This window comes from Pagrus major, chromosome 6 (genome assembly GCF_040436345.1).
Source record: "Pagrus major chromosome 6, Pma_NU_1.0".
Classification (NCBI taxonomy): domain Eukaryota; kingdom Metazoa; phylum Chordata; class Actinopteri; order Spariformes; family Sparidae; genus Pagrus; species Pagrus major.
In genome coordinates this window covers 26114664-26168136 of record NC_133220.1, presented here as the reverse complement: position 1 = coordinate 26168136, position 53473 = coordinate 26114664, and the positions used below count along the sequence as shown (strand labels likewise).

General features: G+C 40.8%; 4 protein-coding genes across 34 annotated transcripts in view; 2 read left to right on the top strand and 2 right to left on the bottom strand.

Moving 5' to 3' along the window:
• The first annotated feature begins 2947 nt into the window (after window positions 1-2947).
• Window positions 2948-7678, top strand: aqp7 (aquaporin 7). Its single transcript, XM_073467719.1, has 6 exons — window positions 2948-3349; window positions 4122-4248; window positions 4341-4478; window positions 4603-4721; window positions 4838-5055; window positions 5738-7678. Exons 1-6 carry the CDS (start codon window positions 3215-3217, stop codon window positions 5925-5927), a joined length of 927 nt encoding a protein of 308 aa, XP_073323820.1. The 5' UTR covers window positions 2948-3214; the 3' UTR covers window positions 5928-7678.
• Window positions 7679-8239: 561 nt separating this feature from the next.
• On the bottom strand, window positions 8240-10387 carry tpgs2 (tubulin polyglutamylase complex subunit 2). Its single transcript, XM_073467720.1, has 7 exons — window positions 10231-10387; window positions 10051-10130; window positions 9885-9972; window positions 9557-9697; window positions 9273-9386; window positions 8962-9125; window positions 8240-8458 (listed from the first exon to the last, which is right to left on the bottom strand). Exons 1-7 carry the CDS (start codon window positions 10304-10306, stop codon window positions 8240-8242), a joined length of 882 nt encoding a protein of 293 aa, XP_073323821.1. The 5' UTR covers window positions 10307-10387.
• Window positions 10388-10557: 170 nt separating this feature from the next.
• kiaa1328 (KIAA1328 ortholog) lies at window positions 10558-25739 on the top strand. Its single transcript, XM_073468787.1, has 12 exons — window positions 10558-10636; window positions 11126-11161; window positions 11254-11528; window positions 11680-11780; window positions 11917-12032; window positions 17059-17183; window positions 18494-18864; window positions 19011-19229; window positions 19448-19543; window positions 20381-20466; window positions 20735-20831; window positions 25325-25739. Exons 1-12 carry the CDS (start codon window positions 10582-10584, stop codon window positions 25551-25553), a joined length of 1806 nt encoding a protein of 601 aa, XP_073324888.1. The 5' UTR covers window positions 10558-10581; the 3' UTR covers window positions 25554-25739.
• An 8466-nt stretch (window positions 25740-34205) lies between these two features.
• celf4 (CUGBP, Elav-like family member 4) overlaps window positions 34206-53473 on the bottom strand; it is an 89860-nt gene continuing 70592 nt past the window's right edge. Inside the window, exons 3-13 of one of the 31 annotated variants that reach the window (XM_073467956.1) lie at window positions 52634-52682; window positions 45857-45985; window positions 44888-44967; window positions 44417-44557; window positions 43255-43393; window positions 41597-41749; window positions 41060-41170; window positions 39158-39220; window positions 38509-38586; window positions 35544-35687; window positions 34206-34333 (exon numbers count right to left, since the gene is read on the bottom strand). In XM_073467956.1, the coding sequence (XP_073324057.1) occupies window positions 34206-34333; window positions 35544-35687; window positions 38509-38586; window positions 39158-39220; window positions 41060-41170; window positions 41597-41749; window positions 43255-43393; window positions 44417-44557; window positions 44888-44967; window positions 45857-45985; window positions 52634-52682 (1215 nt within the window). Of the gene's footprint in view, window positions 34334-35543; window positions 35688-38508; window positions 38593-39154; window positions 39221-41059; window positions 41171-41596; window positions 41762-43239; window positions 43394-44404; window positions 44558-44887; window positions 44968-45856; window positions 45986-52633; window positions 52683-53473 lie in introns of all 31 variants that reach the window. The other 30 variants (XM_073467957.1, XM_073467959.1, XM_073467967.1 and 27 more) reach the window with 30 other exon arrangements.

The following is a 53473-nucleotide window of genomic DNA, read 5'->3' as shown; positions in this document are numbered from 1 at the left end:
GCTAAATGCTTCACCGTGCTAAACGTGGTTGTCTGTGTCTTGGTGCCTGGCAGGTAGCTCACAGTTGATTTACCAGAAGTGTTTTCTTTGAAAACAGCTGCAAGTTTGTAAACTTGGTTAATGATTGAAGTGAGACTGAACCCAAACAGTGAAAGAGGGGAGACTGACCCAAAACAGTGAAGTTACAGGCCATGAACCAAATCAATGAGCTGAAAGTCCTCATATGGCTGACAGGAGCTGCAGAGTTAATCAATGCAGCTGTAAAAGCACTCTCAACACATACCCCTTGTTAAAAGCCTCTGCAAGGATTTCACACATGCAACTGGTAAAAATAAGACTGATCCGATGTGACATAGATAAAAGCTATACATTTATTGCACTGAAATTGTGCAGCAACCAAGATAAGCCCCAAACATTGTTGTAAAATATCCAGCCAAAAACATTTCGGTCTTCTGGGCATTCAAATGCAGGGCATTTTGAATCATCTATCTATCTCCATGCATCTCTTTTTTTCCAATTTCAAAAGCTGTGGGGAACAGGAAAGTAATTAATATTTTGTTGTGACAGGAAGTTGATGTCTTTTGCTGACTGAGTATGTAGAAAATCTGCAACTTTAATATATAGATTAAACATTCAGGTGTTAAGGAGTCTCGCCTGTACAGCCACTAGAGGGCGCACACCAACAAGTTGTAATGGTATTGAGTGGAATTGAGGAATGAATTATGCATTACATATTACCCTTTGATTTGATATTTAGTCGTATGCTTTAGCTGATGACTTACAAAATCATTCCAGCATTTTACTTGATTTGATTACATCACATAAAAAAATAAACAATCCTATTAATACTGCTTTAATTAGACCTGTATAACATGTCTGATGAAGCAATCATATGCCACTATTATTATTGTGCCACAGTTATTGTGCTTGTAAGGAGCATCCATCACAAGGACCATAAAAATATAATTTATTCCTCAGATTTGCTATTCATGAATTTATTTAGACCCCTTTTTTAATGTTTCATAATTATCACGATGGCGATTTAACTTGGTCGTGGAAAAAAACATCAGTTAAACTCCACACTTCTTCTTGCATAGAGGAAAAACACTGCTGTGCTGACCTCTGTGGGTTGAAAGGTTGAAGTCTGTCGAACCCCCGACGACACCCACGATCCAGGTGTCAGGTTTGGTCTGCCGTGCCCAAGGATCATATAATTATCACCAGCTTGCAGTGCAAGCAAAATAGGGGTGTAAATGGCATGGGAAGATACTATCTACTATCTATTTTTCCTCAGTCATCAAAAGCTGTAATGCATAAATAGAATCCTCTGTCTAAAAAGATTTAAGCTTACTTCACTGAAATAAAGCAATTAGATTTTCTATGCACTAACCAAAACACAAGAACACCCCCCCAAAGAATAAAGTTCATGACCACTTTGACAACATCTATGTTGCATTTATAAAAAACACAGAAAATTAATAGAACATAAGCAAATTAAGAAACACAGTCACTATTTTGACGGCATAAAGTCCAATATATCAGTCGGCCAATATATTGGTTGTCTGGATATTATCGGGCGATATTGGCCTTTTACACATAAATATTGCTATTGGTGTTTATGTTGCCCAATATGTGCTGATATGAATTTTTTTATGGAGATTATAATGCATAAAAAGATGCTTGAGATAATTAATAATCATTAAATTATGTTTCAGTGCACTGATGTCAATTGTGAGAATAAAGTTTATTGTTAAACAGTGAAATGTCTTGCCTCCATAACATATGAAGTGTTTGATAACCATATTTGAGGGAACGTGTGTATATCGACAAATATAACAGTATTGGAATTTTTACTCCCTAATATCGATATTGGCCTGAAATATCCAGAATCGGTTGGGTGTTAGTATGTGGTGTACAGAAATGCTGCAAATTGCACAAAACACAACACAAACCCCTCACAGGTTGAATATGTTCAGTATTTTTACACCAATTAATACAGACAAGACATTTTCCACAAGCAAGTGAGTAGATTCATCCATAAGCACAGGTCTGCAAACTCAATTGTTGATGACTTCTTCGAACACGACGGAAAGCCATCTGTAAATATCCGTTTTTTAAGTCTATTGTGAGTGTGATCAATGAAGCTCTCCTTCTAATCAATACTCTACTGTATCAATTGTTTGCCCTACTGATCTGTATTCTCTTATTATATAAAGTCAAAATGTTGTAACACAGTAACTGTGCAACATAGTCAAAATGTTGCAGATCATACCTGAAACAATATAGAGTTGTATGCGGTTCATGAAAAACAAGCAGCCTGTTCACCCTGCTGCTGTCTGCCAGGTGACACTGTGCTGCACCACCAGACTACAGAGCAGCTTCTCACCTCAGACTCCTTAACTCAGCCTCGGCACTCAAAAACAGTTTTTTTTTTTATAAATTATTAATTCATATATAATTTGTATTTTGTGAGTTGCATTAAGGGACTACAACTAGCATTTTGTAAAACAACCCTGTGTGATAAATGAACCGTCTTCCTCGAACCTTGTACTTTGTACCTTAAATAACCTCTATACGTTATCAAATATAGTTACAAAACTGTAACACACAGAAGAATAAGTCATTGCTACGGTAAAACATGTACATCTTTCACTAATAAACAAATAAACTGAAACAAAACAACCACATGACTCAAACTGAGTCATTTATAAGAAATGTGATATTAAATTAGATGTATTATCTATATGTATTATGTATGTCTCTGAAGATGACAAGGAGAAACAGTTGAATATCATGTCTCACCAATTTCGGTCAGGAGGTTAATCTTTTCCATTTTAGGTACCCCAATTCACAGCTATTGGGGGAGGGGTCTGAGGAGGACGTTTCCAGGAGGAGGGGGTTGGGTCATGGCTATAAGTGTAGACAGTTCTCAATGGGTATGTGTGACCGACACACACAAAGAGAAAGCGAGCGGAGTAGAGAAAAGCAGAGAAGTCAGAAGAGGGGGAGGAAAGAGGAGGGAAAAAGTACGGAGGAGTCTTGTTTGTGGACTACTGTGTGACATGGGAGGCACCTCATAAACTCCTCAAGGAAATCTGGACTTGATCTTCATTTTTGCTGAACTTATAAACGAACGAATAAACTTGACCAAAAAAGAAAAAAGGAGGTAAAGAAGAAGAAGAAGAAGAAGAAGAAGAAGAAGAAGAGGAAGAAAATGAAGGACTTGGTGCAGTCAATAGAACTAGGAGTTTCTCACCAGCAGAAAGGAGTAACTCGACCCAAAGTGTGGCTACAGAATGAAGTAGTTCGCGTGGGACTCGCTGAAATCCTTTGCACATATGTCATGATGGTAAGAATACACCATTACAAAAGATGTCTCAAGTGCTTCATGCTTTCACAACTTGTTTGGTAATAATGTTACTTAAATCCGTCACAAGTGACAATTTCACTTCATTTACAAGCTCTTAGTTCTGTTTTGAACATCCTGGAAGCTTATCTTTAACACCCACATGCCATTAATTATTAATGCTATGTACTTGACCCTGTTAAAATGCCCCCTCTACCAAATCCACACAAGTGCATCTCACAGTCACATGGCTGGGGTCCTGAGTGGGGATTGGTGAGTTAAAGTGGGTGAACCCGGAAATCTAAGGTTACCAAAGGAATGGTCAGGCAGAGGGCCATATGGACAGGGTAGCCAAAGTCACATGTTATCCGTCAGCTGTTACAATAGCACATGCTGAACATTGCGCAAGCATGTGAGCAGCACACACACACTCAAAGGCATTAAGTATTTTTTGAATATGGACTTAAACTTGCTGTGCTTGCACTTGGGAAAGTGGGCTTACTCTTGACCTAAATACACATGACTTTTTAAAGGAGGAACCACATGTTTCCTGTTTCCTGAATGAATGGCTGCTGTTTTTTAGTGTAAGCTGTTTTTGTAATAGGACAGGAGTCTCTTCAGCAGAGTCAAGAGTAAAATGAAGGAGAGGAAATGCTCATTAAAATGATCTAAACAAAACACTCTTCTTCCATGCCTTCCCTAAAGTAGACTGTCTGGAAGTTTCCCCCTGTAATTTGTTTCTCTTAAATAATCGTCTTTCTTTCTCTGTGTCCAGGTGTTTGGCCTGGGATCCGTGGCCCAGGTCGTGACAGGACGGGGAGCGTTTGGAGAATACATCAGCATCAACCTGGGTTTTGGACTGGGTGTTGCTATGGGGGTCCACATTGGAGGGAAGGTCTCAGGTATGAGAGCTGACGGTTAAAACCGGAATCCTATAAATTCAGCACACATCACCTTCATCTGACACAACATTTTCCCGCTTTAATCCTGTCAGGGGCTCATATGAATGCAGCCGTGTCACTCACAATGTGCGCCTATGGCCGCCTTGCGTGGAAGATGCTGCCTCTGTATGTTTTCGCGCAGCTATTGGGGTCATTTCTGGCAGCAGGGACAATTTATGCTATCTATTACGGTGAGGACACAGTGCACACTTATCACTGAACACTTCTTCAATCCTATACATTTACTTCTCCATTTCCTAATGCTAGTCATATATCTAACAGCATCTGTCTTTTCAATGTTGTTGCCATATACAGAGGCCATATATGACTACTGTGGAGGAAACCTGACTGTAACTGGTGTTAAGGCCACAGCTGGTATCTTTGCCACATATCCTGCACCGTACCTCTCTTTGTTGGCTGGATTCATTGACCAGGTAGCCATGAAACTGGATTAAAGGATCTGCACTAACCATTTTCCGTACTGTACTGTTTAACACACAGCTGTCTTGGCAAGCATTTACGTGTGGTGTTTGTGCTGTGTGTGTGCCAGGTGTTTGGCACAGCCATGCTGCTGATGTGCCTCATGGCTCTGTCTGACCAGAGGAACAAACCGGCTGCAGCGGGCAGCGAGCCCATCGCAGTGGGTCTCCTGGTGCTGCTCATTGGTATTTCCCTGGGCAGCAACAGCGGCTACGCCATCAACCCCACCAGAGACATTGCACCCAGGGTGTTCACTGCCATAGCAGGCTGGGGGACCGATGTGTTCAGGTAGGAAGGATGTTTTGGCTTTAATGGGAGGATTTGCTGTTGCTAATGACCTTAACTACGGGTCAGTCAGGCAAAAACATCCTTGTTAATCATTAATTTCCAATGTTGTTTTTGCACACACTTCAAAGGGTAACTTCAGTATTTCTCAACCTTGACTCTATTTTCCTATGTCTTTGTGTTTAAGTGACTAATGGACACAGCAGTTATTGGGATTGGTTCCAGTATTGAGCAAGAGCTCTGCAGCCGTGCAATCTGCATTGTAATCCCTCCGGGCAATTGCGCCCCATTAATGTCCATCCACTAAAAGTGCTTGTTTTTGCAGGCTTGGATTGTTATTCTAAGTGTCTGACAACATTATGGAAAGGATCCCAACAAAGATAGACCTTTGTGTTAAAGAATAAGATCCTTTTTGTTTAGCCAGAAACAGAAGCTATCACTCTCTCCAAAGCCACCGGGCTTACAAACTTTTAAAAACTTAGTCATTTTATCACTGTGAACACATTTGATTAGAGCTTGACAGTCACTTAGACACAAAAACTTCGGAAAATAGAGTCCGGGTTAAAAAAAAATACTTAAGTTATCCTTTAAGAGTTTCCAACAATGCAACTGGTTAAACGCTTGATTTAAATATTTCCGCCAAAGAATTGTTTTTGATTACAGTTATCTGTCTTTATCTGTACAGGGCTGGAAATGGGTGGTGGTGGGTGCCTCTAGTTGCCCCCCCAATCGGAGGAGTATTGGGTGCAGGGATCTATAAGGTCTTTGTGGAAATGCACCACCTTCCCTTCTCTGAGCAGGGCGAGGTGCTGGTGGAGGAGGAGACTGCCCCTCTGGCGAAAAAAGAAAACATCTGTGCAAACGAATGTGTCTGAGACACAGTGTTTCCCTCGTAAAGGCCTGTGATTTAACATTCCATGATAATGAAGGGTTAAAAGAAAGACCAAAAACAAATTGCTTCAATAGGGGACAGAAGGACTTTTGCAAAAAGAGACACTGACCCAAATAAGGGTTTGTAATATCTTGAGCAATTCAAAATCAATGAGTCTGTTTTAGGAAGTTCATTTCATCATCACCCTCAGTTACTCAACTCGATTGAACAGGTTCTGTGCTTGTGAGAGACTGCAACACATATAAAACACACATTAATAGATATTCTTTTCCATTCTATACTTTGGAGCAGCAACAAACTATAATCTTCATTATCGATTAATCTGCCTAATTTAACTATTAATTGGAAAGACTATAAAATTGTGGAAAAAATGCTCATCACAATTTCCGATGTGACATCATCAGATTGTCCAAAACCCAAAGACTTTTCATTTACTATCATAAATGACAAGGAAAAGCAGTAAATCCTTACATTCAAGAAGCTGGAACTGGCAAATGTTTCACATTTTTCGCTTGAAAATTGACTGAAATTATCAATTTATCATCAAAATAGTTGGCAACTGATCTTCTTTTGATCGACTAATCAATTAAACAACTTATCATTGCAGCTCTAGACATCTATGGCTTATTGTTCCTATCCATGCTAGTTAAAGTAAGTACACTGAAACCAAAATGTGCCCTTTTTATGCATGGAAGATGAAAAAAGGAAAACCCACACAATTGATTCTATTTCATGTTTATATTGAGGCGATAGCAGCTGATATAAATGTCATTCAGTAATATAATCAACAGGAGGTCGCTTCCATTAGATAGGAAACTACAGTGTATGTAAAGAAAAGTAAACAGCCCCCATACATTGCACTTAAATAAACATGTATTTTTTAAAAAATAAAATAAAATAGGAACAGTAGAAGTGGCTCCTCGCAGCTTGAGAGGGCAGCAGCATAACCAAAGATAATTTACACATTCATCTTTCCAAGTATCTGGTGCGCAGCAGCCTAAAGCGAGAACGTGTAAATGTGTCTTGATTAACTATGTAGGAGCTTCAAAGTACTTGAACCGAAAACTTAATCCTTAATGTGTATTAGGTCTGCACAGTAGGATACCTTTTGCAGAGGGCTCTAAATGGATAAAGCTACGAAACGCTGGAATGTAGCCTCCTCACATCACTTCATTGATATGGAATCATCAGAGCAGATGTTTTCAAGCAAGAATCACTACTTATTTCTATGTATGTGAAGTTTACAGAGCATCAGTAAGGGACGGCGGTGATGCGATGGCCAGTGACCGACCCCTAGCTTGATGTTTTATTGCCAGTATTTGATAATGAAACATGTCATATGGTTCAGATTTGCATGCACTCTAAAGCGATGTTACTTTTCATACCAAAGCTCTGCGGCGTCATGGAGTACATATAGCAGTTTCCACTGACGCCGAGTGTCATGGTTCGAACATTTTCAATGAGGCATGTGATCAGTTTCTCTGCAGATTCAAGTGATCATTTCATTTTGAGTTTAAGACTGATACAAGTCTACACGCACTTTCACAGTATTATGTTCATTCTTCCTGTTTCCTGCAATTTTACAGTAGCACAAACATGGAATCATGTGTAATTTACCCAAATTTGCACTTAAAATACTGTGTATTATATGTATATTATTGTTGTATGATATATAAAACATGAAATATGTGCAAGTGACAATAATTGCATGTATAAACTAATACAGTGTCTTTATTGAGTGTTAGCGAGTCCTTCTTTGTTACAGCAGTGATACCATTTGTTACTACATGTCAGTATTATTTGTGCTGTGTCATCAGCACATGATCATCTTTTATGAATTGGCTGCTTTGAATTATTTTTACCACTAGATGTCACTGGTGACCACTGTGTTAAATGAGGCTTCCAATAAAGAATCTATTGGTGATGCAATTGGCTGGAAAGCCTTAGTGCAACATAAGGCCTCATTTCTCCATCACTAACAATCAGCAGTGAACGGTAAGCACACATAAGATCCTCAAGATTATCACTTGTGTTTTACAATCACCTCTGACATATAAACAAGTTAGACACACATTTACAGACCAGTGCAGCCTTGTGTTGAGCTGAAGAAAACGCTGATTATGTACCTATTTAGACATGCAGCATTTCCAGCTTAGTTTTGGACGGGATGCTCTCATGGAGATTACAGCTGCTATCACACCAGTTACTGACTGAATAGCAGACTGCTCTTCTAAGCCATGTTTGCTGTATGGACAACAGAGTTGTTTGAAATGTTTTCCTCAGATGGGGATGGTCTCACCGCTTTGCACCAGAGTGTTTTCCTGTGCCGCCTTGGTTCTTGGCAGCGCTCCCAGAGCTGCCCTGTGTCGACTGCTTCTTCTTGAGGACTGGTACCTTGGCTTTGCCTCTGAACGCCTTTGTAGGATCCAGTTTGTTGAGATAGGAATCTCCAGCAGGATCTGCAAAGCTGAGCTCAGTGCCGAAAATCAGCGGCTGGTACAGTGATGCCCACTGCTGTAGAGGGAAGAGGAGGTAGATAGTTTATAATATTTTGTATAGTTATGTGGACCAAAAACATATTATAATGTCTATTGTTAAAGTATAATTGTAGAGACTACAGAGACATTGCAAAAATCTTTTTTTACCTGAAATAGGAAATTTGTGAGGTAGTAGGATTTTGCAATTTCTTTGATGGAAAATATAGTGTCTTAAAACTTTGGTTGTTGTGTCATATTGTCAAAATGTTAAATCAGCCAACATTGTAGTATATTGTAAAGGAATTAATAAAATATTACATAAAGTCATAAACCAATGACTTCAAGTGTAATATTAGACAGCCTACAGCATAATGTATTACTTTTTAACTAATGATTCTGAAAGAATGGGAAAAAAACAAACAAATGGATGTGAAAAACAGAGACAATGCAGCTAAAAGTACTGCACTAACTCAACGTTTTGCAGATGCCATTTAAACCACAACACAAGGCCTTTGACAGAGTGACTAGACACTTTGCTACCTTGGCCTGAGGGCTGGGACCATAAGGGGTGAATGCATACTGCCACTCAGGCAGACCGAGGTGGGTGATCATCAGTCTGTAGTAGGAGGTGAAGGTTGCTGTCAGAAAATGCCAGCACAGCGAGCGGTCAAGGAACCAAATTTCACTCTGCTGGGCTACGACACCTGGAAAACACAAAGAACAACAACTAAATGAAGAAAAAAGTATTCAAACATCGATAGGTTATGTATTTGAGTATGAATAACTTTTAGCTTAACATTTTTGTTTAGAGACATCATTAATGATGCAATTTGTGAATACAAACAGAACACCTGAGGTGCAGTTCTTGTAGACTAGGCACACTTTGCCATTCCCACCACAGGAATCCAGCTCGAAGATGCGGCTCCGGGAATCAAAATGTGGTGCAGCGGGAGCACGCCCTGTCCCTGGCAGATAGCATTAATGAATCCTGAATAAATATTTACTTTCCAATCAACATTTCATTCATTAGCCTGCTTTCTGCACAGCTGAGCACACAAACAGACTTAATCAAACTTGACATGCTGTAATTGTTGAGTTAAGCCCACATGAGGATCTGACAGGTGAGGCGCTTTACCACTTTCTGTGTTGCTCTCCTCCCAGTCCAGGTCGACCAGTGAGGGTGCATTGGGTAGAGAGAATAGAGCTACTGGTTGGAGCAGTGGGCACAATCTGGCCACACTGTTAATCATCATGCATCCTAAGGGGACGCACTCATCTGAAAGACACACACAACCGCACACTTATGATTGTATCACAGTGCTAAAAAAAAGTCTAATTGCGAGAGCTATTTGCATTTACCTGTATCATCTAATCTTAATAGTAGCCTTTAGTTTAAATAAATTAAGACTTCTATGGGAATGGTTTTGTTGCAGGCAGAACATAAAACTAATGAGGTCACCTACTGTCTAGTTTAACGCTCCAGGTTAGTGTAAATCCATCAGTTGTCAGATAGAAATCTCGCAGGTCCTCTGGCAAAATACAAGTGTTTTTCTAAGGAACAAACAGAGCAGGTTCATGAGTCAGAAACCAGACCACATCTTTATGTCTTTAAGGTGTCAATTGTTTCACCTGTTCCCATGACAGCAGGCTCCTCTTCTCTGCAGGCTCCCTCTCTGCAAAACGCACATCGGCCACACCCGGCATGTTCTCTGGGAACAACAGGGACAAATGCATTTAATTTATTAACAGCCATGTAGGACGTCATGTCTGCTAGCTTGCTAGTTTCAGAGCAAACACCATGCTACACACCGAGTATTCGAGTGATACCAAGCGTCAGTCTCTCGGCTACACCTTTAAACACCAAGCTTTCTTTCAGCTCCTCCATTTGGAAGATAGCAATTACAAATTTGTACAAAACCCTGCGAGCATCCTCTGCTGCGACCTGCCCTGTATCGTTCACCTCTCTCCAAACAAGCTCAGCTGGCAACACACACAGGAAGCGACAAGTGCGGCGTTGACGCACGATTGACACATATACGAGCCAATAGATAGCTGCCTTTCTACAGATTAGCCAATCGGGTGTTCAGTTGAAGGAGAAAGGCGGGGCTACAATTCCTTAGCAACGCTTGGCTCTGTGGGAGCGGTGGCGGTTGTTTCAACATGGCGGCAGCAGCAACAAGAAGTGAAAATTCTGGGATATTTTGGATGAATGGCGGTATGCTTACTTTTGACAAACTACATTCGCTTTGTTGTCCTTTACTCATTCGTATATATCTTGTAGAAAGTTATAAAAGTTTTCGAAAGAATCTCACAAATGTTACTTTTTTGTCAATGCTAGAAAGTTGTTGTTTCTGAAAGGAAGTGAGACAGCTAGCTTGAAGTTAGTCAGCTAACGCGTAGCTAGTAAATTTGACTTTAACTTAGCTTGTCTCATTTACGTTACATTTTATAAGGTAACTCGGTGTAAATAGTAGCAGTGCTTGCTGTACTTGGTATTCAACCCTGTTAAGTTTCCAAACACGGCTGAGCTCACCGCAACACAAAGGCCATCTGCAGTAACGTTATATATATAGCGAGCTTTTGTTTTGCATCTGAGGGCAGCAGCTGTCTGCGATGACCAGGAAACTGGCGAATTGTTGATTTGACATTTAGCTTTAGGAAGCACATACTTTAACAAATGTCGCTCTCTTTGACTTGTTCACAGTGTCAGATGAGGAACAGCCTTTGGTGTTTGTCCCTGGTGAGTGTCAGTGACACTGGACAATTTCTGAACGCAGTGTGAGAGAATTGTGCGTCCTCATGTACACGTGGCATCCTCTTCTTTTGGCTCAGGTGTAAATGGAGTGGTGAAGTCTAAGACTCCCTTCAGCGTTGGACCAGGCAACACCAGTACTTTCAGTAAAGGAGGTGTCAGGATGCGAAGCAGGCGTACCACTGACAGCAAGAGTAACGCCACACTAAAGAAAGGTGGCAAGAAACAGAGCCACTTCCAAAGTGAGCACTCTGGGGCTTACACCAAGGAGAAAGTGTCTGTCCATCACAGTGCTGCTGTAGCTTCAGAGCGCTCCCTCTCTCCACCCACTGGTACTTTTCATCCCTCTACACAGGTAAGCCATTTTTTTTGTTTAGGCGGTTTTTCTCTACCCTCCAAGGATGTAAGATGAAATGTTTGAATATGGAGGAAAGCATATGGATAATCTGAATATGTACTGACTTTAATTACTGGCTTCTGTTTACATCTTCTTATACTTTGTACAGGAAATGTCTGAGACGAGCAGAGCTAAGAGCCTGGTCTGTTTGAAGGACCTCTGTCCTGAAGATAAGCGCAGGATTGCAAACCTCATCGAAGAACTAGCCAGGTAACCAGTAGTATGTGCCACTGAACTCCAGGATAATGTCAAAGTTCATGAGTAGAACAATTTAAGGTGATACCTGATGAAATACTTAACTTTGTTTTCCCTTTTTCCTTTCAAACATTTCTATCTTGTTCTCCAGAGTGAGTGAGGAGAAAGAAGAATCGGTGCAGCGTTTGAAAGATGAACAGGAAAACTTTGAGCGCAAGATCCAGCAGCTGGAGCAACAGAACGTGGTCATAGCAGAGGAGAGGGAGAGTATCCTTTCAAAATATCTTAACTAACAAAAACAGAGTTAGACTCTCTCACCCAACACTTTTTGCAGTGGTGGGGAAGGTAATTTGCTGTATTTGTCATTATGCTTTATTAATGAAACACTAGGGCATTTAGTGTGCTTTTTTCAAATAACAATACTGGGTCATAGCAGAACAGTGAATCAATGCACTTGACCCATGGTGGTTTAAATTCCTCGTTTTCGAGTCATCTTCTGATAACATGGCTATGTTTAATGATGAGATGATTGCTGTTGGAAACACTGTAGTGTGTGTAGCTACAGCTACAGTAAAATGTGGTGCACTGTTATGATGAATACAGAGGCCCCTTAAGAATTCCAGACTATAATTGGTTTGGTAGATGTTACCTAGATGTTTAAATTTATTTTAAAGTTATGCTAGAATTTCATGAAGAGATGCACATAGCACCTGATTTTAGGAATTGGACTGATAGTGCTACAGTGGAGTATAACATACTGGCACTAACATTGTTTCATTCTTTAAAAAAGATCTTGGAGAAAACCTATTGTTTTAACCGAGAAAAATGTCAAAGTGGTCCAAAAAGGTTTAACATTAAACAAAAGGGATTTCACTGATTCAAGGGAAGGACTAATCAGCAAAATCAGTTGCTATAGTCTTTGGTGGAATAAGATCTTATTGCCAGCTGTCTGTGGTACACAGTTGCATATATCTGCAAGTTCAACAAATGTTTTATTTCAGGCTATATGGTTCATTTTGCTTTTTGTGCTATTCCGTAAGAAAGTCTGTAGGGGGCAGTGTTGTCTTAGGTAAGGCCATGTACAGTGTTTGGCCAAGTATCTTCAACTTGTTCCAAGAGACAAAGAAATAGAGCAGATTCATTTAAATTATTCGATGCCTGCTGCAGTTGTCTTTTCCAAGTGCTTGTAGCTTATCCACTGTTGTGCACAGAATCAATTTCATGGTTGGAGCCATGGCCCGAACCATCTAAATCATCTTATCATCCAAAGATGAATTTTGATATTTACTGAGAAGACTATGACTGTATGCTTTCACCGGCATGTGCTTTTGTTACCCTCCCTAAATGTTGAATGTTAACTGCAGAATATCACTCAGTTCCTCCTTACAAAATGAGATCAGGTGGGTCACCAGCTGTTTTCCAGATTGTCTCGCACGAGGTTAAAGCTGAAATTTATACAGCGATAGTACGCTATTTATTACACCACACAACCCTCCTACTGTCTTATAACAATTCCGCTCAGGTCAAATGAGAGCATGGCCAGCAGTCAATTTAGGTTAAAAACACTGCGAAATATGAAGAGTAATTGACCCGGCTGGTAAATTGCACGATTGGCAACGGCGGCGGGGAAAATTAGGAAAGCACAACTCAATTAAAGGCACTTTGGCTCGGAGACTTGGCATTTACACCAAACTTCTAAACTCCATTAAAAAGGTATTTGAGAGGAAAAAGTGTTTGGATCCAAGCACCTCAGGGGGGATAACGCAGTCTTTTTAAAAGTGCGTGCAAGAGTCATGAAGGCTGTTCTCAGGCATAAGGTTCCGGCACTTCTCTGAAAGGTTAAGGAGACACCAAAGGCAAACGCACTGAATGAGAGACTTGTCAAGTTTAATTCCATTACGCCTCGGCTTATCTTATCTAACCAAGATTCAGTGTTGTCAGGGGTATAAAGAATATAGGGCTATACCTTAGCCCCAAGCCACCGAGGATGAGAGGGAAAAGTAACCTTGATATTTGGGCTGTTCAGCTGACATTTGGAGACGACTGGCACACAGGACTGAATCTGTCTTTCAGATAGGAAGGATGCCTTTTGTACTTCAAGGCATGTTGGCATGGGCAGGCGACAAGGTGGCGTTACTAACATGGTGCACCGTGTCCAGAACAAGGCACAGCAGGTGCTACAGCTAATACCATTTATTGAGTTCAAACAATTGGAGGGAATCCTGAGGCCATGGAGAGAGGGGAATAACAGGCCTGTTAGGGTATGTCATTGAAAATGCTACATGTTGTGATAGAGGATTGCCAGAGCTAAATCCATTTTTCCCCTCCCATGTATTGGATGGATGACGTTTAGAATGTGGAAATCTGGTATTATCTAGTTGTTCTGTATGTGAAAAGATTGTTAGCTCTTTGTCTTTTTACAGATTAAGCTCCGAGTATTCCTTAATGTCAGCTCTGTGGGTATTGTCATGATCTGGTGTGGGTGTTGTGTATCTTCCCTTTATCCTAGGAATGAATGATGTGGTTGAAGCCATGTGCCGTGTAATGCTTACTCTATTGATTAGAGGTGTTAAAAAACAAACTCAGCTTAATTCTTTCTTTATTAAAGCTCTGCCTTCTGACTACTGTTGGCACAGCTAAGAAATATGGCAAATGCTGCTTGTTGTTTGTATTTTTGTGAGCCCTCCATTCTACAAAGCTAAACATTAGGAACGTTTCTAACCATGAGTAGAGTACATTGAACCAATCAAAGGCTTAATGTGAAATTAATAATGCACAATGCCTTGACTCTAGAATCAAGAAAGAGTCATCATTTAATCAAGTTGTTGTTGGCACACCTTTACTATGTACATCATCTTGGATTTTTGGCTTTGTGAATTGTGGGTATGTGCATGGAAGGTGACGTGTTGCATAGACAAAAGATCATTTCTAATGATAAAGATGTTACTTAAGTTTCTGTCTACAAAATGAAATGGGTGTTACATTTTAGTTGTCTTAGCAGTGAAGATGGCTGAAAATAGTTGTGATGAGGGTGGTTTTCTGTATGTTTGGTCTCAATTTGAAATGCATTTTCAAAATAATTGTTAGCTGACATGCAGAGTTATTTATTGGTTTATTGTGCGCCTTGCACTCATGTCTCTTCTCCAGATTCAGTAGTATTGAAGCAGTTATGTAAACTGTCTTCTTCTATTAATTCCCCATCATTGCCTCCCTACACTCACATTCATACACATCAGTCTCCGCCCCCGTCTCTCTCACATTCCTGCTCAGGCTCAATCTGTTTGGCACAGTGCGCTAAAGCAGGCTTTAAAATATGCCCCCCTCCTGTGCAAATTTGTTCCACCTTGAAGTGGATTTCATTATTTCATTTGAGCCCCAGCCTGACAGGGAAGTGAATCATTTTGACAGGCCCCGTCTGAAGCCTCTTCAACCCAAGCCCTTGATTCTGAGTATTTTTGGAGCATGGGGGAGGAGTAAGTCATTGTTGGCACTTTGCAGCTCTGATGTAAACTAGGGGCTTGCAGAGTACTTGCCCCCCATTGGCTGGCGTCCAAGGCTGTGGAGGAAGCGTGTTTAGCGTGGCGACGGGCAGAGAGGTGGAATCTTATCAGTGTCGCTCCACTCGGTTCAGATTACCTAGCACTTGCTGTCCAGTGACTGTGTCAGTTTGTCAACACATTAACACACGTTACCTTCATTTATGACTATGATGCCGCAGTCATGTTGGACATATAGTACAGATAAAATTAATGTGTGTATTTTGTTTTGTTGGTCCCTGCCATACCTGGTTTATATTCCAGTGTACTGTACGCTATATTTGTGTCTATTGGGAAACATTTGTTTTAGGCTTAAGAAAATCATATGTAAATAGTGTTTTATGCGAATAATTTGAAATATGAGCAGTGTGCATTTTTCGTCTCAACACACAACTCTGTATCTTGCTGCATAAACATATTCAGTATCTCCCCCTCAATACCCGTATTCATACTGCATAAATAGACCCACCAGCGCAGGTTTACATGATGTGATGTCCTTGTGATGTCCTTAAGCTTTCCATATAGAACTACTTCCATGGACATTATCAGTGCAGCGGTAGAGGAGCCGTAGTTAGATGGAAGGTTTCTTCACATTTTCCCGAATGTTTATGGAAGCTGCTGCATCGCATTTGTCTGGTGTCTGGCGCTCAATTCTAAGTCGTTCCCGCTCTCTTCTCTTTCCCTCTGTTTCATTTCCTCAGCCTGATTGAAGTCTTCTAACAACCAAAGCGTTTTCTTATGGAGTGTTCCACCAACTATTCCTTCAATAAGACTCTACTTTGAACTTTGATTTTCTCTTTAAATGGGGGCTTTTTTTGCCCAAGCGAATGCTGAGAAACTCATCAGCTGGGGGAGTGGGGCCACCATCAATGAAAAGATATGACTTGGAGGAACACACTTTAAGGTCAGCTTGGGTGGGTGGGAGTGTGGGTACTACTTGCTTTATTGTAGTGTTTGTGTGTGGGCTGTTTACAGTGCAGGTGGGGGAATTTGTGCTCCTGTGTCTCGCTGTGTTTGTGCGTGTGTGTACTAGAAAGAGTCAGAGTGAGGTCGATTATTGAATGTGTGCGAGTGTGTCTGTGTGTAGTCTCTCCATTCTCATGCTCATTATCTTTGTATGTGCTGGTGTGGTGTGCTGCTGCCACTGTCATTAGTGGGCTCCTGAGGCGCAGCAGTAGTTCCGCTCCAGATTAGTTTTCTTGTGTCTGCCAGCTCTCTGTCTGGCAGATAGCCTGGCACGGCACTGCCCAGCTCAGCTCAACACAGCTTGGCCCGACCCAGATGGTGAAAGCTCTGTGCCACAACAACAACTTTGATTTTGCTGGCCTCTTCTCCCCCTCTGTTTTTAACTTTCCCGTTCTCTCTACTTTTCTGGTCCAGTACGTAATTGATTGCAGAAACAAGGTTTAATTCAGATTGTCAATCTAGATCTAACATCTATCTTTTTTCCATTTAAGCTGCAAAAGAGAACTTTTTCCTAAGCTGAATGGCTATTGTGCACAAAGTTACCTTCTCTGTAGAGCCCCACAGTTATTTCACTTGTAGAAGTCACGTGGTTGTAACACAGTCCTGACCGTTTTCTTTTTAACTTTGTGAAGCGATTTCCTTTAAAATTCTTATCACCTGCATCTCTTAAGGCCACACATCTTTATGGGACCCACGTTCAACTTTATATCAGTCGAATCCATCCAATGTTCTGTTGTGTTAAGTTTACTTGTTGTTTAACTTTGTTAGTTACTTAACCCTTGATCCTTCAGGCATGCAGCAGCAGTACAGAGAGTGTCAGGAGCTGCTTGGGCTCTACCAACAATACCTTTCTCAGCAACAGGCCAAACTTAACCAGTCCATCGCCCAGCTCAGCCAGGAACAAGCCCACAGCAAGGTAAGGTACGGGATAGAATGGCTGTGTGGTAGGTTGTAGCGAGTGCATCATGCAATGAAACATGATGTCCCCGTACCCCCCTGAGCTTTATTCAGAGAACACCCCCGTTTGTCATCCTTCGGGCACAAAAACATCCAGTAGAAACATATGCAACAACACATTGTCCCATGGCCAAGTGCCATAATAAAAATTCATAACAAATCACTACAGAAGACTACTTCAGTCACCGATTCGATATGACTACAACATAGCGAAAACTCTCTCAAGGTGACACTTCAGAGGCGAAGACGCCTCTCTGGCTTCAGCCTCTGTAAGAATAAATGACTTGGCCAACCTCATTGTCCCGCGGTGGCTCTGAATAATGTGTGTTTGCCTGCTCTCTGACCCTCAGCAAATTAGTCACAATCTCTTCCCCAGTCAACTGTAAGATGGGCTTTCCTCCTTATGTTTATCTCATAATGTTCCTGACCTTGGCTTACCTGCCAGTTATGCTCAGTTGACAGTTGTCCTCTAAATCTTGTGGCCCCTGTCCACTTTGCCGTTTTGAAGGATGATTTGCATTTGTGCTGCTATAAACCCCAGCCCCTCTCTAACACCATGTCTACACATGTTGCGTAGAGAAAGCAGCTTGTTCCCTGTCAGTGTCTGTACAGGATGTGTTCAGTTAAGGGTGGGGGATCTGGCCAAAAACTATTATCATGATCTATTTAATCGCAATCATGATCCATGATCTAAATAACAATATTCTTTCTCAGCTTTGAAATGCCCTGTCCTTGACCTAGTATATGACCTTCTAACCCTAACCCTAATCCTAACCCATTCGCACATTAAAACAATACTGTATTAAAGATAGTTCTAGTTCTAACCCTTTTTGGCAGAAGCTCCACATCTGCCATGTATCTAGCTATAACTCAGGTTGCATTGCCCCTATGTTCAGGCACAGCTCTTTTGTGTACACAGTCATTGTAGTAACCAGCTTAAAATGGAAGAAAGGAGACTCGTAGACTTAAAAGATGCTCCAGGTTGCGGTAACCCACATAAAGTGCAAGTGATATATGAGCTTGTGTTGAAAAGCTCTTGCAAGCACATGGTGAGAGTGTTTACTGCACACTGAAACATGAGCAAATTAGGCTGGTTAGTGACTCCAGTGTTGGTAAATTTGAATTTTGTAGCTCAGCTCTACATCAAGGTTTTATGGAGCAGTCTACCGTTTTTGGCTGAAATATTTTGGCTGAAATACTCCATCAGTTTTTCAGAGGCTGCCTAAATTGGCCAAAATGCATTCATTGTCCTCTTTGTTCTCTGTCCAGGTGCTCAGTTGTGAGGAAGCCCCCAGCAGAGCCTCTACTAGCAAAGCTAATGGCTCACTCTTTGATGGCTCATACCTCAGCCTTGCTGCTGCTGGAGCACGGCAGCCACAAGTGCACAGGAGTGGTGGTGGTGTTCGAGGAAGAGCAGCAGTGCAAACCTTTAGCAACCCTGCTTCTCCTCCCTGTGTTAGTGAGTTCAGTCCAACCAATGGGGCGATCAAACAGCATAGGAGTCAGAGAAGGGAGTGCAGGGAGCCACACTCCAGTTGTGAGCACTGCCAGTGCAGTGGTCAAGACAGTGGCTATGGAACACAGCAGCGGAGAAGGGATAAGTGCCACCATGACACCTTTAACCCAAATGAGTATGAAAGGTACAGTAGTACTCCACACTGCCATGATCTATCATCCCTCATGATTACATTACTTTCCTGTAGTTTTAATCAACTTGTGCATTTTATGGACACAAACAAGAAGAATGGTAGGATATGAAGCAAATTAATTGTATATTTACACATAGACTCCACAGTGCGAATGCCATTCGCTCAGGGGTCAAGGAAGCCCTGACTAGGCCTCTGCTGGGTCATGAGGACTGGGAGGAGAAGAGGCACCAGCTGCTGCTGCAGAAGATGCAGTTGGAGATGGAAAGAGAGAAGCTGCAGGCACGGCTGGCTGAGCAGGAGGAGAGGCTCAACAGACAGAACCAGCAGATACAGCAGTCGCGTCTGGAATATAGCAGGTAGAATACTAAAAGTCAATAAAGAAAAATGAACAGTATCTAGTAACATTTCCAGTTTACATTTCGGGGATTAAGTAGCTAGTTGCCAGATAGGTAGTTACTTCTATCCGAGGAGCTTAGTCCCATTTTTCTGTGTCTTTGTACTACTTCAGTGTCTGTCAATGCAGACTGGCAGAACCTAAGCCCATTCTCTTTTTCTTCTCCTTTATTCTTGGTAGGTTTCGACAAGCTACTCAATCTGATCTCCGCAGCTCAAACACAGGAAATGGAGAGCCACAGCTGGAGGGCCCTTCCCATCAAGATTTAACCTCCCGGTAAACCAACTAGACCGCTAGAAAGAAAGACAGAAACTCAAACTGAAACTACTCATTCACTCACCTCTTCTCATTTCTCAGTTGTACATTCTTGACTCTTGTCCTCGTCTCATCTCCCCCTGTTGTAGTCCCTCTCACATGACATGTGGGTGGAGGAGGCAAGGAAGAGACACAGGGAAAGAGAATTCGGGGCAAAAGGGATTTGACAAAATGACACAGCCATGCTTCAGAGCCATATTTCAAAGCAACATCAATTAAATATGATTGTGTGGCACAGCTGCATCATCTGTCCATTGTTTTGTTATAGCCTACTGCTGTATTTTATGATCTCCGTCAGATGGGCATAGCAACTGATATAATTACTTTTAATTCAATTCACAACGTGGCATATTGCGACATAAGTAACATCAAGGGCAGAAAGTTTGATGCGTATTTGATCGCCTTAAATAAATTATAGAACTTATGAATACGAAAGAACACATTCGTGGACTCCTGCTCCTACCATGATTTGTATATTCTAGCTGTCTCTCTAGGCTCTTTTATCTCACAGGTGCTAAAAAACACTTCAGCAAGGGATAGACCGTTGCATCCTTGCTCATAGCTCCTCCGGTGAGCCTCCTCTCTCCTGACTCCTCCGTCCTTGAGGAGCATTTTGGGAATTGATCCTTCAATATGGCGCGCTGAGATTGCTTTCCGGGTCACAGGCACAAAATAGAGACATAAGAAGAGCCTGCTCTCACTGTCAAATACACACATACAGTATATGCACTGATATATTCACCTACTCAAGTCACACACAGAAAAGCCAGCTTAATATATTTTGTCTCCGGTCTACAGTGTGAATGAAGATGCAGAGGGACATCCTGCAGGACAGAACTTGCATGAAAATCACTCTGTACCTGCTCCTCCGGACAATGGCAATAGTAAGCTTGTATTTTCAATGTATCAGAATGATGTGCTCACTCTTCTACACACAGAGGAACATCTCAGCTCAAACATATCATTCTCAAGGTTGTCCAGAGTTTAATTTACTTCAAACGGTTTTTATTTTAGTACATTCATATGTGTGTAGAGCTTTGATAAAGGATTCTATATCATAATGGTAATTTCTAAAACTGTCTTCCCTGCGGTGCCCTCAGCCTTCCTGCTCTTACTTCTAATATATCACTTCTTTCTTGGATTTTTCAACAGGGGCCTCAGAGCGGTCCAGAAAGGACATGGCCACGTCTCCTGCAAGCCTGAGTAAGCCCACCTCAGTGTCTGTGATTCAAAAGACCCCTGAGGCCAGGTAACACATTTTACTGGACATTAGTGACACATTTGTTAAAGATTATTCTAATAGCTTTTAGGCACAAGAAGCATTATAGTGCAGTTTATTATGCTTGATAAACAGCAGCACTACAGGAAACATGAAAGTATTAGCTAACCTAGTAGAATTAGTTTTCAGAAAAACAGCCTGTGTGCAGTAATGTGACGGAGGCAGAGTTCCAGCCAAAAGGGTAGATTGCTCATTGAACAACAATGAAAAACAGCAAAGTTAAGCACATGAAGGATGCTGTATCAGAAAGGCACAAATCTTTTATCTGTGCTAGTTTGAAATTGTAAATGGAGCTTTCTTCAGGAGTAACTGGGCTTCTTTACTACAGGAAAGTCTGAGTGAGTTTCTCTGTAGGCAGGCCGCTCCTGTCTTGTGGGGAGATTATTTGCATGCTGTCAGGGCTGCAGTATTTTATTTGTTCTCTATGACCTCTTAAGGCAATTGATGTTTTTTCCCCTCTAGAAATGCAAACGATATTGAAACACATAAATATAGTGCAAGTATAAAATTTGAATCTCGATGCTTATTCCTTGGCTCTGCAGTTGCTGCACCGTTAGAGGCTAAATGATGTCTTCTCTTAGTCTAGCTAACTTTTTGAGCTGTAAGAAGCTAAATGAAGCTTTTTACTGGGCTAGCTAGCGCTGCGGCCAGCCTGTCAGGAGACATGCTGCGTTCCATTAGTCGGCCTAGCAGGGACCCTGCAGCAGGTGTAATTGAACAGACTTCTGGATGCACACATTGCCCTCCCTTCTCTCTCTGCCACAGTAATGAGACTGAGAAAGCAAGCGAGGGAGAGATGTTAAAAGTGTGTTTGAGGGTGAGTGAGGGGGTGAGAGCATTGGATAAAGTGAGAAATGGGAAGCAAGGAAAGTTAGAGCAGGCTGAGACGGATAGAAATGGAAATGGTAAGAAAGACGTAAGAAGGGAGAGGGGCTTTGAGGACAGGAATGAATCACTTACCTAAAAAGGAAAGGACATTCATTAACTTTTTTCTTATACGCTCTTACACAAAATGGTAATTAACCCGACTGTGTGTCTTACTGTGTGTGTGTGGGCGTGCATCTCCCTTCATCTGTGTGAGGACTTCGAAGTTGCTGTGGATCTGCAAAAAAATATCAGATGCTGGGAAGCAATTTGTACCAGTGTTGCTGCACACCTTTTATTTTTTCAAACTTATTCCGAAAATATTTTCTTGCATAATGTCAGATTTCTTTTTGTAAAAGTGGTGCTTGTTAGGAGATGCAGTAACAGTAACACCCCACCCCCACCCCCACCAGCACCCCCACCCCCACCTTGCCCTTAAGAATATTTCTTCAAAACAGCTCAAAGTTTACAACTTTCAATAAGCAACTCTCAAACAAAGCAGTGCACGGTCCAAGTTGAACTGTGAGCTCCAGCAGATGCCCATTAATTCCAACAGGGGACCTCGGCTATCAGATCTTATTACCATCCATTTACACCTCCAAAGCCTATTAAAATAGTTGGACTCTTTCCTACACACTGTGAATTTTTTTTTTTACCACCAATAATGAGGAAGTCTGCCTCTCTGATGTGCATCTCTTCAGACAGTTGTAATCCTCGGGTAATCCACTGATTTGGATTAGACATATGTCTTTTTCTTAGATGGCGTCCAAAAACATCTTTGCATGAAAATAGTTGGAAAAGATAAATAGAATAAATTGCAATGAAATGAAAGAGACGATACAGTACGTTGTGGTTTGCTCATTTTACAACAGTTTGAAAATGAGTAACAACTGTGCCCTGTATTATTGCCATAAATATGTTATTGTAGCCTGTAAACATGGAAAATACACTGACTATTGATTTCTGAAGTTTCTTCCCTTATGCAAGCGAAAACGTGGAAAATAAACTGCTGTGAATATGTTTGAAAAAACCCTATAGAAAAGTCTACCCCACTGTCAGATTTGGCATGTCACCTGCACCCTTCTCTTCTACTCGGCAACAACATGCCCCTCGTGACCATCTTAATCTTAACCAATTCAATCTTGATGTGCAAATTGCAAAACGAAGCTGGGGTTAACATTAAGTGACCTTCTTAATCCTTTCATGAATCCTGTGCTAGTTAGTAATGAGACAGTTCCAGCGCACCCCACCCATCTCATCTCCATCCTTCCTGCCTTCGCCCGCCTGCTATTGATTGGTTGGGAAATTGACATGCGGGATATACGCAGTGGCCATTATAGGTTTTTTATCTTACTGTTTGGACTGCAAATGAAAAGGGGCGCCGGGGCGAGACGGCTATCTTTAATGAAAGAGAGGAGCCAAATAAGCAGTGAAAGTTACGAGTGGGGAGAAGGCGGTGGCGAGCGTAGGTAGGGGAGTTTTGTGGAAATTTTATTGTATTCAGTATAGGTGCACTGGGAGAGTGAAGACCACTTTTTTTTTTATTACACTCAGAATGGTACAAATCTTATGTGTTCAAAGGACTTGGAAAGTATTTGAAGGCAGAATGCTTAACCACAAATTTCAGAGTCTTTATGAAAAGACATCTTTGATTTTTACACATCGGCTCATAGAGAATTACATTTGTCATTGAATAGTGTTTCTGTGTAATATCAATAAAATACTGTCAGAATCAACATCCTGCAGCAACTTCACTCCCCAAGGCTTCTTTTTTGTTCTACTAATAGTATTTAACAATACTTTAATGTTGGAAATGCAGCATTAAAATGACCCAGCATCCCCAGCCAAAGTCTTTTTTTTAACAATGAAAAACTCATGTTCCTGCTACTGTTGTCAATGCATTTCATTTGTTTTCTCTATGCATGTAGCAGTAAAATAGATTTGCAAGGTCTCCCTTCGGGGATATTAATATCGAGCAGCAATTCACATCTTTACCTCACACAAACTGGAGCCAAGAAATGAAGTTCTTTGTTGCACTGTACACCCCTCTGAAAATCTATTGGCATTCTCTCTAGCCCTCATGCAATCTCTGTGCCACCCCCCCTCACCCTACCCACTACCACCACCTCCCCCTACATTCCTGCCCAAACTGTACCCCTACCCACCACACTCCCCTTGTTATAGATTGTGACCGCCGGTAAGTGATGCATTATTCATTACCAACATGTCGTTTGTTGATGGATGGCTGTTTGAGAGCCCTGTCCGTTAAATAAATCAACAAATAAAAATGCAAATTCTCACATTTCGAGAGAAGGAACCCAGCCAAAGTCCCTCCCCCACGTTCCCTTTTCTGCCTTCCTCACTATCCACAAAGCTGCACTCGCTCCTAGTCTCTCTTACAAGCAAACACACACATTCACTGTCGCTCATGCTCTCCCCCTCTCTCTTTCTCCGCTGCTGTTGACAGGCAGGAGACCAAATGAGGAAGACAGATTTACTTACTTGAGCTTCATTCTCTTTTTTCATCAGTTATCATCTCTCGGCCGACTTAACCCTCGTTCACTTTCTCCCCCTCACGCTCAAACGTGTGCATACATTAGTTCATGTTGCTAAAACAAAATCTAACCTTTTCGAAGCTTTTCAGCTACTGATGCACGCTGCCTCAAGTTGGTGTTAAAACATGACATATCAAGGTCTATAGTTACGTGTGGAGGAACACTGATTAGAAGTTCCACCAGCGTGTCTGTCTGCTGACCACCCACATGCATATCAACAAGTACACGGCAGAGATCACCCTTACCTGGGAGAGAGAGCTGTGTGCGGAGCGGCGCGATGCAAATCGATGCAGCTTTAAACGAGCAGAGAATTATGTTAGCAACATCAGTGGAGCGTGCTTTAAAGAATTCATGTTTTGTATCTGGAATGGCCGTCGTTCGACTGTGTATACACTGAATAATTTATCAAGCCAGCCAGACTGAGGGATTGAATCTCTATTAGCTTAATCTCCCCCGTTTTGGTTTATTTATTTCACTGCACATTCCCTCATTTCTATTCCAGGGGAGAAAGCACCGGGTTCTTTCCCTCTTTTTCTCTCGCACCTGCAAGAAACTGTGTTTTTCTGCCGGGACGCCCCAGTGGTTTTGACTTGTTAACGCTGCTTGTTAGGGTTCAGTAGACACTTCGGGAAGAAAGATTTTGTTAACACGTCGAAGAGAGATTTGCTTTCATATTGTCTGTGTTAACAAGTGAAAGGTGACTGACAAATATTTTAGTACAAGCGTTGGGCTCCACCTAGACTTTATCCTTGTGCATGTCTGATGTTGGTCCCTTGGCTTGCACCTTCTCTGCTTAATATTGACGGCACGCATGTAACTGCTGGTCTTTGTGTGCATTTCCCTCTAACAATGAAACAGCACAAGGCTACTCATTTACAACGTTGTCTGTCAACAGGACTCCACTGGGTTCTGTATTATAAATGTAGAAATGCAACCTTTGAAACAAGCAGAGCTTACATGTGGGGAAAAAAGAAACTATGAAACATGAAACAACAACAACAAACAACAACAAAAAAACCCGCAAGTTTTACTTATGTTTTTCAGGTTGGACTTTTCTGTGGTTGAGTTATTGGATATCTTTAGTCCGATCTCCGCACCTGAACTAAGCAAGCAGTCCACTCGTAGACCCAAAACCTTGCAACGGAGGTCGACCCTCACTGCCCACAAACCACTGGGCAGAACCCTGCTCACCCCCGCTGGGCCTTATCGTCAGCATAACCAACAGGACCTAGAGGAAAGCCAAATACTGGAGGATATTTTCTTCATTTGTTGACAAGGAAGAAAATGGGAACCGAAAAAAAAACAAAACACTTGATATTCACCTGTTTGCTCTTGATTTTTTTTTTTGTCTTACATTTAATTTCCAATTGACATTCTAAACCAGAATGATCATGATGTTGTAGCTTGTATTCTTGTTATTCCGTGGTTTTAATACAAATAAACAGATATTTATTCAGAATTGGTTCTGCTTCTGGTTTGTAATTGATGTCTTATGTTTCCACTGCAGAAAAACTGTCTGCCACTGAGCTATGTTGATTGTCTCAGAGGATCCTTGCAGCATTAATTGGAACTTAACTTTATAAAAGACAATTGGGAGTCTGTTAGTTTGATTATTATGACTAAAATGAGTCATGCTTAAATGTTAAAAAAACAGGATAATTTGATCATTTCATACTCAACATCAGTTTTTCCCACAAAATTTCCCCGAAATCTGTTCATATGTTTTTGAGATGAGCTGTTGATGACGGGTGAATGGACCTTCTTGGAGGAACTAATGGGGACAATTGTGTGGGTAATGTCTTATTCATACTTTGTCAGCAATTATGACACAACACAGGACACGTTATTCTAGACTGTGCTTTATTATTGGGCTAAGCTGAGACGCATCATTCATTTTAAAATTACAAAAAAAGAGTTCAGGGGACCAGAGAATGGTGCAGTCTGGAAAGACGGGGGCGGGAGCCTAAAGCGCACTGCCCAATCAGAAGCTGAGCTCATCAGGAACCTGGCAAAGCTTTAATATGCAACATTCATTTCCCCACCCTCCATATGTGCTGAAATTGGGAAATAGATTTCCAGAATACTTTGAAAACCATATGAAGTAAAATGAGATTCTAGCAACACTACTGAGCTTTAGAAACAAAACCACTGATAAGAACACTGAAATAAAATGATAGTAACTCAATATTTCTTGATGAGATAGTGCAGTTTTTCATTGAATTTTGCTCTTGGTAGAACACATCAGTTGAACAAGATCAGAGCTCTGTCAAACAATAAAAAGCAGGATGGTGATATGAAAATAGGAGATGGAGGGAAAAAAGTAAAAAAAAACAAAAACTGGCATTTTATGCAAACAGTTAATGATTAGCAATTCACCAGTCATTAGCTCCTTGCATCTTAGCAGCAGTTTAAAATGACCTCAAGGCGTATCCTCTGTTGTGATTACATATCGGATTGAACAGTTGGTTTATGAGGGAGTGTTTTAACTATGAATTTTGTTTAAAGGTTTCAAAATGGAAGCAGATAGTACTGAAAATGAAAGAAATCCTCCAACAACTTTTTGGAACAGAACAATATGAATTTGTAAGGCTTTAGTATTGTACTGCATCATTTTGAATGGTTGGTCAGCAACAGGAAAATGTAAAAATCAATCTTTGTGGTTGTTAAATTCAGAGATTGCCAATACTTTACATGGTAATTTGTGATGTGAGCACTTACAAGCAAACAGATCAGTGGCAATAATAGAGCTCAGATCTTGGATCAAACGGCACAAATAAATAAATACATAAACACAAATAAATAAATAAATAAATAAATAAATGAACGCATAAATAAATGATTCAAATCTGTCTTTGACATCACTTGGTCAATAGGAGCATTTTTCTCCATCATCAAAGAAGTGCTGAAGGCATGGTCCTGCAGACAGGAACAATGATCATCTGTGGACCACAACAGTGGCCCATGCATGTCATATAAAAACTATTTGGTCACGTACCAACTCATAGAAAAATAATGCCATGAAAGCATGCATATTATCTCAGACATGACTTATAAATAAATATCTAAACAAATCGATAAATGAATAGAACCCATCAAAGTATTTTTTTTTTTTATAAAATAGGTCAATGTATGTCTAAGCTCTAACTGAGGTCAATGCTCTCCCTGACTGTATTCTGGATAAATGCCTTGGTCAGGTCCTACAGTTTGTACCGTATCCTAGCGACTATTTTTTTTGTACCTGGTTTTATTGAGCATTATCATGTTTTCATTCATATATTTTTTTTTTAAAGTATTTAAAGTACTTTATCCAGTCCTTGTAGATAGAAGTAAAAGTCCTATAAAATATGCAAACCTATGTACAGAGGAAAACAGAGCAAAAAAAGAAACAATTTACAGTATATTCATCGGTTTATGTATATATTTATATATATATATTTATATTCAAACTTCTGCTCTGTTTCTTGTTGTTTTTGAACCACTTTGTTTTACTTTTCTCATGTAAACTTGCAGCTTAAAGTTGGAGCAAATGAAGAAGAGGTGCTTGGCACTCTAGTTCCCGTCGTTCTGCTTCCTCTCTCCGTATTTCACACGACTTGAAAACATGGGCTAGGTGAAAGACATGAGTGATTGCTCAAACAAACCGTTAGAAAAGCACAGACCATGTTGACACCTTTTTCAATTTTCTCAGAGCGGCAGGGGGCAGTCAAAGAGGGCACACAGTGTGGCGATCAGGGATACCAGACATGTGACATTTAGCTTCAGATGTTATTGTTAGCTCAAAGGCAGCTCAGGTGGATGTACAGAACGTTTTGTACTAACCGACCACGGACGCTGCCAGAGCAGGATGGTCATCTGGTTTGCACTGTACGCCATGCTCAGGGCATTGTTATGTGGCACACACACAAACAGTAGCGTCCTGGGATGTGTAGCGGCGACGTCTTTTAGCCTCAGTGGATTTGGAAGGTAAATGTTAAATTATTCAATCTGCTAAAAAGGTTAGAGACAGACACTAGGGAAACGGCATAATGAGCAGTTTATAGGAAAAACTAGTAACAGCACCCAACAGGAAGCATTGTCTTCCAAAGTGTCATATAGCCTTATAAATATTCATATATATAAATATTCATTGAGTAATCTCCACCAGCTGCATATTTGTTGAATGCAGGATCCAATAAATCCAAGTCTGTTGACCTTTTGCAGGTATATTGTAGGTGTTCAGACCATTTTTGTAGACTATTATGAGAAACTGTATGCTAAAGCAATATGAAACCAGCCTCAGTGATACAGCAGTTGTAATGGGTAAATGGCTTTTCACACTTATTGCTTCACTGTACAGTTTCATTATGCTTTTTATGTTTATGTTTAATTGTATGAGGACATATAACATAAGGCAATATAACATCTTCTAAAGGATATGCTTCATGTCAAGTATTATACCAGCAGAGAGCCACACATTAACTGCTGGATGGGAAAGTACATAAAACCTCCCTTATTCTGTTCAGTGGGAAGCTGGCTCTCTAATGAGAACATATTCATCAATGTTACATCACCTTCATAACCATTAAAAACCTAATCTCAGGTCCAATAAGCTCAATAGCTTTTCTTTTTTCAAGCCACGTCATGTCAGTCGTAACCCTGAACTTTACCCTAGTTTGACTCCAACCAGTGGATCGTAGTCACAGGTGCCCTGCACACAGCTTTGATAGTTAGTACCTGTGCTAACAGGTTACCTAATGCCCGCTTTTATCTGAAGTGTAGTTGCGTGAGTCTACAATAGTTCTAAATGCATTTTTTTTTTCCAAAGACATCGATGGACCAAGACTGGTCGGACGGTTTGTTATACTGGACATGCACTGAAGCTCTCTACACGGCTGAGAAATGATATGGATCTGGCTGTAGTTTTGACATCATAATAGCGCGTTGGCTGCTTGCAGTAGTGTGTATTCAGTTGTTTTTTTTTTTTCTTCTTTGTTTTCTGAGAGCACAGTGCTTGATGGCAGATTCTGCAGGTGACAAGGCACACCTTGACATGGTGACAGCCCATACGCTACATGCACTTTACTGAATGCAAAAGAGAGCAAGGGTTGTGAGACGTTTTCATTTTGGTTCAAGTTTCAAAGAGAAGTTTGTGTGTGTGTGTGTGTGTGTGTGCGTGCGTGTGTGTGTGTGTAAGCTCAAAAGATATGTTTGGAATAGAGTCGAAGATAATTGTCCTTTTCCTCTAAAATCATTTAGCCTGATTCTCTTAAAGCCTGCTACTGAGATGTGGCTTTTTGCATTTTCAGATAATATTTACACCGTATGTGTGTGTTTTCTCACACATGTATCTTTTAGCATTATATTGTGTGTCGGCATATAGGTAATCAGAGATAGGAATGCCTGCAGTTTTGGGAGCTGCCAGATTTGCGATTCTTCCCAAGCAGAGCAATGTTTCAAACTCCAGCTAAAATCTACAAAAAATTACAGCTCAACATAGTCAGTAGCCGTTCTATATACAGACACACATATATAAAATATGTGCATATAAATACATATATTTGTTTGTGATTAATATCTATTTATCCATATATACTGTATATATGAATACATTTGCTTGAATGCTTGTTATACATATATATGTACTGCAAATATAAACAAGTTCATATATTTCAAACGTTTCTGATGTTATTCTATCTATGAGGTTAGGATGTCAAGTTAAAAAAGATAAGGCTGTGATACGGAGCAGCCCCTCCCATGCACTCGCCATCCCTCCCAAGACAAAATGAGAAGAGAAAAAAATAAACATTTTGAGTAATTGTAAACTAGCGAAGTGAGAGACCCCATTTGGTCATCTGAAATAGTTTTGCCTGTATTCAAAAAGCATATCAGCAATATATATGTATATATATACATGTGTTGTATATATTCGAAATGTACACTTCTTTTAAGTGCGACCCCTCAACCAGTTAACACTGACTGAAAGAGATGCAGTGGTCCGAGTATAATAGAGCTACAAGTCCTCAGCAATAAAAATGTTTGGTCTTTTGGTCCCTAAAACAACTAAGGAATGACAGGTAAGACTTCCTGGAGACCGTTGCTATGGCTCTCCTTGGCAACGGTATCCCCTGGAAACGGACAGGCACTCCGAGCTAAAGATGGCCGTCCCAAATCGAAGCCAATTTGTGTCCTGAAAATATCACATTCCCTACTTAAGTTCCCTCTTCGAGAATTTCTTGTCCCTTCTTGTTTCAAGTCTTATAAATTGGTCTTCAAAAGTCAATTGCCCCAAACTCAAACCATCTTACAGAAAGATCTCCTACGGCAATCCTCTATTCAGTTTTTAAAAAGTTTTGTTCTTGTTGGACTTTTGACATCCATATTCCCTTTAAGAGTTCAGCGGGGTTGGTCATTGTAAGTAGTTTCTTTTACTTTGTTTTCTCATTGTTCAAGTAAAAGTGTTTTGTGGTCCAGAAAAGGTAGCTGTCATTCAAGCAGGGTTTTGTGGGGAAGGAGGTGTGTATATGTGTGCAGAAGAAAAAGGTCCTGGGGCTAACCAGGCTGGTACAAATTCTCTCTGAGTTCCAAAGTTTTAGTACATCCAAAAGGAGGTGTCCTTGACTCGGTCATCGCTCTCTCTCTCTCTCTGTTTCTGAAGCAGCCTCAGTGGTCCAGATGTTGAGTTTGCACTCAGTGGCGGGTAGCAAGAAGTCAACATATGATTCAGCTCAACAAAACCTGGAAAGCACAGAAGAAATAGAAAAACATTTCAGTCACGTAATGAGTACAAAAACTAAACAACAAGAAGGTCGGCATTTCATGCACATTACAATATTGTAAAGCATATAAGTGAGGAGGCTGGACATTTTTAGGCATGCTAGCAACATGGCTCCAGGGATGGCAACGTTGATCCAATCTGATTTTGTGCAGACATTCGTGGTCCCCAGAGGATGAATCCTACAAACTAGGGAAACCGTGACATTTCCTCTAACGCCACAATGGGGTTGGCATTTTGAGATTTTAGTGAAATATCTCACATTATGCATGGATTGCCATGAAATTTTGTTCACATGTTCATGATCCCCAGAAGATGAATCCTAATGATTTTGGTGATCTCCTGGACCAATTATATTGTCCCAGTAGCAAGTCAAAGCTTTCTCATATTCAGTTAAATATCTCAACATCTACAGGATAGCTTGTGAGAAAACTTTGTATGGACATCAATGGTTCAAGGTGGTGCATCTCATGACTGGTGATCCCAAGACTTCTCCTCTAGTGCCACAATGATGTTGACTTTTTATGGTAGTTCTGGCAACTATTGAATGGATTGCCATAAAATTTGGTACAGACATTTATGTTAAACTTTGTATCAAGGGCCTTCATCAGGTCAAATGTTTAATTATCCAGTACTTTGGGATATGACCACCTATCTGCAAAACTTATGACATTCCCATCCCACATTCCCCTTTAAACTAACATGGTAACCCTACAATGCCCTACAATAAAGACTGTATTCATGAAATCCAACACAGCAACGCTGTCTAAAGCCACGGATTGGTGAGCAGTTTTCCTTTTAAGTCTGTCGTCATCTCATGGTTTTAGGAAGGCCAGCCTCTTATATTATTTTATTTATTGATGCAGTATTTTGAGAGAATTAATATTTGAACTAGGTGGTGTTAGTAAGACTTTATTTATTGATATAGTTTTATTTTGAGGCAGTGATAGCCTACTGCCAGTGTCGCCTTGATTCTCCTAGACATGCAATTGAGCCTTGTTCTTGCCTGGAGATTTTTCAGTGAAGTGCTTCATAAGTTTTTTTTTTTTTTTTTACCAGATTTGCTGTGGACTTTGTGGTATTAAAGAGCACAAAACAAAGATCTTGTGTACGTCCTTCTTAAGGACAGAGATTTGTGCCGACATGTACTCATGCAAGGTTTTATTGTTATATTGTAAACTGGCAATTACGTGACAATGCATCTCAGGCCATATTGTGGAGAAACACAAAAGTAATGTAATGAGTAGTGAAGCCAGTTACTTTCTACATGGAGTAAATAAGTAAAGTAATGCATTATTTTTTAAGTCATAAGTAATATGTAATACATTACTTTTTTGTAAAACAACACCAACACTTTTGCTAAATACAGCCTCACAGAGCTACTAGCATGGCTGTTGCTCTTACAGTTTTTGCTAAATGTTGTTAGTTGTGTGTTTAAATGACTGTGATACAATTAGACACACAATTATTTGCTCTAATTGTATGTCTAGTTGTTTTGTTGTTGTTGTTGTTTATTTACTTGGATCTCTGTTAGACAATTCAAAGAGACAGCTAGTCCTTGGCTTAAACAAACATTTATTACATAAGAGACAACATGTCTGATTACATTATTAACGCAAATAAGTAAGTTAATCAGGGAAATATTTGTTTTTAATTATTATTTTTTTGGACACTCTTTCTTTTACTATGCTAAAAGCTGTTATAACATCATTCCTTATGTGTCATCCTTTATTGTATTTACAATAGATGGAGCAGTGGAACATATTCATAAGACACCTGGCTCTCTAAAGCATCTTCAGCAGCACTAAGACTCTGAGGTCTGGTATGGATAAACAAAGATAATTTTTGCCGAGACAATTTTGAAAACAAATCAGTGCTCATCCTGCAGTGAATTAATTTAGCTCCCTGGCAGTGACGCTGTTGTAATCTCCAACGTGATAAACAATTAAGATTTTTCTTTTTTGTTTTTTAAATATTTAAATCAAACTGTTTAATCTTGTTTTTGAAATGATGAAGGGATTTTAATCAGGACACACCTCAACTCTCATGTGTCATAAGTTAAACGTTACTCCAGCTTGCTTTCTGAGTAATGAACTTATCAGTCTGACGAATCTGCGCAATGAAAGTCAATGTTATTATATTTGGATATAATAGTGATAAAAGTGAGAATGCAGTGCAAATGTGCAAAAAACGTGTGTGTGTGTGTGTGTGTGTGTTGGTTGATATTTCTGTTAAACTGTCAATCTCACACAGAAAGAGAAGAAAATCTAAACGAGATGTTTTCTCTGGCGTTCTGTGGGAAATGTTTTTGTATACTAAAACTAATGGTCCCACATAATTTTGTGACACGTTCATATGAGATCGCACTATTCCTCCTGCAGTGATTTGCCTCGGGACACCGTCTGCTCCGGTTCAGTTAGTTTGTGAGTGGGTGATAAGTTGCCCTTGAATGAAGTCATCAGTGTTGAATGAACGACACAGCCTAAACTCTCCATCACACAGATGAAGGGAGGAGACAAAGAGGAACAGCACAATTACCCGCCTGAGGGGTAATAAATGCCTCTCCCTTGGAAGCAATTCCTTCCCCTGTGCAACACACTGGACCATTTACCAATTATCTTTTACCTACAGGGTAACATACAGGGTCACTTACTGTAAAGCTGTTCTGCAAATAGAGGAGGCTACATGTAAGTAAATGCTGCTACAGCTGCTGCTGAAAACTGAGTGTAATATTTATATCAGTGGCATGGGACAGGGCTTAGATTCTCATACCAGTGTGATGGTAGTGAAATATTCAAAATGTTTTATTCTTAATAAACTGTCAGTCATCAAATTCTAGACATTACAGAAAGTGAGTCACAATGAACGGTGGAATTAACATTTATAAATGTGTACTTGAACTATCAACAAAGGGGTAAAACTTCATCACTATTTACTGGCAATTTGCAGATCATCAGTCTGCAAATGTTTTATGACATTTATAAAAGGTTACTGAAACGACATCGGCCAGTGCCATAAATGGGCTTGCTGTTTGAGCATTTGTCAATATAATACGCAGTTCAGTTAATCACCTATCAAACTAAAGCCACAACCGATGCTGAGTCTGACCTGTCTTTCCCTGTGTGCGACGGCTGCCCCGGCCGCCAGGGTGGCGGCGGCTGGCTGGGGCGGGGGCTAGTAGGGGCGGTTGGCGTCCTTTGGCCTCTTGAGCTGCACCTTGAGTCTTTTCATGCCGATCTGGAAGCCATTCATTGATTGGATGGCAGCCTGAGCACTGCCCGGGTTGTCGAAGCTCACAAATCCTGGGGGACAGGCCGAAAGAGAGGGAGAGAAGGAGGGATGTGGTTAGATGAAGAGGCGAGGACAGTTTTGGTTTACAGAAGAATGGATAATGAAGATGGGTTCGGTAAGATGAAGCGGTATGTTTAATAATGATACTTCACCATAATAATGAAATCCTGTCATCTGTACATAAAACTAAACACAATTAACATCCACAAAAAATTGCATAACAAGTTGTCAGCATCAATATGAGTATTAATACAGCTAACATACAGTATGACAACAACAATAGATCACATTTCTATCAGCATGCAACAGAGTTATCACAATATGAGCTTGGTGATGGGATGTAAAACCAAAACATCAACATGGTTGTGCTGTTTTTTGAGTTTCGGTTTTTAACTTCCACTCGAAAGTGGGAAAAAAAATCACAAATTAAAACCTGCGTCTCAGAATTGCAACATGAATAATACAACATTAATGCTGTGTCGTATTAATGAGCAAAAGCTCCTTTGCAAATAGGTTGCACCTGACGGACTCTCCATTAAATATTCTCCACAATCCATTTATAATTTGCCACATAATTATACTTTCAGCTAAATTGTGCTGTCAGTGGCTTACAGTGAGACAGCAGTTCTCTATCTTTGCATGCTGGAGCAGCTGTTATATTCGAAGCATGCGTTTCAGTAAGTTGGAGACTGAGGTAGAGACCGAGAGTCAGCATTTGTGTCATATCTCGTAAAAGAGCACAAAGGCAACGTAACTGACTTTAAAACAGAGCTCTTTTCTCTTATGATCAGTTTGACTGTTGATGGAGGTGTTATAACAGTAATATATATATATATATATATATATATATATATATATATATATATATATATATATATATGTATATATATATATATATATATATATATGTATATATATATATAAATATATATCACTGAAATATTTATCAAAAAAAGAATTAGTCAGAGCTTCAAAAGAAAGGCTTCAATGATTCATGGAAAAATCCAGACAAACTCATTCTCTATTCTTTCTTTTAGTAACAACCAGCTTTTGCACAACTGTAGAGAAACTCTCCACTGTTTTGTTTTCATTCTCTTAAAGGGGAGGGGTGTTGAGAGGTTAGGAAAAGGGAGTGTTGACTGCGGTAGAGAAGGTGATTAGTAAAAAAGAATAATCAGAATAAATAACCAATAATCTTTTGGTTTGGTCATTTTTACCCACCAAAGCATTTACTTTGGTTTGTCGCCCGATCCACAAACACTTTGGAGGAGATGACATTACCGAAAGGCAGGAACATCTGCATCAGCTCTCCATCCCCAAACTCCTGAGGGAGGTGGTAGATGAACAGGTTGCAACCCTCTGGTCCTGCACACGGACACAGAGAGACGGAGAGAGAGAAAGAGAGAAGAGGAGAGAGAAAGAGAGAGAGAAAAAAAGAGAGAGATAAAGGCCAAAGTTAAGAGAAACATAAAAGGTTGACCGCTGCAGGAGGAGATTTTGTGATGCCAGGAAGAAAAAGCAAAAGAAAAGGAAAATGGGAAAAATAATGAGGGTAGAGCTGCAATTATAACTAAATTAATCGCCAGCTATTTTGATAATCACTTGTTCAGTTTTAGTAATTAATCAGAAAAAAAGGACAAAATTCTCTGATTACAGCTAATCTGAATATTTATTTTTTACATTGAATGGAGTACCTTTGGGTTGTGGACAAAACAAGACATTTGAGGATGATGATCATCTTCCTCTTTGGAAAACACTGATTGACATATTTCACCAACAACTAATCAATTAATTGAGAAAATAATCAACAGATTAATCAACAGTCAGTTTTTTATAGTGGTAAATAAAGGCAGAGAGCGAAATAAAAAATAAAGGTGCATCGAATAAAGTATTCCTTGTGAAGTTTTACTTAAAGGCCTCTCTTACTATGATTTCTGTTCTTCCATAAAGGCACAGTTTTCCACTAAAGTCTGAACAGTTTTGGTTATTTCAAGAGATTTCTTTATTTGACTTCTTCTCATTGATATTTATTTATACATCATGCACCAATTAGGATTTAGCAACATTTAAACATTCGATCAAAACACATTAAAGCTTAAACAAATTACTTTATTAGTTGTTGAAATTAATTTGCTACTATTTGATAATTGATTAAAAGACATTTTTCAAGCAAAAATGCCTAAATAACGTACTGGCTACAGCTTCTTAATCCTTAGATTTTCTTCTTCTCTTTGTCTTCTGCGATAGTAAATTAACTTTAATCTGGTTTTGGATTGTCGGTTGGAAAAAATAAGACATTTTAAGGTTGTCAAGAGAATGTGATGGATAGTTTGTACTTTTTCCTGACGAGGCAACATGAGGTCATTTCCCCTCCTGTCAATTCTGTGAAGTTTCACCAAGGAAAACCCCCCTGCAACCTGAGCATGAGTAACCATTGTTTCACTTAATAAATAAACTCTCAATAAACAATATCTGTTTTTAATGTTAAAGAATAAAAACTAGGGAACAGAACCAAGTTTTTAGGGGCTTTAACTTTTATTTAGTGTTGTGATCATCCAGCTTGAAATATATTTCCTTAATATTAATCTAGGGATGCAACAAATAGGCAATTTCACTATTAAAATGTCACAGATCTGTAGCTGTAAAGGCTCAGCTACAGCAAGTGTTTCTGTTCTCACTCTTAAAAAAGGGACAGTATGGTACTTAAGAGTTGGACTTTCACTGCAACCGCAACAAAGCAGGAAAAGGAGCTTTGCACTGTGCATAAATTAATTCTCACTAAATGATAGGGATGCAACGATATTCAATATTTTATCGAACCGTTCAATACGCCCTGTTAGGTTCAATACACAAAGGCAAACAATACAGTACAATACAATACTACAATAATGTTTGCTGTTTAACTTGATTGGATACTGCATATGTTTTGTATGGAAGGCAATTAAGATAAGTGTTCAATTTTTATAATAAGGTTTGTGGTTTGACGTTATCTGCTTTTAATTATTTTTACATGCAATATTGCCTTTGCTAGTGTGAGTAGTTTTATATTAAGATATCGAAACCGTACCGTTACCGTGGCCCAAAAACTGTGATGCATACCGAACTGTGGGAAAACTCTACCGTTGCATCCCTACTAAATGACATGTAATCACAGAGGTGTTCTCTATTTATTTATTTTATTTATAACTAAAACAGCACCTTTAACTAACTGTTGTTTATTTGTATTTATTCTATTGGTTTGTATTGTATTATTTCTGTTTCAGCCAGTGCCAGTGTTAAAAAAACATCAAAGAAATGTTGGCAGAATACAATAAAACCTTAAACTAACAATGCTCATGCGAGCTCATACCTCCATAATGGTTTGAAACAAATGAATGCATTATAATCGTGCAAACATTAAAACCGGGATTTTCTCCTAGACTATAATTGTACCTTAAAACTCCAAGTGAAATCATGTTTGGTAACAGATCAGTGCAGAGCAGTTTGTCTCAGCATGCAGTTGTTAGCTGACAGGGATTTTTGGGGGCTCAGGTGCTGTTTTACAGTTTCAGCCGTAATGGAAAACTCACAGGTTCAGCACTCACAGCTCTCAGCCACCCCCAATGAAACGACTACTAAATGCTTAAACGGCAACCTCTGGGATGCCACAGCTGTTAAGTGATTTGCATTGTTTGGTTTATTTTCCACAAGAGGGCAGTAAGGTCCTAAGCATGCGTCCCCAGTCTGGAGATCATTGAGTTCATGGGCAGGTTTACAGCTCAGTTTGAAACACTCAGTAATGGTAGTTAAGGAAGTTGCCCTGCAGCCATCAGAAAATCATAACCTGACTATGCTTTTTCGTTCTTTATTATTATTATTCAATTTGAAAACTTTCCTCCTCAGACTGCTTTGAAAGGATGAAGAATTACAGGTTAGGCTGGTCAGTTTTCTCCTGTCAGTTCAGATTGTGTACTATACTATATTTTGCTTTTTGACAGGCTGGCAAAAAGGTGAAATCATGCCTGAAAACAAAGTGAGGACTGTGAATGGCTGGATATTTTTTTAAACGTGGGTGTTTTTTCCGGGACCATATTGGCAGGCGGATTAAAGACGAACAGAGAAATAAATATGAATAAACGTTTGCAGCCAGCATGAATATTGAGTGAATGGTGTGCTGTGTGTGTGTGTGAGTGTGTGTGTGTGTTACCTTCTCGTTGCTGCTGTGGAATGATGGGTGGAGGGTGGGGGAAGGCTTGGCTGATCTGGCCGTATGCAGCGGGGTAGGCTGCTGAGACACAGACACATGCACACATGGCGCGGATCAGATAACATGACCAGACAACACACACACACACACACATACACACACACACGCACACACACACACACACACACACACACACACACACACACACACACATGTGTGCACACGCTCTGATACATACAAACAATGTGATATATGCAGGGACACAGCAGGCAATCGATCAGATAACAGACAATAGAGTCTACGTGTTACGCACACACACACACATACACACACACACACACATACGCGCACACACACGCATGTGCACTGAACACAACAGAGAGAATAAATTGATGTAGTGAGACTGAAACACTTGATGTTACATGATCAAAATTCAAATTCAAACAAAGGAATCTTTTCCTTCCGTAATCCCCCTTTCTCTCTCTCTCTCTCTCTCTCTCTCTCTCTCTCTCTCTCTCTCTCTCTCTCTCTCTCTCTCTCTCTCTCTCTCTCTCTCTCTCACACACACACACACACACACACACACACACACACATACATACAAACACACTCGCACAGATCAGTGCTGCTGTGAGAGTGACAGACAGACCTGCATACTGCTGGACTCCTGTGTAAGCCTGTTGGAGAGGATCAGCTGCAGTGGGACTTTGAGCTGCTCCACCAGAGACACAGAGGAGAAGAAGAAGAAGAGGGAGGAGGAGGAGGAGGAGGTGGTGGTGGAGGGGAGCATGGATGGATGGAGGTGTATGTGTGTGTAGGGGCAGAGAGATGAGGCAGAGTGAGAGAGACGGAGGGGGAATGTAGATGGAGGAGAGGGCACGGAGGAAGGCGAGAGTAATATATAACAAGGGTGAGAGGGAGGAGGGATGGAGGGAGAGGCGATGGAGAGAAGAACAGACAGGAGAAGAAAAGCAGAAAGGTTAGAGAGGCGAACAGTGAGGTGTCAACTCGCTTCGCTTTCAGCGTGTGAGGAACTGAATTCTGAATCCTTCTCTCTTTTGCTGGACTTTATGTTACTCCTAAAGCATTTCAAAAGTAGCTCTTTTTTTACCTCCCGGAGAAGCAGAAAAGTAAAACTTTGAGGGACCACAGTTAAAACAAACAAAGAAACAACAGAAAATAACAACACATCGCTCCACTGTCACCACAGGAATGGAAAAAAAAAGTGTCATAAACTTGTGAAGAAGAAATATATTTCGTTTCCTGACAAACTCCTGTGGTTACACATGTAGTACGAGACAATTACAACACAACACTGGATGCACCTGTTGCTATCACTTCACATGTAGGAGATACAGTTAATTATTGTGATTCCCTCATTCTACACACACTTTAACTACCACAGATGCCACACTGGATAACTACCCATCTGTATAGATTGTACATGCACATTAAATACACCACTGAGAAAACACACACACTTACACACACACACACACGCACACACACCGATAACCCCACTATCACGAAAAACCATAAAAAATACTGAACACACCGGGGACTAACAGCAACACTGAAAAACGGTTCAAATAGCCAGGAGAAAGGAGGAGAGAAGTATGGGCTCAAATACAAGTCAGTACATTTTAAGTTAGCAAGTTACTCCATAGCCTGTGGTTGTGGATCATCCTTTGGAAAACTGAGTTTGTGAATGTATGGAAAGGATCTGCAGTTGTAGAAAAAAACATGTGAATGTCTTAAAAGGTTTGTGGGGGTCAGATTACATTAACAAAAACATCTGAAGACAAAAGGAGCGAGTACAGATTCAAATAAGAAAACTGAAAATTCATGCTCAAAGTTCCCACACATGTGTGACACTTGAACTACACATGGACACACATTTAAAGGTGCACTATGTAGTTTTCGGTGAGGAAATTTTAATCAGAAGAGAAAGATCTTAATTTTCTATGCCTAAACAAACTGAATAAACAAACTCTCTTCTGACCTTAAAGGACAACACAATTTCATCCTGTTTTACTTTGTTTATATTTGGCGGACCCTGCCACCTTTCTAGCTTCCAAACAGTGTTGTGGGGACCTTATTTTCCTCTGAGAACAGCTTGTTCATTCAGTTATAGAAAAAAACTATGTCTGAGTTTGTATTATTACCTCATTGATATTGTAACTATTAAAATTCTCAGTTTGAATTTCTTCTCTGAAACTACATAGTGCCCCTTTAAATTACAAGCAAACTTTTAACTTAAATGTGTGTGTGCATGTGTAACTTCAGCGCCACACAGTGGGACACTGAACAGTTTTCTGCTTTTAATCTAGACATATTTTTTTCTGCAACTACAATTCTTTTACATGAAAAACCTTGAGATTCTCAGTTTTTCACAAGTTTACAAAGGTTAATATAAAACCACAGGCTTTGAAATGATTTCTGAACATTATTTTCACAAGCTCAAAAAAATCTTACTAACCCTTATTTGAGCCTATAAGGATGGGATAAAGGGGGTAAAAGGACGGGGGAGGAAGAGGATGGGGAGCGCTACCTTCAGAGAGAGAAGAGAGGAAGCAGCCACCCTGAACCCCAAAACAACTCCGCGGAGCCACGCCCAAGCCGTTTTTCTCCGAGTCCTCCCTAAAAACCACCTCCTGCAACACTGGAGAGACAAAAGTGTGTAAAAAAAAAACAAAACAACAAAAAAAGGAAGACAGATTTTTTCCTCCACCTCTTCACAGGCAATAACCAATGAGGTACTAGCCACGGCTCATGACACAAGCGCATACTTCGGCTCCAGCAGCCCATAAGCACCTTTGCCACACACTCATCTCCCCGACATGCTGACTGTCTGTGGGCTACGTTCGTCTGGCCTCGGCCTCCTGAACATGCGTCAAGGCTATTCACGCCTGTAAGCCAGCAGCATGCACACTTTCCCATTGCTAGTGTGTCTATAAGGATTTAAGCTAAGTCATGGTTTTACATAACAAACAGTGTCTTCATTATGTATACTGCATTATATTTTTCTCTATCTCTGTGAGTTATTTCGTGGATTTTGCATACGTGCCCCAGAACCCATCAGACTTACCGGGGTAATGGTGTATCCCGTTGGTGAAGACAGCCTCTGCAGGAGGCTGCCCATTTGCCTGCGGGGGCGGCATGCCAGTAAAACCATTTACACTAATGGGGGAGGGGATGCTGGTCACCGTGGGGGCGCTGATGCCTGGAGGAGTACTGCCACCTGCGGCCACAGGGCAGACAGGCAAAGACAGAGAGAAACAGTCAGCTGTGTTTTTTTTCCCAAGACATTATGGAGAAGTTTTGCTTTGACTGGCCACCTAGTATCTCTTGGAAATGTCAGAGGGGCCGGTCCAGTGGGCCAGTGAAGACACTAAATGTCAGGGCTGATTTCTTGTCCCAGTGTGGCCCTTACTGTGACACAACAGCCATTAGGTCTGAATCTGAAGATATATTGTACAAGAACAGTGAAAACTGTGTTGAGGGTATATTATGGGTAGCAATTATATATTTGTCTCAGATGATTGCATGTAATGCCACAATGCATAATGTTCATTTTCACCACTTCAGTGCATCTAGAAGTTCTTACAGTATAGAATTTGTGTGAAAGTATTTAAATCCAGCGTGCTTTGTTCCTTACTAATGTATTTTTAACTGCAGGTGTGTCTATCAAGGAACGTACAGTTTTTTATTCATTACATATTAAACTGCTGCTACCACTACTTTCTAAAGCATCTCATACAGTTTTTAGATCAGATTTTCACCATCTAATTTCCATGCCTGCAATTTAGAAGCCATGGATATTTTAATTGAGTGATTAAAACTGACTAAGTAAAAAAATAAATCTTTTTTTCAGAGATTTGGACACGGACACACATTATGTATGTGGTTTAGGATTAGGCTATGTTGGTTGCGTACCAATTGACCAATCCTAAACCTCACCAGTAACAGTTGAGCAAGCTTGGTACCTGGATGAACCTGGGTAAAGTTAGGAAGATGGTGAAAAGATGTCACTGGGGGACCTAAAAAAGCGACACTCGAAACCCAGAGTGTGTGGGAGGCATGGTATTTATTCTGTTCCCAAACCTGAAGACAAATTTTGTGTGATGTAAGGAAAGAATTAGGCTGTGTGGTAGACCTCACCATCAGCTCAACATCAACACCATCACCGAAGACACCTACGTTTGTTCAAAGATAACATTATGATATAGAGTGACATTAAATCGATGCCACGATCTTCACCGCAACATCACGCTTTATGTAATCACATCTTAGGTTAGCTAATGCTAGCAGAACGCTAATGTATTGCGCTTAGCTCACGTTACATCAGGAGGAGTTAACCTAATCATCCTTTTTTGTCACCAACATCCGCCGGGTTTGCTTCCTCCTTATTTCTGTGGTAACGTGAGAAAGATTTGGAAAAGGACAGACTTATCGTTGGCCAGAAAAGATCACGGTGTCTCCAATGATTGTCGAGACTGGAATGGCTTGGCCTCGATTCGTGTTCTTTTGCTGTGTTCATAAAACGTAACATTGTGAATATATCCCCCCATTAAAACTAGACCAAGAAACAGTAACTAAGGGGGGCAGGACCCTGGATTGGTCGGTTGATTTGAACAAATTGCTCCTCACTTTGGTAGTTAGTGGTCAACAATCTAATGTATGTTCTGCAGCGCACTAGATCACATTTCCCCGGCAGATAAACCACTGGTCTTTCACTAATGTTACCTGACGTGGGGGTCAGCGGTGCTCCTGGGAGGCCATTGATGGTGGCCATGTGCTGCATCTGGGCAGCAGCAAAAGCCGCCATTGGACTGAGGTATCCTCCCTGGCCCACAGACGCCATCAACGCCGCCTGCTGCTGCACCTGCACAGTGAAGGAGAGGCGATTATGGGAAGGGTTGAGAACAATGGGGGTATAAAGGGAAATGAGGTACAGTGTAGAGGCCTAAAGCAGAGACGACTGGATGGAAACCAGGTTTTGAATAGTGATGGGAATTATAGCTCTTTGAAGGGAGACAGATCTTATGGCTCGGGTCCTCTCCGAGAGTGGCTCATCTTTCTTTTTTCCTCTTACAGGGGCAGGGGTTATGAGATATATCTGAAATGATTACTAGGATCACTAGGTAAGATTTGGATCAGATGTAAACTGAAGACATCCCACTAATATCATTTCATTTTGCATGTGTGGGTTATTTTTAGCAGCATTAAATTACTTATTTTACCAAAACTAATGTCAATGATCTGCACTGTAAACAGCAAGACTGTATTTACTAGTCAGAATTACGAAAAGACGTCTATGTATTGTGTTGCAGAGAAATCTATTGAAGTTGGCATGCTAACCTGCTAGCCCTCGCCCGTCCTTTCTCATAATACCCCTTCAAGCTCCAAGTCCAGACCACTAGCTGCAAGGCTAAATGAGCTATCTAGCTAACAGCAGCTGCAGTTAGCAGCAGTTAGCGGCTGCTCTGGTGATATGCTGCCCCTTATTTGTCTGAACAATACATTTGAGAATTCGCCAATTCTTTGATATAGCACTTTTAATATTGTCACTGTTTATGTAGGACAAGAAGTGAAATTGGAGGAATGGCTCGGACTCTGCCAAATAGGATTTGGTTCTCCTGGTTCTGAACCATTAAAAACAAAATTGTATTGTTCATCAATAGAATTAAATCTTACGACTGTGTTTTTATTTGCAAGCCAACATAAATTTAGACATTTTACATCACGTCTATGGGAAATAAAGTGTTCCTAATTGAAGGTACCTCATCTTTTTAGCTATTTCAGACTCGTGTGAGCTGGACCTGAGCACTCCATTTAATCTCTGTGGTTCATTGAATAAATAACTGTGGATGTAAAAAAATAAAAAACGTTCTGCGGGGCGTCTTGCCTGAGCGTAGGCTCCGTAGGCTCCAAACTGCAGGGCCATAGGGTTGAAGATGCCCATCTGACCAGCCATCTGCTGCATGCGGCGGATGGTGCGCTCCTTATCCGTGTCGGCGAACTTCACCACCAGACTGGATGAGGCACCCTGTGCGCACACCCATCCACCCACCCACACACACACGTGCCAGGCAGTACATGTTAGTGTGCACCGATAGACGCATGACATAAGCTTGTATCTGCACTAAACACATCCTGTCCTGCCAAGGCAACTGACTCAGAACTAAAGCTGGCGCCCATTTGCCCTGAAATAGTTAGGATGGATCATATTTAAAGGATAAATCTCCATACTGGGATTAATAAAGTATAACTTAACTTTAAGAAGGTAATTAAGTGCTATGTGACTCATCTCGCTATGTGACTCACCTCGCTCACATAAATCTACGTGCTAACTCACACACAGTTATGGTGTACTCACAGGCATAGTCTGGCTGCCGTGTAGTGCACTGATGGCTGCCTGAGCTTCAGCATGGGAGGAGTATTTTACAAATGCACAGCCTAAAGAAAGAGAGAGGAGAAAAGGAAGCAGTGAGATAAAAGGAGAAAAAGTTTGCTGAAGAGCAGTATATCATTCTGCATCACATTATCACGGGGGAATAAGTTTCCTGCAGCATTACAGCAACAAACATTTAGCCAGCAAAGCCCTCTCTGCTGAGGAGGTTTCGCATCAGTGTTGATCGACGCTCAATACGCGGGCTAAACATGCCACTCTGACACCATTAACAACTTCGGGATCCTCTGATGGGGCTTAAAATGCCACAGCATTCTGGTGTCGCTTGCTATTGACAAGCCCCGTTGATGAATTTGAATGATCAAGTTCCCAGTAATTATTGAGCTAAAGCCCACTTAGCCGAGTAAGCTGGCTGATGAGGCCTTGTTAATGGAGCTTCACGGAGGAATCAGAATGATCAAGCCCACTGTAATCATCGGGCTTAGTTATCATCGGGCCTCATTGATTGGCTGCTAAGCCCACTGATGAACTTCATGCAGTGAACTTGTGTAGCACTCTCACAACATTTCGGAGGGACAATTTTTTTCTGGCATGACATGAAGCCTGCTGGTTGATCAGAAGGTCGACTTGGTTTTTTTCATTATCGGAGCTATAAGGTTAATGGGGTTCATCTGTAGAGAGTTGCTGGTTTGTATCTCTCATCCCTGCAAGGAAAAACTTTCAAAGGGCGTTCACTGTCCAAATTTACCGTATCTACAGTATTCTTACGTAACCGCTCCACTGATGATTGTGAAACAGCTCGCTTTGACAGCACTCAACATGGAGCGTTTAAGGGGAAACTTTGCAAAGTCACCAACTTTGAAAGGCCACATCATTTCTGTGCAGTAGCCTGTGAAAAGTCTGCCGGCTCAAAGTCATAAACGGCTATAAACTCACCTTTGCTGTTTCCGTCGGGACCTCTGAGGATGGTGCATTCTTCAATGCTGCCGAAGGACTCGAAAAGGCGCCGCACATCATCTTCTGACTGTTGCTTGTTGAGCATGCCGACAAAGAGCTTTCTGTCTTCTAAAAGGAAAAGGAACAGGTCACGATAAGACGATCAGAGATGCCTTATGATAATAAAGATGCGCTATGTTTACTGAAAGAGCAGCGTTTTTCTCTGCCTTAGCTGCAGGCTAAAAAAGTTTTAAGACATTTTAGACTCTTTAGATCTCAGTTGGGTTTGAATGAAACAATTGACTTGAAGCTATTCTACAAATGTTTGAGTATTATTAAAGGGTAACTCCACCAATTTGTATTGAGGAGCACTACTGTATATTTAAATAAAGTAGTATAAAGCATTTTGTAGCTGCAGAGAAGGCCGCATGTAATCTCATAAATTACCCTCAGTGATGTCATATGGGGGGCTAAGTTGCATTGTGGGTAATGTAGGCACCAGATTTTCAAAGCAGTCCAGCAGTCAAGCATTGCTCCTTTAACACTATTGGTCTCATTGTTTAAAGAAAATTGATCAAAATCGACAGCAGAACAAGAGATGATACCATTTCTATTTCACACATTATTTCCTATTTTATTTTTACTTCCTTTTCAAAACCTGGTGCCTAGATTACCCACAATGCAATTTAGCCACAGAGTGACATCACAAGATAATTTACCAGATTACATGCAGCTTCCTCCTGAGCCCCAAAAAGTTTTATACTACTTTTGCCACATACGCAGTAGTACTCCCCAATACCTGTACACACATTAGTGGAGTTACCCTTTAACTAAGGGTTCATGATCATATGTAGGTGCTCAGCCTGGTTTGGAGAACATCGGCGATGCAATAGCAATTAAAAATGTACATGACAAGTCACAGAGTAATAGATGCAGATGATTTAATCAAGCATATAGAATCTAAAACTTAACTTGAAAGAGAAAGGCACTAATTAAGCAGTCCTCACTGATGCCACGTTCAGTGGTGCTCGCTTAACAGTGACTGTGGAACAATGTTTATTATAGATGCAGCTGCTGCAAATCAGAGTTTTCAGAGTATAGTGTGTTTTTCCTGCCATATATTTGAATTATAATAGGTTACAGAGCTGTTTTTGTGCATCTGGTTTTCCATTTATTAATAATATTTTACACCTGTGTTTCCATTACAAATTTATAGTGGAAGATGAACTCATGATCAAGGCAAGAAAACCTTTTCCTGTGCAGTCTCGGTCCTGTGGGAACACAGTTGGCACTCTGCCCTCAGCATGAACTCTGTTCGCAGCTGCTCTCGGTACAGCATTTCAAAGTTTGTCTGATACTAACAACACAATGCTTGCTCGTATTTAGTACTGCTCGCTTGCTGTACACTGATCCGTGTCTGCAGAAAACGGTCTTTATAATCATGTACTTCATCGCTTTGTGACATAGATATTTTACCTACAGGCAGACGGAGCTTCAAACCTGTTTGTCTTACAGTTGCAGAGAAGCTCAGTATTTAAGATAAGAGGCTAATGTGATTCTTCACTGAGTGAATGCTGTGGTTATCAAATTATTCCATCTGTAGCATCTTTCTCCATACCTTCTGAACTGCTTGCCTGAAATAATGTCATGCCAAAAACGCATTTTGAAGCAATTCTCTTTCTGTTTCAGGCAGAAATTAACTGTTGTTCGTCCGAGAGTTTTTTGTCCCAAGCTGGAAAATAAAGAGAGACTATTGTTGCTACTCATTTATTTATGGAAGCCAGTAATTTACCACAAAACATAATAGTGTACACCGATCTTTGTGTACATTATGATATATTTAGCTTTTCCCCCCTACAGATTCAGTTCTCACTGTCAATGTTGGCTTGGAAAGGCTAAGGCCAGACACTTTTTACCCATCAGCAACAAAACTTATTAGTGGACACTTAGGGGAGTTAATGCTATTTATATCCATGCTGGTACCCTGAGCAGCTAGGGGGGACTCGCCAGTGCAACAACAAGGACATGATGATTGGTGGTTTTTCTCCAATGCGCAATATACACAACTCAAGTTTTCTGGATTTTAGAGTTCACAACATGCTGGAGTGGGGGTGAAGTGATACTATGATTTATCTGAACATGAGAGAAAAATGAAATGTTCTCTCTGGTTAAGTTTAGACATTGTGTATGATAAATAAATCCCTTATTGACTTCCATTCTTCCCTTTTCATCCTACAACATTTATTGTTTCCATGGTTGTGAATACATTACGTGAAAAAAACAAAAAAAAACAGGTATTACACAAGACAGTCACATTACTGTGTCTGCTCTCACTCAGGACATGATTAAATGTAATGAAATCTAAGTGAAGTTCCACAGCGAGCCTGTCCAGACCTCCTCTGTTTACATGTAACAACACATTTGGTTGTTATTATTATTCAACAGACAGGATGCTTGCGCCTGTTGCACAATAATGAGAGAGCAGGAATTAATTGTGAAACCAATAAATTAGATAAAAATAAAACAAATACAACAACAGAAATAACAAGTTATCTGCATAAGTCAAAGGTTATGTTGAATCCAGCAGACGACGGCATGGATGCGGGGTTGGACGGGAGGAAAAGCAGTTACTGTTTTCCCAGCGTGGTGCTTTCAAAATAAAATTTCCACTTTCTTGCAGTCTGGAATATGTCAAATAAAGAATTAGGAAAGTGACTTATCAAGTCACACAGCGCCAATTTAAACCGTGGCGGTTTATTTCTCATTTATGAACACATAGCAAAGCAACCAGTCTTTTGCACATAGTAACTGCTGTCCTTCTCTATCTTGAAGATAAAATTGGCCTTTTTGAACATTTTGTGGAAAGTCTCTCTGGACCAAAAGCAACACGTAACCAAAACATAATTAGTCTTTGTAAAGTTTGTCTAAAAGTAAACTTTTATGATGTGAAAAAGAACCGCAGGATGTTATAATGAGACCCAAATTCTACATGTATGGGTTTTAATAAAATATAGCCAGACTGAGGTCCAGCATCAGTTCATTATTCACCATGACAGAATGATTGAGTCTTTGAATGAGTGTTTTGAGGGGAATCGTGAGGCAGACGGTGAAAGTGTGTTAGTGCACAACAGTAGCAGATGTGTCGGTGTGCAAGGCTGTCTGTTTTTTTTGCGTCGCACGGAATCGGAGCTTCGTGGAAATGGATGTATATGTTGGGAAATTAATGAGCCTCAGTGCGATTGCCTCGGAATGCGCTCTGCAAATTAACGTGTGTGTAGGTGTGGTTGCCTCTGTGTGTGTGCGCGTGTGTGTGTGTGTGTTCGTGCATGCGTGCTTAGGGTCCGTTCCCCGCTGCCTGTGCCTGACAGGGTGTCCTTGCCGAGTCAACAAGACTAATCTGCGCTCTGGCCTTGCACTGAGGGGGTGGTGGCGGTGGGGTGTTTACAAGAGTGGAGCGCACATCACGGGTGGAGGACACACACATATGCACACGCACGCACACACAGATCTTGAAATGTTTGCCCCCCCCACCTTCACACACACACACATTTGCACATTCACGGTACACACGTCATTGGTGGACAAAGCATACAGTTCCCGAGGGAAGGCACCAATAAACATTACATCTTTCTTCGGGAAAGAACTGTTAACAGACACACACACACACACACACACACACACACACATGCACACACAGACACTCATATTCAGCTAGAGAGCAAATCAATATACACCAGAGTGTCAACAACGATGTAAAGCTCTCTCCTTCTTACACACACACACACACACACACACACACACACACACACACACACACACACACACACACTCAGGACAGCGAATGACAATGACTCCCTGATTTACCTTGACTGTAATATTTGGTAGGCAGGGGTATGACAACATTAAAAGTATTATTATGTCATTTAATTATTTATTTCTAGTTGCATTATCAGTTGCACTTGTATCAGTAGTCCTCCTCCCTCCCTAACATGATCATAAAATGTATTTTATGCAGCTTTTTACCACATATATTAGGCAGATATAGTTACTCGTCACTTTTTTAGATTTGATATTTAAAAACATATGTAAAGCTTCTAAAAATCGAATGCTCTGCCAAAGGCAACCAATGGCCCTTTAACTGTTTTGGCTCGTGGAGCCTTATTAAAACAAAAGTCTGGCTGCGGCTTCTTATATAACCGACAGAGGCCCAAAGAGGTTAAATTATCCATTAGTTCAGAAAAGATTAGAGAAAAATCTCAAATAAAAATAATCTGTGTAGCCAAACATTGTTTCGGCTTCATTGCTACCCCATTAATCATCTCACAACCACCCAGATTTATTTTGTGACCCACCGGAGGGGGCTTGGCCTTTAGTTTGGGAACCTCCGGACTAAACTACCTAACTTTATATAAGTTTTTTAAAGTCCTGCTACAACTATACTTGCCAACCCTCCTGATTTTCCCTGGGAACTCCTGTTTTAATTGTCCTATCCCGGTTTCCTCCCAAGGCCACAACTCTCCCGTATTTCACCCAGTTTATAACACATTTTCACACCCTTTCTTCCATTTCAGTCATCACAACCTGTTTCAGGCACTGTGCAGCTAGTGTGTAGTCAACTGTACTGCTGCACTTTGTCCTCATCAGTGAGCGAGAAAGAAATACTTTCAGACATCTTGGAAAGAAGAATTCCCATTTCATACATAAAGTTTTAATAGAAAGGGGCATGCATTTTTCTGTCGATCATAAGGCTTGCACCGACGTCAATCACCATCCTGAGGCTGTCAAACAGAGGGCATGCACAGACTCTCACAGGGGCAAAAAATGAATGTAAACTGAAGAGCATTAGTTTATGCCGAAGTAAAGCACATTATTCTGCATTCTTTCCTGAGATTTAAGAGGAAAATAAAAGGTATTAAGCATTAAAATATGATGCTGTTGCATTTTCACTCTTCAAAGATGCACTGTGAAGTTGTTGGGAAGAAATTTTAATCAGAGGACAGAAATCTCCTTTGATTGATTTTCATGCTTAAACAAGGTTAATAATCAAACTGTCTTCATTTTCATGACCTTAAAGGACAGCACAGTTCCACACTGTTTCACTCTGTTTATATTTGCCAGACCCTGCCGCCTTTAAAAACACTGTTCTGGGGTACTTAATTTCTTTTGCAGAAGGCTTATTTATTCAGTTATGGAAATAATAAATATTTCTGAGTTTGTATTATGACCTGTAAATATTACCTTTCTGGGTTGCTGTATTTCTTTTTCAAAAACGACATAGCGCTTCCTTGAAAAGTTCAAGGATGCAGGAAACTGAAAAGTCTCTGGAACTCAGTGTTTCTGCGGTAGAGACCCCAGACCCCTGCTTTGCTTTCAAAATCCTCCCTTTTTTGATATCTCAAGGTTGGAAAGTACAGTACAGCTACACAGCTAAAACTGCTACCTACACTGATGCATCAGTATTAACTATTAATGTAATATATGTCAATACATTATATCAGTCACGTGACGTTTCACTTTTGATACTTTAAGTACATTTTACTAATAATACTACTACTTAAATGCAGGACTTTTAGTTTTAATGGTATATTTTCATACTACTTTTCCCCCGAGTAAAGAATCTCAGTGCTTCCTCCACCGCAGCCACTGAAAATGTAACACCCTGACAGCACAATGTACTTTGCATTCACGCCGGAGAAAAACATCCAATGGATGGAAAAGCGAAAAGAAACAGACACAGAAATAATCTTAAAAATAAATGTGTGGAGAATAGAGGACATCCATACAGAGAGAGATAGACCTGAGTAACTGACAGAGGTATGGACGTCCTGCATTGCCCTCACTTTGCTTCCTCACGCTGGGCGCTTGCCTCTGTTCCCTCCCACTCCATCAATCATACTCAGAGCACCAGCAAACTAAATAGAAGAGGATGTCGCGCAATCTCTCTTCCTTTCCTTAAAGGTTTTTTTTTTTTTTTTTTTTTAACAGGCTAACACCTCTCTCTCAGTCCGTATGCTTCTCTCTCTGCTTATCAACCTTCAACTCCTTGCATGCTCTATTTCCTCTTTTTTCTCTCCCTCACCCTTTCCCTCCTTCGCGTGGCTAAAGAATCGCTCTGGTGCCAATTATATTAACAACTGCAAAGTTTGAAAGACTCCAGCCAAAAACGGTCAAACTGCATCAATCTTCTCTTGTACAGTCCATTGATTGATGTCAGCAGCAGGTCACTACATGTCTAGACGGAGAAAATGCACTTTAAGCTCGTCTTAGCTGTCAATACGGCAGGACGCGCACAAAATACCACACTGGACATCCACGTTCATTCACGCGGATCTGTCGTTTGAATCTGCAGCTCGTCCGGCTGATACAAACTCGTGGCGTGAGTCAAATTTGATTCTCTCCGGAGCAAACAGCGTGATTAAAGGTGCTTGACAAAAAGAAGTGACCTGTTTTGCCCTCGAGCATGACAAGACACGCATTTTCCCCGTGCATGTGCCTGTATGTTCGTGCATCAGCACATATGACGAAACTCTAAGAAAGGAGCTGGAGGCTGCGCCAGTGCAGGGAGAGCACTGTTTATATAATGTGTTCTGAATACTGGAGGGTCCGGCCAGGCCGCGCTGTCAGCCCGCGTCGAGGTACAGGGCATCGTCTAATGGGACAGATAATGGTGAGGCTGATACGTGCAGGCAGCATGTTTGTAGGGCTGGAACAAAAGAAGGAAGGTAGCAGGGGAAGGGGGGGTGGGGGAGGAAAAGAAGGAGGAAGAGCATACAGTACCTCCTCGACTCTCACTGTCTGCTGGCTTCACCTGGATCGGTCTGTTCATCTGTGACAGAGAGAGGAAGAGAAGCGAAATAATAGAGGAAGAAGAAAGAAAAGGAGGAAAAGAAAGAGACAAAGGAGCCAGTGAGCACATGTTCTCATGTCATAGCACATGTCCCCCCCCCCATCTGCTAAAAAAAAATAACTTTTTTTGAATCACTCAGCCAAATTGCGGGTAAAGTGTATTGAAAATCTCCAAAGCTGTAGCACTTATAGCCATTGGGGGAATAGCTGGTTGGGAATATGGGTTGGAAATATTATTTGATCTGAGATGAAAGGAGAGAGAAGGGTTGGAAAGGGGGATAAGCAGAGGGATGAAGGGAGCGATAGAAAGAGGGATGGAGGAGAGGTAACTCTGGGTCAGCAGAGCTGCTGTGACTGTGTCTCCTCTCCATGGCTGCTTCTGGAGGCTCGTGTGCACTCATCATGTGATCTGTGTGGACGCTGCGTATTCAGATATGTTGTGGTGGATGTATACACACACACACACACACACGTATGCAGCAAAATCAACCCGTACACACTGTATAAACACAGTGTGTACGATTTTTCAAACTCCTAAGCCCTCGCTTCAGAACGTTCTCGCACAATCTTCTCTTGGCGTCACACGCAAGCTCGTACATTCAAGTACACACACACACACACACACACACACACACACACAATGTCTGTCCCCTAGTGAGACCTTTCCACAGTGTGTCCGCCGAGGCCCTCCTTTCATTTCACTCCTGCCTGTCAAACCTTCCCTCTCCGCCTCGCCACCCTGCTAAACGCTCGCCGCCAATCAATTTTTAA

Bases quoted from the DNA above. Each gene is read 5' to 3' on its own strand.
- aqp7 (XM_073467719.1), top strand. From the start codon at position 3,215: ATGAAGGACTTGGTGCAGTCAATAGAACTAGGAGTTTCTCACCAGCAG. The intron at 3,350-4,121 runs GTAAGAATACAC...CTCTGTGTCCAG, and splicing joins TTTGCACATATGTCATGATG to GTGTTTGGCCTGGGATCCGT. The intron at 4,479-4,602 runs GTGAGGACACAG...TGCCATATACAG, and splicing joins AATTTATGCTATCTATTACG to AGGCCATATATGACTACTGT.
- tpgs2 (XM_073467720.1), bottom strand. From the start codon at position 10,306: ATGGAGGAGCTGAAAGAAAGCTTGGTGTTTAAAGGTGTAGCCGAGAGA. The intron at 9,387-9,556 runs GTAAAGCGCCTC...GCTATCTGCCAG, and splicing joins GGAGAGCAACACAGAAAGTG to GGACAGGGCGTGCTCCCGCT. The intron at 8,459-8,961 runs GTAGCAAAGTGT...TTCCCTCTACAG, and splicing joins GTCCCAGCCCTCAGGCCAAG to CAGTGGGCATCACTGTACCA.
- kiaa1328 (XM_073468787.1), top strand. From the start codon at position 10,582: ATGGCGGCAGCAGCAACAAGAAGTGAAAATTCTGGGATATTTTGGATG. The intron at 11,162-11,253 runs GTGAGTGTCAGT...CTTTTGGCTCAG, and splicing joins GCCTTTGGTGTTTGTCCCTG to GTGTAAATGGAGTGGTGAAG. The intron at 20,832-25,324 runs GTAACACATTTT...TATGTTTTTCAG, and splicing joins CAAAAGACCCCTGAGGCCAG to GTTGGACTTTTCTGTGGTTG.